The following is a 72,089-nucleotide window of genomic DNA, read 5'->3' as shown; positions in this document are numbered from 1 at the left end:
AAACAAGAGAACTAATAGTTTGTTACTTTAGATGTAGCGAAAGGGGGGAATGTGTGGGAGTGAGGGGCCAGTAGGCCCCCCGTCCCTCCTTTCCATAGTACAAACTTGGACCATGTGCCTCCAATGGTGGAGAGTGCCCCCGTTGCCCTTATGTAATACCGGCATTGGCTGGCATTTGCGTAGATGGGCCTATTGCGCAGGACACGCAGCATCCATTTTGTACCCCTTTGATGCCATCTTGGTAACTCGGCCTCACTGCGATAATACGAAAAGGCTTCTCTCCCCTTTGCAGTGCCACGCACACAGCACACATGGCCCCCACCTTTTCTCTCACTGTGTCTGGAAAACTCTGTGGCTCCATTCTCACGCTGAGGCCAGAGGTAATTGCAACAAAGAACAAATGTAACATTTCACTCTTCCTCTGAGATCACTGCCCTGTGTGTGAACCGGCTTGAGCCAAGCATCCATCTCCACAAATTTGTCCATGCCCCATCGCCATCACCATTGGAAAATGACTGCCAGTATCACCCTGTGTCCCTGCAAGGTATTCTCTTGATGTACCAAATATGTGACCTCACCATGATGCCCACCAAGCAGACCACCGACTAACATTAGACTCCTGTCACAGTATATCATCTCCCACTACTAACAAATGCCAACATGCCTTAGATTCTTTACGAGTCCAGACCCTAGCTTCAATCAATGCTATCATGATGATCAAAACCCTTTAACCTGATGCTCTATATAAGCCACTGTTATTAATGATGTAAATACATCTAAGGCATTTATAGGTTTACAATGATTTGTTCATACATATTGCAAAGTAATTATTTAGTGCATGCTCACAAAGATGTATTATGTTAGCTTAGTTAGTGATCACCCCACCTCAAAGCAACCTGACTTTCACCCCTCCTGGACACTGACAACGGGATCACGTGAAGTCCACCCTCCCGGCAAAGAAGCGACCAATCCAGATGGAACCGTGACACCGCCGATATATGGCTCTATACTGACAGACCAATCCTGCACCACCTCGACACCCTATACTAATTGCGTCATCTATAATGTGATGTAATTGTGATATTTGTCAGAGCGCTCTCAGGCAGCAGAGTTCTTTGGATGTCAATTATATAAACTATTTTTTGAACTCTTGCAACCTATTCTCTAAGCTTCATTCCCCTTCAGGGGTGTGTCTCATTTATTCTTTTGCACGTCTAAAGACGGGGAGGGTTCTTACGCCAGTGGGACCTGCCTTGAAGAGGAGGAATCATCCACTAGACCCAGAGCTAGTCCGGAAGTATTAAAAGGCCCATGTTCCTAGTAAACATGATAACATGAAATAGATCCAAGAATATAGTTGTCTATTTTTGATAATTATTTATACATGTATGAATTTCAGCATGATCAAACAGAGTGGTTAAACCACGTGAACGGTAGAAATGAGATTCAAAGACGTCAAGTACACATATGGAAAAAAGACATCATTAATACCTGTCTCGTGAATCTGAGAGAGAGAGACATTTTCATCCATAAAATAATGGAAAGTATTCTGATTCACCTTTGCATTTAATTTTCCAATGTTAATGAGATGTTAAGAACCCCATACGTACACGCCTTCTCTAAATTAGAGGACTGAACAGTTTGTCTCAATGTGAAAAAGAATTATGGAAAAACAATGAGGTTCTAAAAAAAGACTTTTAAAATGTGATCATGGAGGACATGGAAGCAGGTTAGGATAGAGGAGGATCAAGCATTAGAAGGGAATGTAACTGGAATAAATGATGAACATGATAAGGCTGATATTGCAGAGCAAATCTGAAGTTGTGGAATAAGTATACTGATGAATAATGTTACAATACGACATTAGCAGGTAGAAGAAGGCTGGCAAACACATCTGGAATACAGTTATCATCATTGATTAAATAGAAGATTGTGAGACACAGATCACATTGGCAGTACTGACAGCCTAAGGGAGAGTTGAAGGGTTTCATCAAGCTGTTTAAAGGAGTTGATCCAGAGGGCAGACACAGTGTAACCCTGCAAATGTCAGCAAAACAATTAAGGTAGAAGCAGAACTGTCCATGTGACAAATTAAATGCATGCCTAAAAAACACATAATAATAAATGTATGCATTTGGATAAAAACCTATGAAATTCATTGACAATACTTTTTTGAAGGGATGTCATGGTTACAAGTAAAACAGAAAAACCTCAGAAATGTGCATGTTTTGGTAATCTAAGCAACCATAATTCGTGCCACCACTGTGCACTGCTACGACTAACACCCAGAACATCAAAGATGACATCACAAATGTCATTGATGACATCACTGATGACATCACATGTGAAATACATTTTTATGAAAAGACCGTACAAGGGGTTGTGTTTATAATGTTGGTTACAAGATGTCAGGGGTGATCGGGAGACCTATCATGAACTACTTAATGTATTAAAGAATGTACTCCTCTAAACAACATTGTATTGGAGTGTTGTTGTTAATGCAGGAACCTAATCATATATAAACATAGGCAATGGCTGCAGCATGCACCATAGAAGTACAATATGTATAATCTTGTAATTTTGGAAAGTACAATAATGAATGCTACCTTATGCAAGTTTTGAGTAAAGTTAAACATGTGCAAATGCCATTGATGACATTGATGGCATCACTGTTAGGCAGAATCATATGCAGTACCCTTTGGGAACACCACACACAATTAAGACTACAAGTGCAAGTACAAATTCACCTTTGGTACAAGCCTGTACTACACAGTAAAGTAGTAGCGATGGCTGAGCAGCCAGACTTATCTCAAGAGTAAAGTGAGCAGTATCAGAAGTTACACGAAGGACAGCAATGAGTATGGTTCAAGAAAACATTGACTCAAGGTTTCTGAGTAAAAGAATATACATGTATTTACACATCAGTTGTAAAACAATTCACTATTATCAAGCAGTAGAAAATCACAATCTTAATACACCACACCACACCCAATGAATTCTGGACAAGTTAAGCTCAAAATGAAGTGTGAGCAAAATGGCAGGGAAAGACAAGGTTATACAAAATTAAGCAGCACCAACAAGTAAGTAGGCAGGGCAATCTAGAAAAGGCTTACCAATGAAGATTCAAATCAATAGGCCTCGGCCAATGTTAATGGTACAGAGTCTTTGCAGAGGATCATACAGTTTAGAGTAGTTTGCGGTTAAGTCTTTGCCAAGAGTTCAAAACGAAGTTGGTCAGAAGAAAAGTTACTTAAAAGAGTAGAGCAGGATAAGCCCTCGGATTGGCGAAAGATTTCAAATACTTTCACCACGGTCAGACGGAACGAACAACCGGATTTGAACAGTATCCTTAAATCAAGAAGAAGGCTGTAGCTGAGGCAGAAGTTCCTAGCAGGTCCTGCAGGCTCACAGTTCCTGAAGTAACTGTAGGACTGACACGAAGGAGGAATACTGGAGGGTCCTGCACTGCCCAGGGAAGAAACCAGCAGCAGAGCAAAGAAACAAATAAAAGGTGCATTCCTTAAAACCCAAACAGGGTCTGATCATCCTGGCTATCCGGTTCACTGTTCGACCAGGAGAGGGAGGCCTTGCCTGGTGTTTAGAAGATTCTTTGCAGATCTTCTCTGTCGTCGAAGTTTGGAGATCGGACCCGCAGCAGAGCTTCACCAGGAGGTTCAGTCGTGGTAGTGGTCCTCTTCTATCAGCTTCTCTTCGTTTTCTCTCGATCAAGTGGCGACTCTGCCTTCCTAGTCCCAGAAACCTGCTTTTTATGCAGTTTTCCCCCATTCAGACAGCCTGGCTGTCAATCACACAGCAGGGTGGCTGTCCTGGCAGGACAGTCACCTAGCCAATCAAACAGGAGTGTGACTTGGGTTTTTAAGGGAACCCTGTGTAGGGTTCCTAAAAACCCTCCCTCACATCCTGCCCTGTTGGTACAAACAGTGTCGAATGCACTCAAATCATGACTCACAGTGCTTTGACTGAGAAAGTACAGGAATCCTGTCTATCTTGGCTCTCTGGAGCTGTGAGTCCCGTTTCAGGGGCATGAGCAGTCCTTTCTTCATGCTCCCAAACACAGATGTTATTCAGCATGGTGAGGCCCTGGGCAGCAGTGTATCTCTGGCAGAGTTGCAGGTCTTATGCTAACAGCAGGTCACCCCCAATATCCCCTGTGGATAGTTAGGGGACAGACGTGGACCTTGGGGCCTTGGACTACCTGTCTTCACCTCAAAATTGGAGGACTTTGGATAAGACTGTTCTGCTAACAGGGTCCAACAAATATTCTTGAAGGTTTGAAGCATAGAGATGATTCAAAGCAGGAGCCGAGGACCTCTTCTTTTAGAGGTAAAAGTCTACACGTGATTGGTCCAAAGCAAGGCTGCTTTAACGATTCACTCCTGTCCTTGGAACAAGTGGACTTTACATACTGGTTATGAGAAGGAGGAATATTATCCACTGTGCCTACCCTCAGTATTTAGTTCACAAGAGTTTTGTTCTTTGTATTTCTTTTTCAAAAAGGTTTATTTCAATGGAGTGGCCTAGCAGCAGAACCTAGCAATGACTGATATCCAGTAGTCACTCAGTAAGTATGAACAGAAATTGTAAGTATGGTAAGTTACAAGTGCCCAGCCTTTTAGTTAAAAAAAACTATATTTTAGAAGAAGAGTTTAAGTGTCTAAAAAAAGTGCCAGCATACTCCGTTTAGATGCACATGCGATGGCTTTGCCCTTTCCTGGGCTTTCTCAAGGCACAATTGCGATTAAGTATACAGTATTATATGTGCAATTCAGAGAGTACAAGGCTGTGCATGGTTAACACATAATATATAACTCAAGCAAAGTGTTACTTTTTTACAGTATTGGTTGTACTAGAATCCTTGTTCAATAGGTTTTTACTTTTTTGACTGTAATCTCATAGTATGCAAGCATAAATAATTCACTCATAAAGGTACATGACATTTTGAGCAACTGATAGGTAAATAGACATACTTAGTAGCTCTAGAGAGTTCAGATCAGATTATATTCTACCTTCTGAGGTCATAAATTTAGATATGTCACCATGGGCCTCATTCTGAGATTGGAGGCAGCTAACATGCTATTTGCGCCATGGCTGCCTCCAATACCGGGTCAGGCACTGGTCTGGTTCAATGGGGACTTACCGGAGCATTCCGACCCTGGAGGGACAGGTAAGTCCCCACTGAACCAACCATTCCCCATTCCCATTTCAGCCCCCATAGGGCTCAATGGGAATGGGGAGGGCACTAATAACGGGCTTGCAAATAGCAGGCCCGTTATTAGCACCCTGGTCCCTTAGCGGGACCCGTAAAGGACGTGTGGTCAGACCACACGTCCTTTACGGTTCCTGCTAAGGGACCTCAGAATTGGGCGGTAAGGGATTACCGGCACTGGACTCCTTACCGGTGCCCAGCATCCCTTACCGCCCAACTTGTAATGACCCACCCATGTTTTTGATGCTGGGTAACGGTGGTTGTAGTGTGATCCTTATGCCTTAGTGAATTTTGGTGCAAATCCTTATGCTATTATGCATCAGTGTCTCCCATGAATTAGTGAGTTTATCTTTTTAGTATTAGTTTCAAGTGTTGCTTATTATGATCTGTCTTGAAATTATAGAAATCTCCTTGATGAGTTTATCTTCTTAGTATTAGTTCAAAGTGTTCCTTATTATGGTTTGTCTTGGAATTATAGAATTATCCTTGATGGGACTGCATTGGCGGCACTCCGCGTTTTACTGGGTATGCTTAATCAAAATTGTGCCTTGAGAAAGCCCGGGTAAGGGCAAACAATCGCATGTGGCTCCAAACGGAGTATGTTGGCACTTTATTTAGATACTTAAACTCTACTTTGACTTTGCCTTCTGACATCACACCCAACAGGATATGTGATACAGAAAGTGGAGGGAAGTGGAAGGAAAGATAGCGGCAGAGATAAACAAGATGGTGGAACCTTCCTCCTGCGGTAAGGAGCTCCCCCTCTTAAAACTAGTCCTGCCCCCTTCCATTCATTCTCAATAGAATCAAAAGCCTTACTGTATGCAGTATTCTGGTGAGAGGATACTCTTTTTGAAAATGAGTGTGCCCTTTGATTCCTGTTCCAAATACAGTTTCTTCTGGAGTGGTTGTCTCTCTGGGGAGGGTGTTACCTGCCCTTGCAGAGGAACAACACCCAGGTCTACAGTCCTGCTGGCAGCTGGAAAACTGTTAAGACAGCCTGGCTGGGTGGAATACATATAACCCTTCCACAGCTGACTGAGCTGACACCTGCCTGATATCGATTTGATGTGGCTTGGATGACTATGAGAGATGCCCGCCATCATACCACAAACTCAGATGTGGCTTATATTTACAATTTAGCATACCACCAGGATAGCTACTCATAGTTGTGTCGTTTTTGGAACAGGGATGCATATGTTAAATGCAGGCCATGCACTGTATTGGGCCTCATTCCAAGTTTGGTGCTGCGGGCAAAAAGTGTCAGTAATTCCATTACTGCCACTTTTCCCGCACTGCCAAACTACATGTTTGGTGGTGGGGTGGCCGGATTTACCTGCAGCTCCCAACTGCCAGTAATTCCTGCACACCATCACCAAAATATGCCAGACTTATCAGCGTTATTTGGTGGTGGGGTGCTGGAATTACCATGGAGTCCTACGGACTCCATGGAATGGGGATTTACATACACTTACCGGCATTTGGAATGCATGGTGGGGAGAATGTTAGTTAAAGAGCCTGTCATTTAGGTGTTTCCTGAAGGTGCGATCGGATGGTTCTGAATGTAAGTGGGGAGGAAGTAAGTTCCAGAGTGAGGAGTTCATGACGGGGAAGCTGGAGCCCCTGGGCTTTGGTGCACTTGAATCTGGGTGATGGCTGTTGGTGGTTTGGGTCGATCTAGAGGAGCAGGTTTTCCTAAGCCTTTGGGGTAGGTAGGATGGAGCAGTTTCTATGAGACAATGATAAGCAACGGTGAGGACTTTGAATGATATTCTCTCTTTCACAGCAAACTAGTAGGATCTTTCCTTGTTTTCGAGATGTGGTCAAGTTTGCCTAAGTCGAGAGCTAGATGAAGTGCATTGCTTTGTATGGTTTGGAGTTTGTTGAGGTACTTTTGGGAGGTTCCGCAGAACAAGGCATTGCAGTAATCAAGTTTTGATCCTATGATGGCTCGTGCATTAGTGAGGCGATTGTCCACAGAGAGGAAGGGATTGCTGGTTTTGATGAGTTTGGTGGCATGGGCAGTGGAGGAGGCAATGGCGTTGGCCTGGTGTGACATGCCAAGGGAGGCATCAAGATGAATCCCCAGTGTTTTGACAGAAGGGGAAAAGGGGGTGATGTGGCCATCAATGGTGAATGATTGGTAGGTTCAGTCCAGTTTCACAAGGCGAGCGGTGTTGCCTACTCTAAGGATTTCTGTCTTGTCGTCCATAAGGCAGAGGAGGTGGGAAGCCATCCATCCCTGAATAGTTGAATAGATTGTGTTCAAATTTGTACTGTCTTGGAAGCAGCACCCTGAGAGAGGGATGAGAATCTGTGTGTCATCAGCATAGTTGGTGTATGACATTAAAAAGTGTGGGGGAGATGCAGGATCCTAGGGTCTGTTTTAGTGCCATATACTGAGCAAAAGCCGGATTGTCAGAGGCTGAGGATGTGGTATTGATCTAGGTATTGCTGAATGTAGGAATGTAGACGTAGGCAACTCGGTCAATGATTTTGAGGAGGAAGGGCACGGTGGAGATGGGGCGATAGCAGGAGTGATTGGAAGGGTCAAGAGAGGGTTTCCTGAGAAGTGGTGTTATCCAGGATGTTTTAAGGGCAGCAGGGATTGAGCAGGATGAGAAGGAGACATTGATGATGGCAGTCATGAGAGGAAGAAGGGCGTCTTCACAGTCCTTAAGGAGGAGTGCTGGCCATAAATTCCCTTTGCAGCGAGATGGTTTGAGGCCACGCAAGATGGGAGTGACTACATTTTCCATTTGGGATGAAATACAAAGGGTAGGAGTGGGGCGGTAGGTGCATTTGCATGTGACGGTGAGGGGATGGATGATGCGGGATTGTTTCGATTATATTTTGTTTTTTAGGAGAGAGACTTTGCCTATGAGGGCATCTTGTATTTTTCCAGATAAGGCATTGTTCCTGACAATGGTGTCAGGAGGGTTGCAGGTGTTTTTAATTCCTAGAGGAGGTTGACGAGTTCACAGGAGTTTGAGCTAGCAGCAGCAATTCTTTCATTGTAGATGGTGGCTTTGGCTGCCTGAAGGGCTAGCTTGTATTATCTGGCAATGGCAGAGAAGCAAGTGTTGTTGGAGGAGAAGAGGGATTTGTGTCACTCAGCTTTGATTGCTCGCTTTTTTATGTCGATCACTTGTATGGCAGGGGTGTACCAGGAGTTGGGGCGTCTGAGTAATTTGGGCTTATGTTCCTTGAAGGCGGGGCGAGGAAATTGACAGCTGTAGATATTAGTGAGTTGTATTGATCCACTACGGCATTGATATTGGAGTTGGGGGGCAGGAAGGTGAGCAGGGGGTCGAGTAGGGGTCACAGACACTCGCTCGTTAGGTTCCCGGAAGGTTTCATTTCTGCAGCAAAATCTTCCCATAGTATTTCATCAGCAGTGGACTGATGTGCAAATTGATTTCTCCATTTTCCCAACCAACAACATTTGGATTAATCAAATGCCTAACATCTCTGCCCCCTTCAAGATCCTTTTCAGGCGATTTGCGCCATCTGTCCATTACCGATCTCACTTGCCAATGCAGTACCTATATCTTTTAGCATAAGGTTCATGTTGGAGTACATTTATTTGATTTTTCAGGTGGTATTCTAAGAAATAATCATGGCTTTATTTCTGTTTGTTGCTTTTCCAGGTAAGGTGGATGCGTAATTTAATTCACGTGGTTCCTGCCAAGTACTGAACATGTACATTTTTTATTTAGCGTTGGCTTAATATGGGATGTGATGTCCGACTAATGATGAGGCTGTGGGTAAAAAGAGGTGATATTCACAATGCCGCCTATATCTACAGTTGCCATCAAATCGATGAGGATCAAATGCCTTTCCCATGCCTACACAAAAGCCCACACTGGCATTGCCAATGCGTGTTTTCTTTCTGATTGTACCCCATAGAATTGAGCTTTTTATCTACACGTACATTTTTTTGCTAACTGAAAACAAATTAGTGATACTGTAAGAGGCAAGTGTCTGTTCGTGGAATGAGTACATCCTACGTGTATATTGCAGACTGAAGCCCGGGGCCTTGTGATGCACATATTAGCATACCACAGATTAAAACGACAAACAAGCTGCTTGTTCCTTGCTGCATTCAGAACTCCACTCTAAACAGCATCGCCCTTCCAGCTCCTGTAGATTAATATGCTGAAATTTCAAATCCTTTCAGCAGGCTCTGCATTAGCCTTGTTTGGAAGAAAGAAGCAAACAATTCCTTCATTCATAGGCGAGGCTGCGAATGGAACATTGTTTATAAATCAGAGCCCATTAGGGACAATCCTGTGTTCCACTGCTGGTAAAATGATCTTTAAAAGGAAGCATAGTTGCACTTAGTATTATCATTAAATTCAATATTTCTGTTATTCATACCGTGCATCTGCCTGCAATTATGCATCATGGATAGGAATCTGGTTTCCTTGTACTTCCAAATTAAATAATGAATGGTGACAGTGTTAACTGGATGGGATGCTAAGGACCTGCGCCAAAACTGAGGCACATCATTGATTTTCATCCATTTAAAAGGCATTCTTTCTCCCCACATTAAGCAGGACAGTGCAAAAGTTTGAAGTTTAACCAAGAATATGGGCATGGCATTGCACCCATAATAAGTGTTGCACAGGTTTAAAAATCAAGGGCAAAATAAGAGGCAAATTAACCTTTCCTGATCTCTATCAATTTTCCTTAAAAGAGGAGAGTGTAACAATAACTTGAAAGAAGTCAAATGTATGGCGGAGAATCACATACGATACACTAATGAACCATTTATAAAGTGCATACCAACACTGTGGATATTAAGAACCGTTTTCAACTTTCAGTAATAACCATATCAAAGAGATCATTTTAAATTATGCAGTCAGATTTTATGAAAAGAATTTCATTAAAAATATATACAAATATAAACATTTAATTTCAGTAAAACCGTTCCAGTGCATATCAATAATGCCATAAATATTATTTTAAATGCGATATAGACATATAAGGGTTCCATGTAATAAAGTTTCTGCGAAAATTGCTGTTTTAAAAGAAATTGCAGCAAAAAGGCTGTGGTGTGGCCTCCGCAATCCATGTAATGAATGCGGGGGAAACCCCCACAACCCCCTGGACCGATTATACTATACAAGGGAACCAGCGATCACTGCCCCAACCCCTGCTCCCCTGTGTGGTATAATGGAACCACTTTTACCTGGTCACACCACAGTCTTTTTGTAGTGATTTTTTGTAAAAAACGAAATGTTCTGGTGACCATATTATTGGATACCCATATAAGCAAAACGAAGGAGGGCACTTGAATTTACGAACCAAATGGCTTGTCAGTGAAACCTATATAGTCACAATTATGACTGGAAATCTGCTGCGGGTGACGCTGAATGGCTGAGTCCCTGTGACCAACTTAACCCTGACAAGATAATCGATTAGAATTATACACTGTCACACTGCGCTCATTAGATGAATGTTTAATCTACTATCACAATTGAGGGCACTCAGCCCAATTTCCAAAATGTCTGTATTGAGACACCCAGCCGACAGGTGTTTCGACCTTTACGGTCTTCCTCTAGGCTGTACATATTATTATCAAACACAACCATCAGCATAAACGGACACATACATAATTTTCACATGAGCAACATAAAATCATTTTTTGATTCAAAACAGAAACACAAATCAGTACACTATGACCAAATTCGGCATATGCCAATGAACCAATTTGTCAAATTAATTGAGTCATCACAGACAAACCAAGTTCAAAGACAATTTGAGATGTAAATAATTTGAGTCAGAGACAAAAAAGACAGAAAAAATAGCTAAAAGGTAGAAAATAAGAATACATTAACACACATCAAAACAAACAAGACAGAAAAACACGACTGTATATTTCAATCCAGCACAATTTAATATCATATCCATTATTAATCGACCAGATTAACACCTGGGTCATTGCCTCGCCCTTAGTGTGCATGTTTAAAAATAAAAATACACTGTGATCCCTTATTGCGACTGGGACACCACCATTTGAAGATATTGTAAAATTCAGGGAGAGGGAGGGAGATCTGTCATATCATTATCTAGTGTGTCCTCAACCCTGGTGATCGTCAAATCACATCTACTATGTGAATCGTTGTAAGTACCACCTTGAACTTACACTGGAATGCCTACCATTAGCAAAAACTTTGAATGATATGTATGTCTGTTCCTTCCCAGTGATACCAATTTATTTATGAGCTGTTGGTACATAACCTGTATTGTCATCTGTGTGGTAATACCAGGGAAATACCCCTTCATGCTATAATCCTTATGTAATCATACCTCTGTTTTACAATGGTATTAAGTACCAAGTACCCTTCCGCAATTCAGTGCCTTCTCCATACGTGACTTAGCAGATATCACAGGAAAATTTAACCCAACTAGGTTATAATCGTTTCTCACCACCTTCGACAAAAAATCCCTCACTGGTGAAAAGGAATTTGAGGTGTTACCTGCCTAAATTATATACGAAGGACTGCGCGCAATAATTCTGAAAAAGGAGATTGTATATTAGGGCACATGTTGTGTCAACGGCCTTCCGGAAACTAGTCGGACTTCCCCAAAAAACTTTTCCCCTTGTAAGTATAGAACATGGTCCATTCCTTACCAACGTCCCATTCGCCTTTCGAGACGCGTGTCTTTGAACTTGGTTTGATGAACTCCTTTTGCCTGTGATGAGTCAATTAATTTGACAAATTCGGTGGATGTTACATTGTGCCCACAATTCTGATTGTAGATTAAACATTCATATAATCAGCGCAGTGTGACAATGTATAATTGTAATCAAATATAAATATATTAAACAATCTTAATATTTTCATAACAGCCTAATCTACATCTGCAGCCTATGTTTTCATGCGCTGTTGAGGTAGATTGATATGACAAATGTAACTGCCAAACTGTACATTCTCCTTAACGGTTGCAGGGCCACAACAACACGTCTTTGCAGCTCTGCTTCAAAAATGAGAGACCAGCAGCTAATTCTGAGCAGTGCATATCATTTACAATATGAACAAAAGCACCACAGTATCCCAATGGTCCATGCCATGAGGACAAGTACACAACTCATTGCTAGCCACCATACCTATCCATTTGAGCAAGGACAATTGTCCCAGTGCAAAGTAGACCACAGTATGCCTTTTCCTTGGTTCTTTGATCACTGAGGGGTACACTTGCTGAGGGACGCCATGACCTTTTTTTGAGTTTTTAGGAAATTGGTGTTTCCCTCATTAACTTCCTTGCCACCCCTACACTTGCGCCACTCAGAAATCGCTGACAAGGCTCACACACCATCAAAGCAAACACAAACCACAACTGCGCCAATGCCCATAAATACCACAACACAAACTAACCCATGCCGGACCTAACCGCAACTCCTACAATCAACGTACTGCTTCAACTAAGACAGACTCTCCAACTATACCTAAAAAGAACCTGTGTCCCATGCAATACAAGTGCGATTTAATCAATGCACGCACTCTCAACATCCATGCTCTAGAAGTTAATGATCTAATAACCACCCAAGACATAGACATAATAGCCATCACGAAGACTTGGCTTCACAAAGCCTCCCAGCCATCACGCTAGACCAACCGCAAGGATGTGCCATCCTTAGACAAGATAGGATTCCCAAAACAGGAGGGGGGGTAGCTCTTATTTACAAAGAAACTTTATCTATCAGAACTGGACCTCACCAAGGGGAAGGAAATGTAGATATCCTATCAGTCAAACTAGCACTTTCGCCAAACAGCACCATAAATATCCATGTCATGTACCGTCCACCTGGCCCCACCACCAACTTCATAGGTCAAGTCACCCACCTTCTAGGAGACAATATTAAAAGAACCACCAAAACCTTGCTCATAGGAGACCTAAACCTAGGATTCAACGACCCTAAGGACAAAACTGCTACCTGTCTCGCTAAGGACCTCCTTGATCTAGGCTTCTCACAAAAAATCACATTGCCTACTCACACAAAAGGGCGCATCCTAGACTGGATAATAGACCACAATTGCAACACAGTCATTGCCTCTAATACTAGCCTCCCATGGACAGACCACAACTATCTTCGATTCACCATCCCAGTAACACCATGCACTAAAGCGCCTACCACAGCGTCGGCTACCTTAGCCAGAAGTGCTAAAAAACTCACTGCGGACAATGTCAGCGCATACCTCAACTTGCCATGCCTAGCACCACCTTTCCCCTCGGACCCCAACATCCTTGCAGAGATATTCAAAGACATCATCACTAGGGCCGTCAACACTGTTGCCCCATTGGAAAACAAAAAACAGAAAAAATCCTTCCACTTCAACTCCTGGTTGACAGAGGAACTCCAGACTCTGTGCAAAAACAAACGCCAGGCGCTCAAAAACTGGCAGAGCAATCCTTGTGACACCACAAAAGATAACTTCCGATCCATAGTCAAGAAATACAAAGACTCCATTTTCAATGCTAAATCTGAAGCCTACAACCACCGTATCACCGCTGCCAACTCCCAAACTAAAGAACTCTTCAGTATCTTTAAAGAACTAACTGTACCACCTATCTGCACTGATGAGATCGTCAAAGACGAAGCATGGTGCACAGGCATACAATTCGCCATGCTTGAAAAAATAAACCTCCTCCAAAACAAAATCTCAGCACTACAAAGCCTTACCCAAGCAGAGTCCTTGTGCACAGACACAACCCAATGCCAAAAAAAGCAACCTGCCAAAATGTTCATTCACAGAAATCACTGAAGCAGATGTCATTGACATCCTTAGACACCTCAAACCCTCACAATGTGAGGGCAGTGTGTGTCCCCCAGAAATCATTAAGGAATGTGCAGAATCACTTGCGCCTCTTCTTACATCATTCATCAACGCCTCATTCAAAACGGCATAGTCCCAGATAGCCTTAAGGAGGCTTGGGTGCGCACTCTTTTAAAAAAACCTACGCTAGACCCCTCTAACCCCAATAACTACCGACCCATAACAACAATTCCATTCCTCCTGAAAATACTAGACAAGACCGCCCACAAACAGATTCAACTATATCTTGAATCGAACTCTATCCTAGGAAAGAGACAATCAGGGTTCCGCAAGGGGCACAGAACCGAAACGCCCTTCTAGACTTAAAAAAACGAAATCACAAACATCCTCGACAAAGGCAAGCCTGCACTCCTCCTTGACCTCTCAGCAGCGTTTGATCTGGTAGATCACAACACACTCACCAGTCATTTTACGCATGCTGCGCATTTCTCCAAGGACGCAGCGACATGGGTAACCTCCTTCCTAGAGGGCAGAGCCATGAAAGTGTTCTCTAACACGGCTCATGCAGCTCCCTCTATCATCCACTGCGGTGTCCCACAAGGATCCTGTACTGCCCCCACCTTATATCATCTTTTTACCAAGCCTCTATTTGATAAATTGGATGCACTTGGGATCTCATAAACAAGACCGAAATCATAATTCTTGGCCAGAAACCCACATTATCCAACCGTAACCCACTGTACCTCAATTTCACCATAGATAACCGCGTCATCCCAGTATTATCCTGCTGGCTTCTCCTAGGCCTCTTGGTACTTGAAGTGCACAGCTCGACCTTCAGAACTTTCAACAAGGTAATCATCAGTTACCGGACCACTTCGCTATTCACTTTACTTCCTACTTGTTTCGCAATCCCTCAGTTGGGTTTACAATTTGCAACAAGTCTCGGGTTTTATCTCGTAGGTTCTTATAGCACTCATGCAGCCTTCAAACGTCACTGTATCTTCTACTCCTTAGCACTAGCCAGTCTCTCGCATCATAATTTACTCACCAATATGGTACAGCTCATCAGCTTAGTTTCCTTTTTGGAGTCAGGTTTTTCAACACAGCCCTGCTTGTTCTCCTTACAGCGTGTTCGTTTCAACCCGAATGAGGCACCGATTTAGACTTCTGGCTTATAGAGGGGTTCCCTTTTGATTTCTTTTGCGACCTTTCCTATGCAGTGGATAGCGCCACAGCCTTTCTTACCCCAGCCGGCCTGTACTGCTCTGCTTCTAAGGTTGCCACAGCTCCAAGGAAAATCCTCTCCTGCCGCTCTGCTCACAATGTGCTTCTGAGATCTGCCTTTTATCCAGGTGGTGAGAGTTTACAATATTCAGGTGTGAGTTCTGGGCTTGCTTAGCATGACTTGCCTGACTGTTGTTTGCGGGTAAGAGCCATGGTAAATCACAAAAGGTAAAGCTCCCATGGTCTGTTTTTCCTTTCCTTACCATAACAGTGGGATTGTAAGGAGTGTGGGAGTGGGAGTGTTTTCCCCGATTTTTAGGAAAATTACATAACTGGCTGTCTGAAAAAGAAGAATAGGTGTGTTGTTGTGAAAGGGGAGTACTTGGGTAGTCAACAGGGAAATAGGGATTCTGGGAGATGTCATTTTCCAATGCCATTGGGATTGGGGTTAAGTGGTGTGGATTTTAGGAAAGGTAGTTTCCTGGTTCAGGGTAAAAATTTAATCTGTTAAAAGGTGGGATTGCAAAATGATTGAACACAGGTTGATTTCTATAATGGAAACAAGGTTTATGGGAGTTGTTGTTTGGTACAGAAATCAAAGGAAAATCGTCCAAATCCCTGTCAGGATATAGTGGACAGGTATGTTGTGGTGAACGAATGCATCTTAGTTTCCCTGCTTCTCCCGAGGTGTTGCTTCTGGGTTTATCTATTTGTATTTGTATTTTATTTATTTGTATTGCGCTCCTTGCCCAAAGGCTTGCGGGCGCATGTTTGGTAGGCAGTAGCAAGTTACAGAGAGGACGTTTCAGGTTACAGACAGGGTGATACAGTATACCATTACAGATGCAAGTAACATAGATAGTAACAACAAAGTAGCAGTACCCGGAGGTCACAGAATAGGGGTACGAGCTGTGTGCAGTTATAAGTTACAAGCTGTCTTGTTCCCGTAACCAAAGTTTAGCTTTGGCTTTGAATGTGTGGCATTGCGGAATGTTCCTTAGGGCATTGGGAAGTGAGTTCCAGAGCTTGGCAGCAAGGACCGGAAAACTCGACCCTCCTGCCGAACGTAGTTTGAATCTGGGGATATCCAGTGTGTGCACCTGGGCGGCTCTCAAGGGTCTAGTGGTTGTGTGTTGTGAGAAGCGTGATACTAAGTAGGCAGGAGCTGCATTGTTCTGTGCCTTGTGTGTGAGCACAAGTGATTTGAGTGATATGCGGTGCGAGATAGGTAACCACTGGATGTTGCGTCTAATATTGGAGATGTGATTCCGTCTAGGTAAGTTGAGTGCTGCCCTTATGGCGTTGTTTTGTGTGACCTGGAGTTTGTCCAGATTTCTTTGGCTAGTCCCAAGGTAGAGGGCGTTACAGTAGTCGATTTTGGATAAGATGGGGGTTCTCGCGAGGGTCAAGCAATTATCCGGAGTCAGGAATGGCCTGCAGGCTGTGATCAATTTGCAGGTGTAGGAAGATGCAGAGACAACTGCATTGGTTTGTCGCGTGAGAGACAGGGTGGAGTCGAGGTAGATTCCTAGGGTTTTGGTGACATTGGCCACTTTGATGTCAATCCCATCAATAGTGAAGGATTTGTAGTTAGCATCGAGTTTCGAGAGTTTAGATTGGGAGCCCAGGATGATTAACTCCGTTTTTTCGTCATTAAGGCAGAGCCCATGATTAGCCATCCAAGCCTGGATGACGATGTAGACCATGTTGAGGGATTTAGAGTCGGTTACAAAATCACCAGTGAAAGGGATCAGTGATCTGGGTGTCTTCGACTCGTCCTAATAGATTTGTTACATGTAGAGGGGTTGTTGGATTTACCTTTAGGTAAGGGACATTCATTGGGTGAAAGGGTGGATGATTGGGAATAGCTCATAAAAGCTTCAGGGACTTCGTCCTCATTTTTTTCCCTGTGATGGTACAGCGTCTCACCTGGGGTATTCCCGCAAGCATAACCCCGGGTTCCACTACCCAGATGATCATCCCACACTGGTCTACCCCCAGGAACTGGATCCAGTAGCGATGGCTGTGTCCTGGCCACATGGATAAGGGCTTCTTGGGGACTGCTTGTGAGAATAGGTCTCTCACAGTAGTGAGCTACTATGTGAAGTCTTAACAGCACAAGAAGGCAAGTATTGAGAATATGATGTTACAATACAAATTTTAAAAAAGCTGGGTAACGGGACCCTGGGTAAGTAGAGATGGTTTCACCTGAGGTGTTGGGGTCAGAGATAGAGGGAGGGAAAGAGGACCCCAACAGGGAATCAACTGGGACAGCCGCCTGAGGAGTATGTAAATCACTTGCCATGCAGTGATTGCAAACAGGTGGGTTAGTGAAAGAATGAGTGCCCAGGTAGGCGTCAGCAAAATAATGTTCATCCTACTACAGGACAAGGCACAGTTCCAAACCCTAATACCTCAATGCTTACATCCAATAAAACACCACAGCCATGAAATGAAAAGAGTGCATTACGAGACAACCTGAGAGATGACCTCACTATATATGTAATTATTTCAGTAGACCAGGAAGGGCCCTATGTTCAGTGTGAAATTGACCGGCAAGCTGTCCCCCGCTTAGTCGATACAGTAGCTAGAGGATTAGCCATCTCTTCAGACTGATTTCCAGATATCCCTTTGTCCTCCAAAACAATGAAAGCACAAGGTATAGCCAATATTCCAGTTCCTCTTCATGTCACTGAGCCGGTAACCATTACTTTAGGTCCAATTACAGTTACACATGCTTTCCTTCTTAGTCAATAGCTATGGGGCAATGCGTTTTTTCTTGAAAGCAAGACAACTCAGCGCAGCACAGATTTGAATCCCGATTCCGCGCTTAGAAAACAATCTCTGGTATTAAGCGTGTTATAAAAGAACAAATATAATTAAGCAATTTTTGCCGCCCCCCTGCTCCCTCCTCCCCTGTGTGTATGGTCTTCTGGGGCCCCGGTGTGATCCAGGAAAGTGAAGGGGTTGCTCTCGGTCAGTGGGCTCTCGGCCCTTAGGAGCCCTTGTCCAAATATGTCAGATCTTCCCTGGCATGGGTGTCAGGAATTGGAGGCTGTGGAAGCGCTGGAAGCTTTGATCACGCTCCAGTCCTCACCCAAGATGGCCGCCGATCGATCACTCTCCAGTCCTCACCCAAGATGGCCGCCGATCTCACCCAAGATGGCCGCCGACCCTTTATAGGCTGACTCCTCCCACAAACCGACGCGTTGTATCTGTTTACCAGCGCTCGGTTCGTGTGGAGATTCTCTCGTGAAATTCATCCGTTCCGGCTTCCTATTTTCGCCTTCTGTGTGATTCCCTTCTGTATTCCTCAGCCCAAATTCTACTGCACTATACGCGGTATCGGCTTGCTTTGGGCCGTGCCGTGCTTACTTACTCTTGCCTTTATTCTTTGAGCACTTTTGGTCTTTTCAATTCTTGTAGGTACCGGGGGTATATTGCTACCGGTGCCGTCACTCTGTTTTTGCGAGCTAGCCTTGCTCACTGGGACCTTAAGGAGCATTTCTAAACTGGTGAGTGGGTTTCTTTCTATACTTCTTCCTTCTTCCTAATGGTTCGTCTTCGCGGTCTGCTTTGTATGGGTTCTTTCATTCTTTACCTACTTATCCATTCTAATACTTTTCTCTGTCATTCTGTTTAGTCTTAACCACTGGTTCTAGTAGCTTCTTATATCTCCTGTTCTATTATTCCACTTCTCCTGGATACACTGAGCATTCATCAGCGGAGGAGTTTGTTCTCAAGTCTATCGGACTTCCTTGCCTGCTGCAAATGGAACTTTCATAATTGGAAGAGAGGAGTTCTAATTGCCACCCAGCAGAACCCAATTGGGAACAGGGTTTTTTCTGCCTTAGTGCTTTTTCCCTGAATCTAGGACTGGCCCCCTGGGGATCCCCGCGGTCAGGGATTATCTCTGCCAAGGTGGCCTCCGGAGGGGACAGACCCTATCTGTACGATAAAAAGGCCCGAGCACCAAAGGACAAGACTCCCACAAGGAAGAGGGATCAGAAGAGATCAGAGGCTACTCTTACAGAACCCATTCCGGAAGAAACAGGTGAGGAGTTGGGGGAGGAAGCTTCGGTATCTGACAGAATACAACGCCCAAGATCCTTCATGGCGTCGCTCGAGCAGTATCAGGAGTTGGTGGCTGCTCTGCAGAACCTTACTATGGAGGTGCAGGCCCTGCGAACAGAGAACGTAGCCCTCCGACAGCAAGTGGTGCTACATCGGGATGATCGCGGGGACCTGCCTACGATGCCCTTTTCCTTTGGCAAATACAACGGACATCCAGGAGATCTGAAGGAATTCCTTGACGCTTGCAGGGTGTATTTCGCCTTCCGACCTCACGCCTTTGAGACAGCCAGATCAAAGGTTGGGTTCATTATAGCCAATCTTACCGGAAATGCTCTTTCATGGGCTACACCCATTGTCACCCGAAACGATCCCCTTCTGAGTGATTATGACCGTTTTACGGAACTTTTCAGTGAAAGGTTTGATAGGCCAGAAATATTCTATTCATCCTTGGAAGCAATCCTAGACATCAAACAAGGAAATACAGACGTCCAAACCTATTTAACTCGCTTCCAGAGGCTAGCAGCCAAGGCAGATTGGCCTGATTCCGCCCAGCAAACCATCTACAGAAGAGGTCTCCAGGACGAGATCAAAGATGAACTAGCCAGAGTAGCCCGTCCTGCATCTTTTCAGGAGCTAGTGACATTGTCCCTTCAGATTGAATCTCGTCTGCAAGAAAGAAGATCTGAGAGAAGAAGAAACCGAAGCTTCTCACAACCTAACCCTACTCCTCCACCTAGAGCCAACCCTGCTATAGATGAGCCTATGCAGATTGGAGCTGCCCGTGGTCCTCTGACGCCAGAAGAAAGAAGAAGGAGGAGAGAGGCAGGTCTATGCATGTACTGTGGCTCTTCGACACATTTGTTGAGAGAATGCACTGAAGTCCCTCCTCGTCGACAGGGAAACTTCCGCCCCCGATCTTTAGCAAGGGAAGTCTCGGGGGAGGTAACAAGCACCCTTGCAGCTACACAAGAGCAGTGAATACCCCGGAAGATAACAGTTTAATGGTGTTCAGAGTGGACCTATGGTTAACAGAAGAAGCTCCCACAGAGGTGTTCGCCATGTTGGATTGTGGAGCAGCGGGAAACTTCATCGACTCCAAGTGGGCTACAGAGCACTTGGTACCCGCCAAAACCAAGATCACCCCGATTCCGGTAGAAGGGGTTGATGGTAGACCCTTGTCTTCCGGACCCATCACATTGGAAACTGTTCCATTAAGGGTGAGGTTAGGTCAACATGAAGAGTTCCTGGTGTTTGATCAGATCCGAGCTGCTCATTTTCCATTGGTATTAGGGATTCCTTGGTTAAGAAGACACAACCCTCACATAGATTGGACTGCAAACCGAGTTTCTTTCAATTCTAAGTTCTGTGAAAAACACTGTATGACCTTGTGTAACGCTCCCCACACCATAGACCGCAGGAGAAGTATCCAGAAGCCAGTCACAGTGGCCTCAGTACCCTTACATTACCAGGACTTTTCAGAGGTATTCATGGACATAATTCCTAGACAACTACCACCCCATAGAACAGAGGATTGCTGTATCGATCTAATACCGGAAGCAGTAGTACCGTTCGGAAGAATGTACCCTTTGTCACTACCGGAAAGGAAGGCGTTAAGAGAGTATTTAGATGCAAATTTGCAGAACGGACTCATTCAAGAATCCAAATCTTCATGTGGGGCCTCCCTTTTCTTCATTCCAAAAAAGGACTCGACAGAACTTCGTCCTTGTATAGACTACAGGGGTCTCAACAAGGTCACTGTCCGGGATAGATATCCCATGCCCTTGATTCGGGACGTCTTGGAGGCTGTACAAGGGGCTGAGTACTTCACGAAGCTTGACCTGAGAGGCGCCTATCACCTCTTGCGAATCAGACAAGGAGACGAGTGGAAGACGGCTTTTCGCACCCCATTCGGGCTCTATGAATATTGTGTGATGCCCTTTGGCCTAGTAAACGCACCAGCCGTCTTCCAAAGGTACATGGACAAGGTTTTCGCTGACATGCTGTTTGTGTCGGTAGTGGTGTACCTGGACGACATCCTGATCTACTCCAAGTCCTTGTCTGAGCACAGATCATTGGTCCGACTAGTTTTACAACGTTTGCAGTCTCACTATCTGCTAGTAAAACCAGAGAAGTGTTCATTTGAATCCAAGAGGGTGTCCTACTTGGGTTTCGTATTGTCCAAGGAAGGCGTTGAAATGGATGCTAATAAGGTAAAGGCCATAAGAAACTGGAAAGATCCTACCAACATCAAGGAACTGCAAGGGTTTCTAGGCTTGGCAAATTTTTATAGGAGGTTCATTCCCAATTATTCCAAAAAAGTACTCCCTCTGACCTCCTTGTTGAAGAAGGGTGTTAGATTTGCTTTTGACGGCGAACCTCGAAAAGCATTCGACTTTTTAAAGGATTGCTTTTCTACAGCACCCATCTTGGTTCAACCAGATCAGACTAAGCCCTTTATTCTGGAAACTGATGCTTCTACGGGGGCAGTAGGGGCAGTATTACTTCAAGAGGCAGAAGACAGCTATGAACATCCGATCGCATACTATTCCAAGACTTTAACTAGTAGTGAGCGAAACTACTCGGTTATCGAAAAGGAACTTTTGGCAATAAAGCTGGCCTGCCAAGAATGGAGACACCTCCTGCAAGGAGCCACACATCCTTTCACTATTCGAACTGACCACCGCAACCTACGGGTCTTACAACAATTGGAATGTTCCAACGCCAGACATGCCAGATGGGCGTATTTTTTCCTACAATACGACTTCATGATGACTTACATACCAGGCACAGAAAACAAGAAGGCAGACGCCTTATCTAGAAGCCTAGGAGATCCATCCGGATCCTATATAGGACATGAACTGGTTTTACCACATCTCACTGTGTTGGCTTCTACGGTTTCGTTTCTTCAAGATCTAATCCCTCATTATCAGACGTGTGCGGAATTTCCGCTATCTACTAAACAGGAAAAGGACGGGTTGTTTTATCATGAAGGAGCCCTCTATATCCCCACAAAGAAGCTGCAAGAACAGATACTTTCTTGGTGTCATGACACCCCCCTGACAGGGCATTCTGGTATTAGGAAGACTTTTGATTTGGTCCGGAGAGGATTCTGGTGGCCTACCCTACGAAGGGATGTAGGTCAGTATGTCTCTACCTGTTCAATATGTGCTTCCAACAAACATCAAACAGGAAAACCTCTGGGGTTATTACACCAACACTCCTTACCGGATCGCCCATGGGAACACTTATCCACTGACTTTATTGTGGATCTGCCTCCTTCATACGGAATGACCACGATCATGGTGACGGTTGATTCCTTTAGCAAGCTGGCACATTTCTCCGCCTTCAAGCAAGTGCCTTCGGCCTCAGAGATGGCTGCAACATTTCTCCAAGACATAGTCCGTCTACATGGTCTACCTAAGACCATAGTTTCGGACAGAGGACCACAATTTACCTCAAAATTTTGGTCTTCCCTCTGCCAGGTTCTCGGGATTCATAAGGCTCTTTCCTCAGGATACCATCCTCAAAGCAACGGCCAAACTGAGAGACTCAATGCCAATCTAGAGCAGTATCTCAGGTGTTTTTGTAGTCCCCAGCAGGAAGAATGGTATCGCTTTCTCCCGCAAGCGGAATTCGCCTACAACAACTCACTTCACACCTCGATCCAGATGAGTCCTTTCTATTGTACCTATGGCTACCATCCTCAACACCTGCCCGGGCTCAGTCCGCCTTCAACCAAGATTCCAACTCTGGATACGATTCTACAGGACTTGCAAGAAGCTCACAAACTCGCTAAGGAGGCACACCAAGCAAGTCAACTTTCACAAAAGAGATGGGCCGACAAAGGTCGGAGAGCCCATCCCAGCTGGAAGGTGGGACAATTAGTCTGGTTATCCACCAGATTCCTACCCAAGTGGGTTCATAGGGGGAAGTTCTCCTCTCGTTTCCTTGGGCCATTTGCCATCATACAACAAATCAATCCAGTTGCTTATAAACTCAGGATGCCAGAATACCTCAGAAGGATACATCCTGTCTTTCATGTCTCCCTTCTCAAAGAACATAAGGAGGATCCTTTCAAGAGACCTGTAATCCGTACACGAGCCCGAGTGAAACCAACACCTGAAGAATACGAGGTGTCTCATCTGGTGGATTCTAAGTACCGCAAAGGGCGGTTGTACTATCTGGTCCATTGGAAGAACTATCCAGTAGCAGAGAGGACGTGGGAACCTGTGGGTCATTTACACGCCCCGCGTCTGGTGCAGAAGTTCCATCAACTCCATCCGGGCAAACCCGGGGGCGCCCCGAGAAAGAGGGGGTATACTGTCAGGAATTGGAGGCTGTGGAAGCGCTGGAAGCTTTGATCACGCTCCAGTCCTCACCCAAGATGGCCGCCGATCGATCACTCTCCAGTCCTCACCCAAGATGGCCGCCGATCTCACCCAAGATGGCCGCCGACCCTTTATAGGCTGACTCCTCCCACAAACCGACGCGTTGTATCTGTTTACCAGCGCTCGGTTCGTGTGGAGATTCTCTCGTGAAATTCATCCGTTCCGGCTTCCTATTTTCGCCTTCTGTGTGATTCCCTTCTGTATTCCTCAGCCCAAATTCTACTGCACTATACGCGGTATCGGCTTGCTTTGGGCCGTGCCGTGCTTACTTACTCTTGCCTTTATTCTTTGAGCACTTTTGGTCTTTTCAATTCTTGTAGGTACCGGGGGTATATTGCTACCGGTGCCGTCACTCTGTTTTTGCGAGCTAGCCTTGCTCACTGGGACCTTAAGGAGCATTTCTAAACTGGTGAGTGGGTTTCTTTCTATACTTCTTCCTTCTTCCTAATGGTTCGTCTTCGCGGTCTGCTTTGTATGGGTTCTTTCATTCTTTACCTACTTATCCATTCTAATACTTTTCTCTGTCATTCTGTTTAGTCTTAACCACTGGTTCTAGTAGCTTCTTATATCTCCTGTTCTATTATTCCACTTCTCCTGGATACACTGAGCATTCATCAGCGGAGGAGTTTGTTCTCAAGTCTATCGGACTTCCTTGCCTGCTGCAAATGGAACTTTCATAATTGGAAGAGAGGAGTTCTAATTGCCACCCAGCAGAACCCAATTGGGAACAGGGTTTTTTCTGCCTTAGTGCTTTTTCCCTGAATCTAGGACTGGCCCCCTGGGGATCCCCGCGGTCAGGGATTATCTCTGCCAAGGTGGCCTCCGGAGGGGACAGACCCTATCTGTACGATAAAAAGGCCCGAGCACCAAAGGACAAGACTCCCACAAGGAAGAGGGATCAGAAGAGATCAGAGGCTACTCTTACAGAACCCATTCCGGAAGAAACAGGTGAGGAGTTGGGGGAGGAAGCTTCGGTATCTGACAATGGGTGAGGTAGATTTGTAAACACTCATCTGCTAATGCTACACAACTAATAAAGAGTGGAGTGACTGTATTAGAGACTTCCAATTGAATATGAGTAGACTGACTTCATAGCCGAATATTGGCTGTGTAACTTAACATGTTAATGAGGCTGGTCTAGGGGTGCCTATACCTGTAGCTATAGCTGATCAGGCAATTGATAAGGTAATGGGTTAAATATGGCTGTAGTGTAAGAGTCTCTGATATCTTCAGGAGATTTCGTAGGTGGGTTTACCCCTTCAAGTGCTGAATAAAGCCTGATCTAACCTTTGGGACAGCCCAATTTGTTCTGACTTTTTAACTTTGAACTGATCTGATTTCTCTGTGTGCCTTACAGGACTTATTAATACTTTTTATAGATTTGATATACCAATCAAAAAGGTGTTCCACTGTTTCTGGTGGGCTTTCGCCCCAGGTGATTCCACGGACAAGGTAAATGGGCAACTATCTCAATCTAATGTGACTACCAGAGATGGTGTCGTTAAGCAATCCTCTGAGGTAAAGGAGGGCCGTTGATCCCGAAACATGCACGTTTTGGTGAATAATGCATTCACGTGGAATAAACTGGACTGCAAGACACTTGAATCAAATTATCTTTTTCCAATTCTCACAGGCGTAAGACAAACCATGACATACAGGAGTCTGTGCCACTCCTACACAACTGCTGTGCTATGGCGCTGAGACAAGTTCAGAGATTGGGATGAGGGACGGGGATAGGGGGCCTCATTACGAGTTTGGAGGCAGCCTTAATAAGTTCATGGCTGCTTCCAAACTCGAGTCCGGCTTCCCTTAATGGCGAAATACATGGCCATTCCGACTTTGGAGGGCCCGGTATTTCCCCATTCAGGGAACCTGGACCCAGACCATCCCCATTCCCATTTGAGCCCCAATAGGGCTCAATGGGAATGGGGAGCATGCTAACAACAGGCCTGATATTGATGGGCCCGCTGTTAGCATGCTGGGGGCATGTCACTAGCATCTCCAGATATAGCACTACTCCAAATGAAAACAGTCAGACTTCCTGAATGTCGCATATGCATTGAGCATTGGAGCTATGTCTGTACAGATATGCATTGGATTTTTCAGGAGACTTGACAAACTACATTAATGCACACATTGACATGGGTCACTTTCTGGCACCCTCACAGTATTCTTTGCTGCCAACCCATCCATCATAACTCCTTGTGGGTGGATACACAGGTTGCCCGGCAGTTTTTAATTATTATTTATTTAATATGGTTTAGTTACAAAAGAAGCTTTTCACATACAAACACATTCACAAAAATCACAAATAAATCTTCATCAAATTAATGAATACATTCAGTTTAAAACACTCAGCAAAACTTATAATATTGCAAAAGTTACAAGCTATCCATTTTTAGGTTAACTGCTACATACGTCCATATTCTATAAAGTGCATTGTGCAGCGAAGTGTTTTAATACTAAGACAATGTTTCCAGAAACCTAGATTCTTGATGGCATCAAGGCAATAGACAAACTCACCCAGCTCTCTCATATAATGGGCCAAGATACTGACACTGATTAAGTACATATCTTAATGTCTCTAGTTTACCAGATTTTTTACATCTTCGACACAATCTGTGCTTCAGAGTTACACCCAGTCTAGAATCTATTATACTTAAAACAGGTTGAGGTGTCAGAGAAATTTTCCTTGATCAGGAGCTGCGCACAAACCCAAAAAGTAGGTCTGGTTATTGCAAGTGTTAATGGAGTAAGAATCGCTGTTTGAGATGTATGCGTCAGTAGTGGGGCCCAGAAGGGTAATTTCTCGAGAACCCTTCCAACAAATAGAAACAAGAAGTTTGGAATGCCTCACTATCTGCGCTGCCAACCTATGTCAATGTGAAAAGAGTATAGCAAGGCAAATAATGATTCCAGGTAGTGTTATTAAATATACACTTTAACAACTTTAGAATTACCACATAAGTAATTAACCAGTTACATAGACTGAGGCTGTCATACATCTGAAAGTGGTTCAAGGTAATACTAAGGATAAACACTTTGTCAACTTGAAGATTTCAACAAAAGTATTTTTAATGTTACATAAACATATTCATCAAAAACACCAACACATGTTTCAACCCTAACTGGGCCGTCTTCAGGGCGTAAAAGTATATTGCTACCAAAAGAGATAACAGATTGTACACGTTTCAACACACAATACACCAACGTCATTATTTGGCAGAAAAAGGATTTAACAGTTCAAATATAAAAGCATAGAGGCATGAATACAAAAGAGGGGTAGTGGAGGGGGAAGAAAAACAAAAACAAAAGACATAGTAAGTGAAAAGTCCTCAATCTTAAATGTATTTTCAATAGCGTTATAGTTCAGTCAAAGGTAGTTGGTGAGCATTTCCACATCACAAAGAGAAATCATTATTAGCAAAAATGATACCTGATGAATAGAGCATGTGGTACTAGCTGTGTGCTAAAGGTTGTGTGTAGTTAAGTAGTTTTTCCATCTAATCTCAGAGAAACTCCCATATGGTGTATTTGATCTGTAAAAGCAGACATGACCTGCTATTATCATATTGGTCACCAGTAAGGTAAGTAATTCCATTTACCAATGCAAATAGGAATGACTAGCAATCTCTAGCTTACCTGTAATTTACAGGATTTGTATAATGAGTACGCGAAGTAATTTCAATGCGGTAAGGTGTCTTATTTTAAACTTCCCAAGTCTTGACATGTTGTCCAGTTGCCATCACATATTCTAAAGCATAGAATAAAGCAAAAAAAAGAAGGAAAGAAAATGGGTTTTGTGAGCCTGTGTATCTTAAACATCAGACAAGAATCGCATTGTGATCTGTAGTTGGTAACGGAGCTTTGGAAAATTACCAATTAACTGCTTGAATGCGTTCATGACTGGCGGTTTCTGCCGTCTGGCCGGTAGCACCCTTGCGGAATGTGCGTGTTGTTCGCGCTGACCTATAACAGTCCAGCAAGTAAATGTAGACTCTGTTCATGTGACCAGGTTGAGCACGGGTTACCTAGCAACCCCGTGTTGCTCTCTCATGTAGCGCCCCTTCAGAGACTCACACGTCTGTTTCTAAATCCCAAATTAAGTTTTACTGCACCAATGTGCGTAATCGAGCTGCAGTTTAAAGCCTCTAAGGTGTGTTAGGTTCCAGCCGAAAAAAATGTCATTAAATGAGCATAAGGTGAATTTGTAGTTCGGATGTATCGTGCGCTATGGTCACGTAACTAAGCGCTGTCCAGTAGCCGCACGCCATCTGGAATGTAACACATGTCCGTGCTTACACGCAGATTTATATATAATGTTAGCACCCTAAATGGCTAAAAAGTGTGTCATGAGTCGCCACCCTGCTTGTCATATATGGCCGTCCGTACGCAACTGTAATACTGTTGTTAGCTATATAGCATATCAGACGAAGTCGGATAACCAAACAGGGTGTAAGGGTTGCACGAATACAAACTGATATGGCTTGTGTCTCTTGTTTAAGCAGCGTCATTAGTGTCGATAAAGCCCTGAGTGAATGATCACGTTGAAGTAATATACCAGGATATGGATTCCAGTGATAATAAAGCACTGTGTTACTGCTCTCATTGAAGTGGTATACAAGGGTGAGTTAGGTCATGCAAATGACAGAGGTTGTAAAGTGGCAAAAAGTAGGTCACTAAACATGGGGAGGGGGTAGCCAACTCTGGTGCACTAGGTAATGAGAGCACACAGAGCTACTGGTCGCATTAGTGAGTCGGATAAGTTCACACACACTTTGTTAATGGCTGTACCTATTGTGATGTGGTGGCGTCACCAAACCTTATTAGTGCATGATTCACTTAAATAAAAGTTATGCAAATTAATCATAGGAATACATTTAGTTCATGTTCTTGATTTAAACCAAGCTGTACACATCGTAACCTGCAAATCATACGTGCTTCTGCTTTTTGTAATTTCAATTGTCTATCGCCACCTCTTGTGTGTGGCTTGATGTGTTGTAAACCAACAAATCTAATGTTGCATCGATGTGCCATTTGATGTTCCTTTTGCCAATGTGATGCAAAGGGCAGTTTGGCATCTTGACTATTTAGGTTGGCCAGATGTTCTCTAATCCTTATTCTCTGCTCCCGGATGGTACTGCCAATATATACTTTCTTGCACACACAAATAATTCCATTTATAATATACTTTGAACGGCAATTGATAAAGTCTGTGATGTTAACTTTCAAACTTCCATGACAAGTAAATACTTTGGTGGGTGACAGGGCAAACTGACAAAAATTACATGTCCCACACTTATGAAAGCCAATGGGTTTGATGTTCTGAGTTAGCCAGTTCTCCTGTCTGTTGGAACCAGGTTTCAAGAAGGAGGGACAGAGTATGTTTCTGAGAGTAGTTGCTTTTGAAAATATAATCATTGGTTTCTCGGTGATATAGGATACCAAGTCTGGATCTAGTAATAAAAGATTCCAATGTTTGTTTAAGATATGGTAAATAGATTTAGAATCACTGGACAATTTTGTGATAAAATTCACATACTTTGGAAAGCCGGTGTAGCTTTTGGCTTGTGCACCCGAGGTCTGTGAGAGGAGAGAGGGTCGTGGCGTTGTTTTCACATCTCGTAATGCTTTGTTAATAATTGGAGTAGTATAGCCTCTCTCTTTGAATCGGGTTCCTATTGATTTACATTCTGCTTCAAAGTGCTCATCTTCACTACAATTTCTTCTGGCTCTCAGGAATTCCCCACGCAGAATATTATTGATAACATTTTTTCTATGGCTGCATCTTGCATGCAAAATGGAGTTCACAGCAGTTTCTTTGCAAAACGTGCATGTCTGTATGGTGTTGTCAATTATTAAAACTTTTAGATCCAAAAACATGATTTCTGTAGCATCAATGCGTCCAGTAAACTTTATCCCAAATTGATCCTGATTGAGAAATTGCATGAATTCGTTGGATTGAGTATGTGTGCCTGCCCAAATTGCAAAGATATCGTCAATGTATCTCCTCCAAATGGGGATACATTTGTGATAAGGATTATTATGAAAGATATGGAGATCTTCCAATACACCATAGATAGATTGGCTAAGGCAAGGGCATACTTAGCACCCATTGCAATTCCCTTGGTTTGGGTGTAATATTTGTCATCAAAAATAAACTTATTGGGCCTCATTCCGAGTACGGCGCTAACCAATGGCGCTATTAACGCCTTGGTTGACGCCGTACCCGGACCGGCAGCGCCTTGGTGGATGGCGGAATTACCGCCCCATTCCAAGGTTGGCGGGGCGGTAATTCCCCATTCACCAAGGCTCTTCCCCATTCCCAAATGAGCCCCCATAGGGCTCAATGGGAATGGGGAAGATGCAAATAACGGTGACCGTTCATTACGGTCACCGTTATTGGCTGGAGGCCCCTTTGCGCCCTCGACTTTAACACCTGCTCAAAGCAGGCGTTAAGGGCGAGGGCGCAAAGGGAACTCGGAGTATGGCGGTAAGGGATTACCGCCACCGGTCTCGTTACCGGTGGCCGCTATCCCTTACCGCCATACTCGGAATGAGGCCCATTGTGTTTGAGAGTGAATTCCACAAAGCTTTTTAGCATCTGAACGTGCAAAGCATGGGATTCTGAGTAGGATCTGAATGAGTGATCTATTGTTTTAAGTGCCAGTGTGTGTTTGATGGATGTATACAATGCAGTAACATATAGGGTAATCAGAAAGTAGTGTGGTTCCCATGTGATATTGTTAAGGATTTGTAAGGTATGAGTTCTATCTTTCAGGTACTCCGGTATTGTGGGTACTAAATCCTTGATACAAGAGTCAATGTATGTTGCAAGGTTCTCCCCTCTTTGGCCACTCATGATAGGTCTCACAGATGGTAGGTTGGTAAAAGGTTTATGTACCTTAGGTATCAAGTACAAAGTGGGCATAAGGGGTCTGGTATTAGTCAAAAATGTTTTTCATCATCAGTCAGCATACCTAACTGGTACCAATCTTGGATCAATGTCTGAAGTTCTTGAACAGTCTCAGCCGTTGGGTTATGAGTGAGTATTTGATAACAGCCCGGTGTTGCTAGGTGTTATTGGGCCATACTGATATAGTCAGACTTATTAAGGATAACAATATTGCCTCCTTTATCAGCCTCCTTTATAACAAGTGTGTTATCCGCAGCAAGATCTTGCTGTGCCAGTTGCTCAGATTTAGATAAATTGGGGTTCTTGCTAGTGTAACACCTATGTTGCCCACCAATATATTGATGGATTTCCCTGGCGAATGCTCTATAAAAGATTTCTATTGCATTGTCTCCAAAATTAGGCGGCTTGAATTTGCATCTATTTTTATGTTCCAAAATGTCCATATTTCGTTGGTGTACACCTAGGTCTCTTTGAATCTCAGTTAAGGATTGACTATTTTTGCCTGCAAGGTTTGCAAGGAGGTGTATATTTTCAATTTCCTGAATGCTCCTAGCACTTGTCGGTGGTAGCGTTGTATGAGGTTTGTAGTTTAAAGGTTTATTGTGAAAGTGTTTCTTCAGTTTCAGTTTTCTGGCAAATTTGTAGAGGCCTATTTGTACCTCTGTCATATCAGATGCTACACTAAGTGCGAAGGAGAGGCCATGGTTGAGAACAGTTATTTGTTGTGGTGATAGTTGTTTGTCCGAAAGGTTTATGACTACGTTTTGAGGATTTGGTTCGGCTTGGGTTGTTTGAGACTGGATCTCGTAAATCTTTTCCTCGTATCTCTGATTCCCTCTCCTCTTTGCTCATCTTCCTCTTCTTCCTCTGAGGTTGTGGGAGTTGTTGGAGTATTTAGGCCTAAAGGGAAAGTTTTTTGAAAGCGTATTTGCTTGTAATTTGGATTGAAGCTCGATATGTTGCCCTTTTTGTACCTCTTAATTTCCGCCAGGAACCCTCTTCTTGTATGTCGCGCTTCCTCCATGGTTTGTGCCTGATCTGGGTAATCTGTGCTAATTGTCCCTGGTTCTGATTCAGAGTCCATGGGCCTCATCACGAGTTTGGCTGTAATCCTTAAATCCGGTGGTAGCGTTGTTACTGCTGGATTTAAGGGTCCGCCAAATCAGGGCTTGGGCAGATTCCGCCGGCGGTATGAGCGCGAAATTTCCCCATTGAGCCCAACGGGGAATGGGGCATTCCCGAATGGGCTAAATGGGGAATTCCAAATCCACCAAACCCGTGATCCGGCGCTAATAGCACCGGTGGGTTTGGTGGTAGGGCAGATAGCGCCAGCGCTATTAGCGCCGGCGTTACCGCCCAACTCGTGATGAGGCCCCATATCTGATGTAACTGTTGATATGTTGTGAGTTTTAATTTGTGTTTGGTCTCCATCAAATTTGGCCTGAAACGTATACACTCTGTCATTAATATAATCTTTTTCATCTCTATAGAACTTCCTAAACTTTCTTAATTTGATGTCATCTTGATATTCGCCTAGAATAGTATGCATTTTGTCATAGTTTTTATCTTTGTTGGTTGTTGGGTTAGGCATTTCCAAAATTTCCTTCTGAATCTGGTCTATTTCTGTGGTGACTCTGGTATGTTCTCGCTCAGCGTGTTTCACTAAAATTTACATCATATTTTCAGAGCTGATGGTCAGATTGGCTTCCCAATCTGAAGCTAGGTCTTGATCATCCTGATTACGCGACCCCAGTGCAGGACACATCCGAACTACAAATTTGCCTTATGCTCGTTTAATGACATTTTCGGCTGGAACCTAACACACCTTAGAGGCTTTAAACTGCAGTTCGATTACGCACATTGGTGCAGTCAAACATAATTTGGGATTTAGAAACAGACGTGTGAGTCTCTGAAGGGGCGCTATGTGAGAGAGCAGCACAGGGTTGCTTAGCAACCCGTGCTCAACCTGGTCACATGACCAGAGTCTACATTTACTTGCTGGGCTTTTATAGGTCAGCGCAGACAACACGCACATTCCGCAAGGGTGCTACCGGCCAGACGGCAGAAACCACCAGTCACAAACGCATTCAAGCAGTTAATTGGTAATTTTCCAAAGCTCTGTTACCAACTACAGATCACAATGCTATTCTTGTCTGATGTTTAAGATACAAGGGCCCACAAAACCCATTTTCTTTCCTTCCTTTTTTTGCTTTATTCTATGCTTTAGAATACGTGATGGCAACTAGACAACATGTCATGACTTGGGAAGTTTAAAATAAGACACCTTACCGCATTGAAATTACTTTGCGTTCTCATTATACAAATCCTGTAAATTACAGGTAAGCTAGAGATTGCTACTAATTTCTATTTGCATTGGTAAGTTTCTCTGAGATTAGATGGAAAAACTACTTAACTACACACAACCTGTAGCACACAGCTAGTACCACGTGCTCTATTCATCAGGTATCATTTTGGCTAATAATGATTTCTCTTTGTGATGTGGATATGCTCACCAACTACCTTTGACTGAACTATAACGCTATTGAAAACGCATTTAAGATTGAGGACTTTTCAATTACTATGGGCCTTATCATGAGTTGGGCGGTAACGCCGGCGCTAATAGCCCTACTGCCAAACCCCCCGGCGCTATTAGCGCCGGATCACAGGTTTTGCGGAAGGGTTTTTGTCCATTTCACATTGGGCCCATTCGGAAATTCCTCATTCCCCATGGGCCAAATGGGGAAAATTCACGCTATTACCGCTGGTGGATTTCCGCCGGCGGTAATTGCACCGGAAATTGGCAATTTTGCCGTGGATTTCCCCCAGCTCAGAGCTGGCAGGAAATCTGCCAAAGCCATGATCTGGCAGACCCGAAAAATCAAGCTGTAATAGTGCTACTGCCGCATTTAAGGGTTACTGCCAGACTCGTGATGAGGCCCTATGTCTTTTGTTTTTGTTTTTCTTCCCCCTCCCCTACCCCTCTTTTGCATTCATGCCTCTATGCTTTTATATTTGAACTGTTAAATCCTTTTTCTGCCAAATAATGATGTTGGTGACTTGTGTGTTGAAACATGTAAATCTGTTTTCTCTTTTGGTAGCGATATACTTTTACGCCCTGAAGACGGCCCAGTTATGGTTGAAACACGTGTTGGCGTTTTTGATGATTATGTTTATGGAACATTCAAAATACTTTTGTTGAAATCTTCAAGTTGACAAAGTGTTTATCCATTAGTATTACCTGGAACAACTTTCAGATGTATGACAGCCTCAGTCTATGAAAATGGTTAATTACTTATGTGATAATTCTAAAGTTGTTAAAGTGTATATTTAATAACACTACCTGGAATCATTATTTGCCTTGCTATACTCATTTCACATTGACATAGGTTGGCAGCGCAGATAGTGAGGCATTCCAAACTTCTTGTTTTTATACTTAAAACAGGTAACAGATTGACACCGAGCAATAGGATAAACCTACGCACCTTTACAAAAGGACAAATTGTCAAGTATATTTGTGGAGTCAAAAATCTCTGCATGTTCTCAAAAACCTCCACACATGTTTTTATCCTCTTCAATTTATCATAATTAACAGTCAGTACAGGTCCTCAGCTTAACTTTCCATTTCTGCTACAAAGCTGGAAGATCCTGCGACTGATTAGGCAGACAAGATATAATTTTGAACATTCTATAACGCAGAGCTTCAAGCCGGATGTTCTCCACAATTAACAATCCGGTAGATGCAAAGAGTGTATGCACACCCTTCAATATAGGGTACCATGGTTCTTTTCAGAATTTTTAAATAAAGCAAACCTTTCTTTTCGATAACCTGTCCTTTGGGTGACTTCAAACCCATCTTGAGCCTTATAGCACAAATCGGCGCACAAGAAGGTAGGGCGAACATTCTCTGCCAAAACTTTCCCTCCACAATTCCCAACCATTTTAGGTCCACGCTTGTGACGGTGTCTTATCCATACAGAATGGACGGACAAAAACATTGCCTATATAAACACAGTATTACATCCATTCTGTATCCTGATGTTCCCCATGAACATTTTTACAATTAAGGCTGTAAGCAGGAGTGGCTTTCTTTTTCTGTCTTTAACTAGCCATATAAATCCACGCCCCGCATCTACATTCACTCCGAGGTACTGTGAGATAATATGTCTACATATTCAAGTTTTCTTTCCATCAGCCCTATAGAGACATATTTAATTATGCATGGCCTATATCTTCCAGAACAAGATCAAAGTAAGACAAGAAAACTATTCAATGAGGGCATCACAAGTGCAAAAATAACAGATTTCTTACACAAATTTATTTTATTACTGTAGCATCTGAAAGCAAATGCTTTGAGTACTTTAACAGGTTACAATCTTTAGGTGGTGTTTCAAGGGCACTCAAAAGGAACACATCAGAAAAATGTTTACCAGACGGCACAAACAGGCAAACTAAATAAACATTGCTTTTTTTTCCATACCGACAGATACAAAATGGCTTGCTTCACAACTGACCAATCGGGCCAAGTACGTTCACTCAAGCCATTTCCTCGAATTGAGAAAAGCTGTATTACCTTTTCAGATGGGTATAGAAGTCTCTGGAGTACCTGCCTGCATAGTCGAAGGCGCTAGCCGATGGCAGAGTCCCTTGTGTCACCATAAATGACAGGTAAATCAAAGCAGATATCGTTTTCTGTCAGATCACTTCAGCAAAATCTTTTTTCCACAGTGCTACAGTAGACCAACTCAAAAGGAATAGCGATCCTTCGGACTCAAATAGGCTGTTTTATACATTCCTGTTTGTGTAGAAGTCCACACAAAGTGAGTGGAAGATTCTAGAACCAACCCTCCCGTTTTAAAGTGAAAAACATTAATTAGTGCATTGGGGGTTCCACCTACCTCAAGTACCATGGTTGAACTGTTAGTGGACAGATAAAACGTGCAAACTAGCAGAATTTGGTAGGCAGTGTCAGAATGCAGCCTCAAGTTCATAGCATTTAAGCAATGTACAATTCTAAGTGTGCAAATGGGGCATAATATAAAAGTTGCAGTGAATGCATTTTGCCCTTGATTTAACATGCATCAGTTCAAGTTTCTTTCCAACTCAATCTGGTCTTGTGATTTTACGACAGGTCCTTAGCTGTCCATGGTTATATACTTCAAATTCAATTATTCCCACAGGGAGAAAGCCCGGCATGAGTCGCTGTCCAGAACCACTCAATGAAACTGAACGACTGGGATGGAATCACCCTAGAAGCTCAGAAAGCTAAGCTGTGTAGCAGACAGGTGTGAGCAAGTGGGCTGGCGTCAACTCTGGGGTACAGACTTGAATGAGCCAATCATCGAGGTAGTAGAAACATAAACCTTGTCCCACCTAAACGAGAGTCCACCACAGTCAAAAGCTTGGTGAATACCCTCTGAGCACAGGACAGACCGAAATGTAGGATCTTGAACTCAACCATATACCTCAAGAACTTGCTGCACTTGTCGGCACGTGGAAGGAGGTGCCTTGGAGTTACAGTCGCACCAGCTAGTCCTGCAAGTCAAAGCCCTGAAGAATTTGGGCCAAGGTTGCCATCTTGAGCTTGTCCTGGGGCAGGTACAAGTTCAGAAGCCTCATAACCAGAAATGAAAGCGTTCCAGAGACATCCCATCCCCATAGAATGCACCAGCGTTATGCCACTGATCACAAGAAGATGACTAACTTCCTATGGTAGGAAGGAATTTTGAGAGGGGTAAGAGCATGGACGTTCTTGAATGGGTAGATTGAACTAGCGACAATATCCCTGCGAGAAGACCTGTAAACCCCAGGCATCAGGATTGGAGAGTTGCTGCTTCTTTACATCCAAGAGTAACCTCATCAATGGAGAGGAGGGGGTGAAGTTAGATTCAAAGGATTTTTGAACTTGGGGTCCAAGAGGTGATAGAGGCAGAGGAAACACCACCTACCTTGATGGGGGTCTCGCTTGCATGGGGGTGCATGAACTCTGCAATAATGGAGGAGGGCTGAAGAGCCTTGAAACTAGTAATCACTGGAGAGATTGGCTACATGCTGTTGAATGGCCAACCCTTGAAACTGTACAATGGCTTTGAAAGCTTTTAGTTTCTCCGGAAACTCATATGCCTTTGGCATGAAGAGTTCCCAAACACATAACCTGTAAACAGATGAGGTTTCGTTTGCATGGCCTGATACTACCAGCAGTGGATTATGGCTGATGTCTTCATTGAAAACCATATATGTGCTTTTACTCTGAATTCGACCCTTGAGCCTCTACAATGGTCCCCAGAAGCAGACTAGCCATTTACCAATATTGAACAACTTAATCTAAATCTCTGCTTTGGGTCTTCCCAATTACGAGAAACCATTTACCCTTTGTGATGAACAAGATGGTATTGCTTTAGAAGTTTTTACTCAATTGCAACTTGACAGTATCACCCTATTGCTTACTAGAGCTCAGCTCTGGACCCTGTTGCAGCAGATCTGCAAGTATGTTTTGGATCTGTTGCCACAACTGCCCTGTTGGTTTCACATGGCAGATAACGTTGTTAGAGACCACCCAGCGACTGTGGCAGTACCTCATGATGTTCCAACTTTACTCATGAAAGGGAAAACTGAGCATATTTCTGCTTCCTGTTTAAATGTGAAAAGCTGGGACTTTCTGCTGCTTATGTGGATATATCTCATTCTATTCTGAGAACTTCCTCTACGCTCTTGGCACCCTCTAATGGTGAACTACATGAATTTCTAATTGTTACAGCACCTCCTACTGGATATGAAAGACACATCCCTAAAGAACCCACAATTGATTATGTTTTAATGGGTCATGTTTATGGGATTCCCATGGACAACTTACAGTAGGGTATGCAGTTTGTATAGTATAAAGTGTTAGGCGCATATTGCTTGCTAAAGGCCCTTTCTACCCAAATCATCAAACAAGAGTGGCTTTCTTTTTCTGTCTTTAACTAGCCATATAAATCCACGCCCCGCATCTACATTCACTCCGAGGTACTGTGAGATAATATGTCTACATATTCAAGTTTTCTTTCCATCAGCCCTATAGAGACATATTTAATTATGCATGGCCTATATCTTCCAGAACAAGATCAAAGTAAGACAAGAAAACTATTCAATGAGGGCATCACAAGTGCAAAAATAACAGATTTCTTACACAAATTTATTTTATTACTGTAGCATCTGAAAGCAAATGCTTTGAGTACTTTAACAGGTTACAATCTTTAGGTGGTGTTTCAAGGGCACTCAAAAGGAACACATCAGAAAAATGTTTACCAGACGGCACAAACAGGCAAACTAAATAAACATTGCTTTTTTTTCCATACCGACAGATACAAAATGGCTTGCTTCACAACTGACCAATCGGGCCAAGTACGTTCACTCAAGCCATTTTCTCGAATTGAGAAAAGCTGTATTACCTTTTCAGATGGGTATAGAAGTCTCTGGAGTACCTGTCTGCATAGTCGAAGGCGCTAGCCGATGGCAGAGTCCCTTGTGTCACCATAAATGACAGGTAAATCAAAGCAGATATCGTTTTCTGTCAGATCACTTCAGCAAAATCTTTTTTCCACAGTGCTACAGTAGACCAACTCAAAAGGAATAGCGATCCTTCGGACTCAAATAGGCTGTTTTATACATTCCTGTTTGTGTAGAAGTCCATACAAAGTGAGTGGAAGATTCTAGAACCAACCCTCCCGTTTTAAAGTGAAAAACATTAATTAGTGCATTGGGGGTTCCACCTACCTCAAGTACCATGGTTGAACTGTTAGTGGACAGATAAAACGTGCAAACTAGCAGAATTTGGTAGGCAGTGTCAGAATGCAGCCTCAAGTTCATAGCATTTAAGCAATGTACAATTCTAAGTGTGCAAATGGGGCATAATATAAAAGTTGCAGTGAATGCATTTTGCCCTTGATTTAACATGCATCAGTTCAAGTTTCTTTCCAACTCAATCTGGTCTTGTGATTTTACGACAGGTCCTTAGCTGTCCATGGTTATATACTTCAAATTCAATTATTCCCACAGGGAGAAAGCCCGGCATGAGTCGCTGTCCAGAACCACTCAATGAAACTGAACGACTGGGATGGAATCACCCTAGAAGCTCAGAAAGCTAAGCTGTGTAGCAGACAGGTGTGAGCAAGTGGGCTGGCGTCAACTCTGGGGTACAGACTTGAATGAGCCAATCATCGAGGTAGTAGAAACATAAACCTTGTCCCACCTAAACGAGAGTCCACCACAGTCAAAAGCTTGGTGAATACCCTCTGAGCACAGGACAGACCGAAATGTAGGATCTTGAACTCAACCATATACCTCAAGAACTTGCTGCACTTGTCGGCACGTGGAAGGAGGTGCCTTGGAGTTACAGTCGCACCAGCTAGTCCTGCAAGTCAAAGCCCTGAAGAATTTGGGCCAAGGTTGCCATCTTGAGCTTGTCCTGGGGCAGGTACAAGTTCAGAAGCCTCATAACCAGAAATGAAAGCGTTCCAGAGACATCCCATCCCCATAGAATGCACCAGCGTTATGCCACTGATCACAAGAAGATGACTAACTTCCTATGGTAGGAAGGAATTTTGAGAGGGGTAAGAGCATGGACGTTCTTGAATGGGTAGATTGAACTAGCGACAATATCCCTGCGAGAAGACCTGTAAACCCCAGGCATCAGGATTGGAGAGTTGCTGCTTCTTTACATCCAAGAGTAACCTCATCAATAGAGAGGAGGGGGTGAAGTTAGATTCAAAGGATTTTTGAACTTGGGGTCCAAGAGGTGATAGAGGCAGAGGAAACACCACCTACCTTGATGGGGGTATCGCTTGCATGGGGGTGCATGAACCCTGCAATAATGGAGGAGGGCTGAAGAGCCTTGAAACTAGTAATCACTGGAGAGATTGGCTACATGCTGTTGAATGGCCAACCCTTGAAACTGTACAATGGCTTTGAAAGCTTTTAGTTTCTCCGGAAACTCATATGCCTTTGGCATGAAGAGTTCCCAAACACATAACCTGTAAACAGATGAGGTTTCGTTTGCATGGCCTGATACTACCAGCAGTGGATTATGGCTGATGTCTTCATTGAAAACCATATATGTGCTTTTACTCTGAATTCGACCCTTGAGCCTCTACAATGGTCCCGAGAAGCAGACTAGCCATTTACCAATATTGAACAACTTAATCTAAATCTCTGCTTTGGGTCTTCCCAATTACGAGAAACCATTTACCCTTTGTGATGAACAAGATGGTATTGCTTTAGAAGTTTTTACTCAATTGCAACTTGACAGTATCACCCTATTGCTTACTAGAGCTCAGCTCTGGACCCTGTTGCAGCAGATCTGCAAGTATGTTTTGGATCTGTTGCCACAACTGCCCTGTTGGTTTCACATGGCAGATAACGTTGTTAGAGACCACCCAGCGACTGTGGCAGTACCTCATGATGTTCCAACTTTACTCATGAAAGGGAAAACTGAGCATATTTCTGCTTCCTGTTTAAATGTGAAAAGCTGGGACTTTCTGCTGCTTATGTGGATATATCTCATTCTATTCTGAGAACTTCCTCTACGCTCTTGGCACCCTCTAATGGTGAACTACATGAATTTCTAATTGTTACAGCACCTCCTACTGGATATGAAAGACACATCCCTAAAGAACCCACAATTGATTATGTTTTAATGGGTCATGTTTATGGGATTCCCATGGACAACTTACAGTAGGGTATGCAGTTTGTATAGTATAAAGTGTTAGGCGCATATTGCTTGCTAAAGGCCCTTTCTACCCAAATCATCAAACAAATGACCTTTATTATAGCAAAAGTCAGGCCCGCCACTATTTTTACAGATTCCCACTTCGCCCATGGTGTTACTCACATCTTTTGTGTACTGTGGTACTGTGGAAACAGTGCAGTATCCTAACCTCTGATAGGGCCCCCATATGTCAGGGTCCCTATGTAACTGCTTCATTAGATACCCTACTGCTTCCTTGTGCCCTCACAAGAATAAAGTGTAAGGTGCATGAATTGGCCATTTCGTATGTTGCTGAAAGAAACACCCTTGCTGGTCAAATCAGCCTGTTCCAAACAATGTCCTTATTTGTGATTCAGCAAGCCAGTCCCCAATAGTCTGATGGTGGTGTGGAATTTAGCTCCTGAACTAGAGAATGCACACTTGTCTTGCTGGCATTTTACATTGAGTGTTTCTGCACTTTTTCTATAATGTAGGCAGACAAAAAGTCCCCCACCATGTCATCACATGTGCATCCTTTACAAATACTTATGCTCATGGGTAGCTTTGTTATTAATCATGACAGTGAGGATGTACATGGTCTGACAAACCCTCTAAGCACTGAGAGGAATTGGTCAACACACTGTATCTGAACTCTGTTGTGCACATGGAAATAGACTGAAAGAAGTGATAATAGCACATATCTTTCATCTCATTCTACTTCTAGCACTGACGATGGATGCTTTAACTCTGCTTCTCATGCACCCACAGGCACTAGTGTTCACCCCTGGATTGAAAGAAAGAACAGCCACCTGCTTGTGATGTAGCACTATGTCTATATCCAGAATATATTGGACTGTTGTGTCTGTGTACACCTTCCCTATGACATTGACCTTGGTTTTCCAGTTTCACCGGTTTCCTTTGACTAGTGTGGACATTTGAGATGATTGAAGCCTTGTTTCTCAAGGTTATAAAGGGCATGAGTCCTCATCTTGGTTTACTGAATCGCCAGACTTTCTTCTGCATTCTGAATTTAAAAAAGAGAGACCCGGGCAGATTTGATTCTTGTCTTCTGCTAACCGTCTCATCTGTTATGTCAATTGTACCAAAAGGTTTATGGGCTTTATCGACTGCAAAGAATGTCACTATTAATGGCATGACTTTTTTTTTTAAAAGAAGATTCTCCTTTACTGAATTGGGTTACGCTACATATCATGGTACCTACAGTATTTATGGAACTTCCACTTTTAGCTGGCACCCAATGAATTGGTCAGATTTCTGTTACATGTGATTTCTTACCTGCTATTTCACACTATACCAAACTCCCCACACTTCCACAACATGAGTTTGCTGAAGGTCTGGGTTAGCTATTGTGTGGCATAAGCATCAAGCTAAACCCAGAAGATTTGTGGGCTGTCTCTATTGTTGGAAAAAGTGTCTAATGATACCTCTGACACACTGACCCTAATGAACAATGACAAGTAACCTTTTGCATTACGATCTTGTAAAATTGTATGGCCTTGGGCATTAACTTGGGCTTATGTTCTTGAGCAAAACAAAAAGGTGATGGCTGGAAGGTTTTGAATTAATCATAACCACGGGCACAGCTCTGAGCAACCCTCTGGACCATTGTTTTTCAGTCTGCCAAGTCAATACAGAAGGGGAAAGACCATATGAAAAATCAGGCTTGGTCCCACCGCAAAAGGGGCCGTCCAGCCCGAACTACTATGTCCCATGTCTTCTGCACGAGACCACAAGCATCCCCAGACATGTTTCAGTCTTGTTGGGCATCATTAGCGAGGAGTAGTTTGGGTCTCTAGTCCCAGCAAGCTTGGGACCCTCGTCTGGGCAATTCCGTCTGACTCAGGGTAACTTAAGCAAAACAAAAAGGTGATGCTGGAAGGTTTTGAATGTATCATAACCAGAGGCACAGCTCTGGGCAACCCTCCAGACCATCCATCAGTTTTCAGCCTGTTAAGCCAATACAGAAGGGGAGTACCTCACTGATTTGCATATGGCTAGACCCCTTTTGCAATGACACAGAAAGGCTGAGAAATGGTGGTCTGGAAGGTTTCCCAGAGCATTGCCAGTGGTTCAGATTCATTCAAAACCTTCCACCCATCACTTTTGTGGCTATAGTTTGTCTCACTATTTGAGAGAGGGAATACCCAGACGTGGGTCCCTTGCTCACTGTGCCATAGGGAACTAAGCTGCACCTCATTGAGGAGGCCCAACAGGGCCAAAACATGTCTGGGGTTGCTTGTGTTTCCATGCAGAGGGGAGATGGCCTAGCAGTTCGGGCTGGGCTGTTACCTTCGGTGGCTGCAGCTGCTGACTGATTTGCATATGGCTGGACCCCTTTTGCAATGGCGCAGACAGGCTAAAAAACGGTGGTGTGGAAGTTTTCCCAGAGCAATGCCAGTGGTTCAGACTCCTTCAAAACCTTCCACCCATCACTTTTGTGGTTATATTTTGTCTCACTATGTGAGAGAGGGTACGGCCAGATGTGGGGCCCTTGCTCGCTGCCAACTGGAAAAAAGACGAACAAAATGAAACACTGTGGCACACAACCGTGCCACAATTGCCAACACTGTGGAAATATTCTCACCGGAGCAAGGATCACCCACCCGTACTCCATTGAATTGCAACATTCTTGCACCTGTGATGCCACTAACATAATCTGTGCTCTGAAATGCCAGTGCGGGCTATATTATGTTGGGATAACCATTCAAAAGGTGAAGCTCAGATTGACTGAGCAAAAATCCAACATTCGGACACAAAATATGAAATCACCAGTGGCAGTACATTTTAAAGAGCACCGACAAACAGTAGCAGAACTAAAAATGCGTAATTTTAGAACAAATTAGATTCGGGCCAAGGGGAAGCAACTTACAAAAAAAGTTGTTGCATAGAGAAATAGTCTGGATAGACAGATTGGACACTTCGAGTCCCAAGGGCATGCACTGCGAGTTTGATCTAATGTGCTTTGTGTGATTGAACCAGGCAGGGCATAGATTGGGAGCGGGTCTCCAAACTGCGAGGCAGTGACGAGATAAACGGACATCAGGTATCAGTGAACCATGTACTCCGATGCATGTACTGAGCCAGGTAAGGGACAGATTGTGAGTGGGGCTGACCCGCAAGACAGAATCAACTTGAGGTCCATGCTTGTACCACCGTATTATATTTTTTTCAATATGTATTTCTCCATATGTAACACTGTTACAATTGCATATTCCACAACCAGGCAGTTTGAGGAATGACATCAAACTACCAGGAAAAACGTAGTGGCTAGCATGTGAGATGTAGAAGTGGCGCCTGCATCCATGTATATTATCGTACCGCCACTGATATAGGACACACACCCTCCAGTGGACTCCAACTCAATCTGACAGCAATATTGTACGACCAGGGATGCACCGGAGGGGCTCGGGTAATCCTCGGGGCCCCAACGATGTACAGCATTCGTGGTCGTCACACTAACCTGACCCACCTTGATCATGTCTCACCAAACCCCAAGGTTCGGGAGTGGGACACACGAATCGCAGGGAATATGACGGAACACTGACACAAATGAAACATTGTATGGCACTGGGGAGACTGGTTTTAGTACACCATATCCAGCATCTTTTGTAATATTGCAACAGTAGTTATGACAACTGTAAACATCAAACGCCTCTCCCAAATCAAGATGGAGACCTACTGCACCATTCTGATTCACGCATGCGCGTGATCTCTATGGCAACATAATAAACTTGCCACGTACACACAGGCCCGGGCATACGCGATCATTCACTCTGACACAGACAGCACTGTCAGGAAAGCACTTTGCATTATTGAATCCGCACAAAGAATCTTTGCAGTCGGCATCAGCACAATCTCTTCAACTGCACTAAGTGTGGGGAATCAAAATAACACGCACAGGGGCCAAGAACTAACAGCACCAGCCCAGAGGCATGAGCCCGATAAACAGTGGGGTCACAATGTAACAAGAATATCTGGGTAATTGTCTTTTGATGCTCACCCGGTCGGCTAAGAATAGAAGAGGACATGAGTCTTATACATTTTTTATATACACCTTGATGTTGTAGAAACTACTAGACGATACTTCTGTTCCGTTTCTTTTATAGTTGCGTGTTTTCGCATGAGACATTCAGCAGCTTTTACACACAACCCGGTGAAGATGCCACATCCCACGGGGAGAGAGTATATTTTTTCAATCCCTTTTAACTATCACACCTGCCTACGATACAAAGGCAGGGTGAGAGAAGTTTAACTAACAGACAGCGACATCTCTATAACCTCCAATGCATGGTTTTGTGTAATTAACAATGGAACCCCTGTGGTTTTGCCATAGGTGTGTGTACAAAATGTTGCATTGATACAAAGACAAAGACAAAGGTCATTACTCCAAGTTTGGTTTGTTGCCATTTTCTTGACTGTAATTTTGTCAAAGAGAAACTCTCTAGGAGTTAACAGCATTAATAAGTATATATTCATGTTATTTTTTTTTATTGAAATTTAGCAGAAATAAATCTACTTTTTTCAAAATTTTAGTTTTTTAACAGAATTTACAGAACTTTTACAAAATCCTTATCATTTACAGCAGTAAAATAAAAGAACATTCTTACTATATTTACACATCATGACAAAGACCTACTATGTTAAAAAAAAAAAAAAAAAAAGAAAAAGAGAACCAAGGGCAAGTCAACTCACTTATAAATCAGATCATCAGCAAAGTTGTTTTAGCAAGACCTTACAATGCACATATTACTCTATCATTTTCTTGAAATAGTGCATTGAAGAAATTTGCCAAGGCTATAATCAGACTCATATTGTTAGAATTGAGAAGAAAAGCCTATCTATGTTCAGGCTGCACATTAGCGACAAGGAGCATATATTTCATAAACATTTTGTTTCTGAGGGAAATCAGCCCTGAGCATTCAATGATTAGATGTTCTAATGTTTCCTTTTGTATTCGATCAACACAGAATCTACAAAAGCTTTCTGACTCAGGGATTTGTTTTCGTTGGGCCAAAACAACGTGAGTAGGCCACAAATTGAATCGCGTTCTTACCATAGCCATACGTATATGTGGTGAAGGAGATTTAATCAGATACGGGGCAACAACTCCCATACTCTTGTCAACATAACCTTTAAAGTGTTTATACTGTAGGCATAGTGAACGCGTGAGAATCCAATCGTGAAGATAGATTTTCTGTTTAGCTCTATCTGGATTCATTATGAGCGTTTCCTGGTCCACATCTGCCATTGCCAATACTTGATACACACATTTAGTCCATTTCTGAATAAAAGCATGATTTGACGTAAATACATAGGATGCTAATATTGCAAGGATTGATAATGCATTAGTGTTGACAAGGCATTTGCGAAATAGGGCACATAGTTGCCAATGGTATTTAGCACCCAAGGATATCAGGCCCAGCTCATAACGCAAACAAGCCCCAGGCGTTGACTGAGGTACCCCAAGAATCTTTCTCCAAAACTTGGCTTCTAGTTTGTCTAAGGCATTAGTTGACATTATTGATCTTGATTCTAACCCATACAATAGAAAAGGGGACACTTTCTGTTGCCAGAAGAGAATTGCTGGAGTGATAGTAAATTTACCATACTTATATATGGTAATATTAGTTTGGTTTGCGATATAGCTGATGTTAATTTCTCTTGTAGTATCTGTGTATGAACTAGTGCAGAATTATTTTTTTCTAGAGGTAGACCTAAGTATCTATAGTAAGGTACAACATCTAAAATAATGTCCTTTACTCTCCAAACAAATCGATTTCTACAAGTCAGACTTTTAGAACATACTACAATTTGTGATTTCTTGACATTCATTGTTAGTTCATTTTCATTAAAATATGTAGTTATGGCCGATAAAAGTTTTTGTAAGCCTATAGGGGTCTTAGAAATGAGGACCAAATCATCTGCATACCATAGTGCCTGAATTGGGGTGGTGTTTAACTTTGGTGAATCTGAACTAATATCATTGAAAATGTCTCTAGCATCATGAATAAAAAAGTTAAATAGGGGCGCGGCCAAAATACAGCCCTGTTTCAGACCTCTCGCAGTTTTTATAACAGCTGACAGTAGACCCGTGAAGGTTAACCGAACTTGTATGGAGGTCGAGGAGTGTAACGAGTAGATGATGTCTATCAGATCCTGAGGGCAACAAGCTTTAGTCAATTTCTCAATTAGTTTAACTCTTGAGACAGAGTCAAAAGCTGCATTTAGATCGATAAACACAAAGAAAAGTGAAGTATTTGTATTCTTTGCTTGCTCTTTTAGGGCATTGATTACCATTAAGTTGACTGATGTCCCAAGGCCTGGCACAAAACCTGTTTGATTTCGATCGCGTAGATTAAACAGTTGCGACCAATTATTAAAATCTCTTAGAACTAGACGGTTAAAAATTTTGCCTGGGCAATCCAAAAGGGCGATCGGTCGATAATTCGATGGTGTACCCCGATCCCCCTTTTTGAAAATTGGTACTATAAGCGATGTGCGCCAAGAATCCGGGATTTTCTTTGTGAGAAGGATACGTTGAAAGATGTTATTCAGGATGACTGCCCAGTGTTTGGGATACTGTTTTAGCATATAGTTGTTAATCCCATCGGGTCCTGCTGCTCTTGATGATGATGATTTCAAGATTAGTTCTTCAATAATTTCCTCCGAGCACTCCAAGTTCCATGATGAGGTAGCTTGTATGTCATATTTAAATGAGTCGCAAGACTTATCCGCATATAGGGCTGTAAAATGGGCAGTCCACTTGAACTCAGATACTCCATTTGCTTGTGAGATAAGTTGGTTATCAGTTGTGTTTAAGTTCAATAATTGCCAAATTTGAGCTGAGTTTTTATTTGATGTAGCCACCAAAAACGCTTCTCCATCCTGTTGGTAAAGTTTACCTTTGAACGATCTAGCCCACATTCTAAAGCGATATTTAATGGTCTTACGAGCTTTAATCTTCTCCATCAAGGGCAACCTATTAGTAGCTCGGAGGTCTTGGCGATAGAGTTTTTTTGCCTGCTGCATCTGTTGGTTAAATGCATGATTATGTTTCTTCTTAGTTGGTATTTGAAACTTCTTGAATATTGACAAGGAGTCTACATATGATTGCGATTGGGATAATATCGGTCGTTCACACAATATCGTATTGTATGCCATTAAGAACTTTGGAGTCCACCTGAAGCGTGTCTTGGCTTTATTTATATTTAGCTCCTGTTGCATCCAAGAGAGTTTTTGTTGGATTTCCCGATCACTTCCCGGCCAGCTAAGCATTAGCATGTGATGGTCTCTTACTGATTGTGTTATTATTTCCAGGCTTGTTGCTTGCATAAAAAGTGTATTTGACAGATAGATATAATCGATTGTGCTAGTAGATGCACCTCTCTGCCAGGTGAAGTGAGATGGAATATCACCTGGCAGTGAACCATTGGCCATTCGCATGCCAAGGTGGGTCATATACTCGTTCCATTTGTTTACTTCTTCACTTTTCCTCCCTTTAGTTGTTTTGATGCAGTCAAGATTAAGATCTCCAGTAAGAATAATCGCTGTACTTTCATTCGATTTTGCAATCAATTTGAATAATGACGTCAGGTCTCTGTAAAATAGGCCATCTGTTATTGCTACCGGGTTTCTATATAAGTTGATTACTGCTAGGGTCTGGCCATCAATTTTCATTTTGACTAATTGCATATAGGGATTGGGGCTAGCCCATTGATGTAATTCGATAGTTGAGCTCACTTTAACCGCTACCAATAGACCAGCCATTGGGCGACCTTTTTGGGCCGTAATTGCTGGAATAAAAACTATCTCATGATCGTCCCATATTGGTAGAGTGGTCATCCAAGTTTCTTGCAAAATCACAATATCCACCTCCAGAAGTTTGCTGTTTTGGTTTTGCTGCAAATGACTATGACCTCTCGTATTCCAACTTATAAGTGTGATAGAGTTCACATGTTTTTTCGGAGGATCATCTAGCAATGATGGTTATGCTTGATCATGAGAGGGCCGTTCGGTGGAAATTTTCCGTTCTAAAGAGCAGAAAGAGCATTTGCATTTACTTTCACATAGGTTTTTCGGAATCTGTGTTTCACAGGAGGCTTCAAAGTTCTTTCTTTCCGGATCTTGAGCCAAGAGAAAGCCCATTTCGAATAAAATTATCTTTGCTCGCCATAGAGTATTTAGAACCAGGCCAGACTTCATCCATAATCGCACTACTGATAGGTTCACATCGCAAATGAATTCCACCTGATCGATGTCAGCCGATGTTAGATCTTCTAGTGCTGGAATATCATTAAAGATGTTAAGCACACTAGTTCTAGAAAGATCATATTGAGGGTGAGGTTCGGCTCGACATTTCAATATGAGCGTATGATAGTTGTTAAAACTATTTTTTTTTGTTTTAATATCTGATTTTTGTAATTGAGATTTTAAACCCTCCGTAGTTTGTTGAACTTTTATTGATTTTTTTTTTTTACTGAAATAGGAATCTTATACCATGGTGTCGATTCATTCATCAAAGTATCATTGTTTGAGTGTAAAGAGCTTGGCTCTGTAATAGGTAATTGAGAGCTACAGTTTGGTGCCGGCGCATACTGTTTGAAGTATGCTTCCACCGCTGATTTAATATTCTCCTTCTGCTCATTCCGTACCAGAGCTTGCTTTATTTCTTTAACAGAATCTGGTGGTAAATTGGCAAAGGTCACTTGTCTCGTTAGATCTAAATTTTCTTGTTGATTCAGTTTTGGCTGAGTGACAGTAATTTTCGGGTTCAGGTTAGATTCAGTTGTTATCTTTGGGGAAGAATGCTTTAAAAGTTCCACCATGTTACCTTTATCAGAACGTTGTAGAAGGTACGCATCAACCGCTGCTTTAATGATGTCTTTCTGAGTAGCTTCATTCAGAGTTAGGGCCTGTTGCGGAGCTTTCAGTTGGGGTGTACATTTTGATGGCAAATAGGGTTTCACACATGGAACCTGTGGAATTAGTTGGGCCGAAGAAGACTGCGTATTCTCATCTAAAGCAATGACAAGTTGGGTCAGTGGTGAGTGACTTATGTATGGACAGCCTGGATTTTGGGTTTGTGTTATTAAGAGTTGATCTTCAGGCAATTTGTCAACCACTGTAATTTGATTGTCAGGAGCTTTAGCAAGTTTAGTTAAGTCAATTGAATTAGTACATGGTCCAAAGAAGTCAGCTTTCGTTGTTTTTCTGGCTGTTACATAAGGTTTGGTCATGAGGTGTCGTGCTTTACCTTTAGCACGAGAATGTTTATTTACAGCATCTGCAGCCGATTTTTTTACTTGACACTTTCCAGCTGAATCGAAGTTATCTACACTTATCCACGAAGAATTAGGAGGGGCTAATGTTGGCGAGTCGGTTTCAATTGGTCGGATAATGTGTTCAAATAATGGTACGGCTTGTGTTGTATTAGAAGATAAATCTGCCGATACTGATGAAATCGGTACCTTTGTAGGAATTTCTCTTTCATCCAATTCTTGGCGTAAGGATAACAATTTCTGGTGCGGATGAGTTTTCATCCATAACATGATCTGGTCAATCTTTTCAGACTGTATATTGATTTTTGATTCAAGTGACTCGAAAAGTTTAAGTAAGCTTTGAATTGTTGAATTTATTGCCACTAGTGTAATTTCAATTAGACCTGGATTTGAGGAGGTAATCGTTTTCTCTCTAGAGGAAGTTCGATGTCGGGGAGTTGGTAAAATGTACGAAGCCGCCAAGGAGACAGTTGAATCCATTGAACATCTTTTACGATAGTCAGTTGAAATTGACTGCAGAGATACATTAATTTCTTGATTACTTGTATGTAGCGAAGTTTTTAGAAAGACTTCTTGATTATCGTCTTGATTTTCTTCATCGTCTGAGATTTCTTCAATTTGGACCAACTGTTGTTTAGTAGTTTTGTCTTTTTCTGTAATTTTAGTTACCTGTAGCATTGTGTCATCAGACAGAGGAAGAGCCTCTTTATTTTGTAGAGCCTCGTGCGCTACAGGAAGGCTTTGAAAAGTACAAGGTTCTGTTGAACTAGCGACCAGGGCCTCATGAGATTTTGCAATTATTGGTATTGCAGAGTTTCCATGATTTATTAAGGTCGCATTCGAAGCAACTAACGTTAATGCGGAAGAGTTGATGATTTGCGCCATATCATTTGATGGTTCTCGGCCCATGTCAAGCGGAATGCCATTTGGTTGTAAGTCCATGACCGTGCTATCTGTTATCATGTTTTTTAAAGGGGGACAGAATTGCCTTATATCTTTAGTCAGTACTGGTGTTTTCACTCGAATTTTCGGCCGAGATGTGGGGGAAGTCAATTTACCAGAAGACACCATAGGTGTTTTGTCTTTTGATTTACTTACAGGCGGGCGTAATGGAGTGCCTACCTGCATATTTGTGTTCGGCATGTTTGATTTAAGGGTGTAAGTTTGCATGACTTCCAACAAGAGACTCTTCCTTGTTATTTCCTTCTTTGTAACTCTTACTGATAAGAAATAAAATAACAAATAACAGTAACCAATACAGTTATATGATCATCCTAGTAACTCGACTTAATAAAAAATGAAGAAGAAAAAATTTAGCACCTCGAGTATAATAGGATAGCAGTGCTAAAACCATATAATAAAGTTAAATAAAATAAAAAAATAAAAAATTTCTCAACCTCAGCACCGCAGCTCCGCGGCTAAGCGGCAAAGCGGGACTTGAGGGGACTTGCTTGGTTGCGCGCGCGCGGTGCACGCGCGTTCCAGGTTAAATAGGGTCCGCCTCCACGTATGCAAAGCCTAATCAAAAATTAACAACAATGTTTAGACATTAGTTCGATAGTAAAATACTATCTTAATGTTCCAGCACACGTTTCACCTTGTGGATAATGAAGTCCAAACACACAAAAAAGCACCAAAGCGTCTTTCCAAACGAATTTCCCAGCGTCTCCAGGAGCTGCACAGTAGAGTCTGCGGCAAAGCGGGACTTGAGGGGACTTGCTTGGGTATTCCTGTTATAGTAACAGGATGAACTGAATAGAGTGGGAACTTATATCTCAAATGCCCCGAGGATGAACTAACAGTTCGAAACAAAACGTGTTGGCTGTAGTTGTGTAACAACAATTTGAGTTTATTTGGACATTTTATTCTTTGAGTCTATGGCTACATGTCACATAACATTTGCAAGGCATTTTTTGATGCATATTACAATACACCATACCAATATACACACCGATAAGGTCGATATGCATTCATAATTATGTGTAAGATTTCCTGTTTTTTTAAAATAGTTCATTTTGTTAGAAACATTCTCATGTACTCTTGATTGAACTACCAATAGAAGCTTGGACTGCTATGAAAATGTTTGTTTTGTTTGAAATTGACATACTAATATTTCTAACCGGCTTAGCCCTTTGAGGAGTGCATGAAGGTTTCCCCGTTGGTAACAACGTGTCATTTTTGTGTTTAGCTGTCCCTTGCTCACTGTGCCATGGGGAACCAAGCAGCACCTCGATGAGGATGCTCAACAAGGCCAAAGCATGCCTGTGGTTGCTTGTGTTTTCGTGCAAAGAGAATCTGGCCGAGCAGTACCGGCTGGGCTGCTACCCTTGGTGGCAGTACCTGACTGATTTGCATATGGTTGGACCCCTTTTGCAGATGGGCTAAAAAACTGTGGTGTGGAAGGTTTCCCAGAGCAATGCCAGTGGTTCAGATTCATTAAAAACCATCAACCCCTCACTTTTGTGGTTACACTTACGTTCTTGACCAGTCAAGGAATCTATCTGATACCTCCTATCTATAAATCCACAGCTTCTTTGAACTGAGCAAACAGACACACCTTGTGGAGTTGGCACACTGGGTGATTAGGCTGTTTTGCTGCTTCCATAACCCATTGTGTTGTCACACATGCTTCTGTTGATAAGACCCCTTCCGACCTCTGGCTGCTGACAACATTCATTGGAATAGTCCCATACTATTCTTAGTGGTATACATGAGAAAAGTTCAGTTAACAGTACACATGTGAACAATCCATGGAACCCAAATGCAAGGCTCCATAGTGCACGACCACAACATGTACAGTAGCGAAAGTGGCCACTCGGCAGACATCGACACTGCACCACAAAGCCTCCACTCCGTCCAAATCGAAATTTCCATAAAACCCTCTTTTGATGGCATACTGGAACAGATCTAGCACAAAGGCATCACCCACAATGAAAACTGTGCACTTCTCCATTTCTGCCAGCCTCGCTACACAGATTAATGAAATCAAATATTGCTGTCCTGATTGAACTATCCCCACAGTCCCATTTCCATTGGCCAGCATGGCGAGAAGCGCAGAATGTGGCATGTGCACTTCCCCATGTACCGCAAGGGCCACGGCCCAGTAAAGAAGGAGCAGTCCTTCTTCCCTTTCCACTATTTTTGTCCATCAGTACCTCATTGGATACTGTAAAATAGTCACACACGCATCCACCAATGGCATCGAATACATTAGCATCTAACACTGTCACTTCTGTACAACACTTCATATGTACAGTTACACATTCAGCCTCCAAGTGTCGTGTCATTAGAAAGCACGTACAGTAGAATGTTCAGTAAAAGAATGCAAGATTTGTGCATCAATATTCATCCACATGAGCACCCATCACCCCAAAGTGGAGGTATGAATACTTTTTCTGCAGTATGTTTGCAGCTCTGTTATAAGTGCCTGTGTGCATGATATCTGTCACTGAGCGTCCATTACTTTCTTAAAAAGCTTACTGTTTTTTCTCCCATCCACTACCATCAAGTGGCACTTCAATTGTATATGCTTGCAACGTTTCCATTTACCCATATCACCCATTGGAATAGGGAATTGAAACTCGTCTTTCCTTTCGGCAATACTACAAATTGTTTTCCCCACTAAACCATCTCCTACATAAATCGTAAAATTATGCCACCAAAACCTGCACTTAATGTATGTTACCAACCTAAAGCAAGGTCAGAAAAGCTCACTGTCTCCACAGCTGTGGTTCTCTCTAGGCTGAACTATTGCAATAGCCTCATTCTAAATATGCCTGCTTCACTCTTTGCCCTCTGCAATTCATCCAGAAGAGGATTGTGCGCCTTGTCCTTTGCCTCAAGCTCATAGATCGTATCTCACCGGTATTGAAATGTCTGCACTGGCTCCCAGTAGCTGCGAAGAAGGTCAAAACCATCTACGTTATGCACAAGGCCTACCTGCAACTCTCAAAATATCTCTGGGCTCGAGCTCTTCCCTCATCCGCCTTCAACTCCCTCAGGGTCACTGGCTTCTGCAAGCAACCAGTTGGTGGTAGATCTCGTTCTTCGGCTGAGGCCTCCCTCTACAACAGCCTCCCAGACTCCCTGAAACTTGAGGAGAACCATCGCCGGTTCCGGAAGCACCTCTGCTTTTTCTCCTCCTCTCCCCTGCTGACTTCCTGGCTGAAACTGATTCTGCACTGGTTACCTGGCCGCTCTGTGATTTCGGCCCCAGGCCACCTCCCCGCCAGTTACACCCCTGCACTGGCTTTCTGGCAAACTCTGCACTTGCGGACTGTTTTCTAACAGTTCCACCACCACCTGATGTCTGCACTTATCCTTGCTCCTGCCACCATCGGGCCGTATTTTTACTTATTGTAATTTTTTCTTCTTCTCATGTACTGCACTTCCTCCTCTCCCCTCCCCATGCACTTGGGTGATCTGAGTGACACCTGGCCTAATAGGTTTGTTTTCTTTGTCTCTCCTCTGTTCCATCTCACTTGCCTTGGAGCGCCTACAAAAAAACATGTCTGTATGCGCACTATAAATGGCATATCATACAATATCACTTCATATCATATCATACACACATTGCATTCATAATAACAGGATCCCTGCCACTTACCTTCTACAGTTCACAGAATGTTTTTTTTTTCCGCAGCACCCCACTTACTACCAATTTACGGAAAATGATTGCACAAAAGCAACACTAAGTGTATGTTACCAACTTCAAACAAGTACATACAGTGCATGCATGTAAACAGGATGCCTTCCCCTTACCTTGCACACTTCCACCATAGCCTTCTGCATTTCTCTGTACAAAGAGACCTTCTGCTACAGGTTTTCGGTACACAACACAACCAGAAACCTTATTGAGCAATCCCTTAGCCTCCAAACTCCCATTTCTATGGCGACCATCCTGAAAAGGGCCAGATGTGGCACGTGTAATTCTGAAACTACAGCAGAATCCGTGGAGTTATCGTACTACGAAGGGAGATGGGGGGAAGAAGTGTGAAACAAGTTAGGGGATTGGGTCTTTAGTGGTCATTCGGAAAAGACGTTTTTTTACGTTTTTTATTTTCGCGCTTACAAAGAACCTTTTTTGTTTTTGCGCTTTATCTGAGTTTCTCTTTTGTTTGCCTCGTTACATTGTTACAGGATTGTCTTCAACACTTTTTGCACATTGTAAAACAAAACAGCATGCCAACGTTGGTCAAAAAAATGCCATTTTCATGTAACCAGGGCAAATTTTGCTCATTAATGATGTCATAGTCGGTGGAGAACATACCAGAAGTGGACATAAATTGACACATGCTTCTGTTAATGAAACACTTTCCGACCTCTGGCTGGGGACAAAGTACACAGGTATGGTCCCATGCTCCTCTTGGTATCCTTGAGAAAACCACCTAGGCAGAGTGAAAAATCTGCATCACTTCTTCCATCAACTTCTTTAGGATGACGGAGCAAACGCCCACACGACATGTACCCTAAATGTAGAGCTACATAATTCAGCACTACAACATCAACAGTACCGACAGAGGGCAAAGGTCAACCATACTGACGAAACTGCCCTCATAGACAGTGCCACTGAAAGCCTCCACTCCTTCCAACGCAAAATTAGCAGCCATGCCTCTTTGCGCGGAATACCTGTACAGATCTTGCACAAAGGTATCACCCACTATAAGCACTCTGCATCTCTCCATCTCTACCTGCCACCCTCACTACACAGACTAATGGGGGAAAATAGTACCGGCCCTTCCTGTGAGGCACACCCTCGACACCTGATTGGCTCATTCCCACAGTTCCATTTCCATGGCCACCATGATTAGAAGGGCAGGATGTGGCACGTGCGCTTTCCCAGCTACAGTGAAGGCCACACCCCAGTAGAGCAGGGACAGTCCTTCTACCCTTTCCACTCCAGCCATGCATCCAAGGCGCTAGGCCCTCACCACACACAACACACCATAGTAACCCTATATTTAAATGCTCATGTCATGTGCAATGCACTCCCCATCTGCAACTGAGCCTGCAAGCTTGCACACTGGCCACATATTTGCATGCATGGATGCATAACGTTCCGTTGGGTGTGCTGAACGGTATGTATGTGGCTGTGTACAATGTCCATATTTTACATGTGTGATGCTGAGCACTTCTTTTCATGACGCAATATCATAAAGCACTTCCTAAAGCAAGAGCCTTATAAGGGCCTAACCATAGCAAATGCAAATGGTCACATGTGGCTCCCTAATGTGCAACAGGTGCAATTATCTACACCATATGCTAACACAAGCATAGCAGATCACTTCTGCTGTTCTACCAAGTCTACAATGTCATCCACAACCATTGTGTAAAAGTCACCAACTTCAAAGACATGCAGAGTTACAACACTGCAGGCCTGCTTTATGTTGTGGTTGCTGTGGTGAAGGCCTAGGCTCTTGGGTGCATGGCCTACGTCCTACAGCCTTTGGCCATGCAGACAACAGTCTAGGCCTTGTCCACACCCACTACAACATAACAGAGCCATGCAGGCAAACATGTAGCCAGATTCCAGAATTCACAAAGGCAACATAGGCACCAGCACTTCTGCCCAACCGCCACCCCATATTACAGCGATGCATGCAAACATGTTCCAGTTGCCATAATCCACAAACATATCACACTGTTTGGCACCCCTACCCACTGCCATTCACATAGCATTGTATTACTGCCAACCAAACCACAAAATCTTCACAACATTGGTCAGTGGACACACTGCAGGACTGCTCACTGCACCATCTCCACCCATGCAGCGACAACTGTAAGAAGTAACTGGATACAAGCAATAGTGCAGTGTGCAGTACAACACTTACTAATCTGTGCAATGCAGAAGAACCAAGCACATATTGCATCCACTTCAACCATACCCTCTTCTATACGGACAGTATTCCAACACTGCACCCACTGGACACGCAGCAGCACTACTCACTGCAGTATCTCCTGCACCGACAACTCTAAGATTTTCTAACAATCAACACACCTATGGAACCAACAATGTATGCAATACAGCCAAACCACACACACAAAGCAACAATGTGAAACGTACTTGCAACCAGTGGACATACTTGTCTGTGTAAGGGCTCTAGCCATGCATCCAACGCAACATAGGAAGGATTGGTCACGTGTGACTCCCTAATGTGCAACACGTGCAATGACCTACACTATACGCTAATGTACGCCTAGCAGATCACTTCTGCTGTTCTATCAAGTGTACAATGTCCTCCACAACCATTGTGTAAAGGTCCCCACCTTCGAAGACATGCAGACATACAACTGGATGGCTGCATTATGTTGTGGTGGCTTTGGTGAAGGCCTAGGCTCTTGGGTGCATGGTGTATGGCCTATGGCCTTTGGCCATGCACCCAACAGGCTAAGGCTTGCCCACCACAACATAACAGAGCAATGCAAAGACCATATGCTAAAGTACGCATAACAGCTCACTTCTGCTGTTCTACCAAGTGTACAATCTCCTCCACAACATTGTGTAAAGGTCCCCACCTTCGAAGACATGCAGATTTACAACTGGATGGCTGCATTATGTTGTGGTGGCTGTGGTGAAACCCTAGGCTCTTGGGTGCATGTCCTATGGCCTACGGCCTTTGGCCCTGCGCCCAACAATCTAAGGCTTGCCCACACCCACCACAACATAACAGAGCCATGTAGGCGAACATGTAGCCATGTACCAGAATTCACAAAGGCAACATAGGCACGGGCACTTCAACCCAACTACTGCACCATAACACAACGATGTATACAAACATATTCCATTTACCATAATCCACAAACTTACCACAGTGTTTGGCACCGATACCCACTTCCATTCACAAAGCATTGTATTACTGGCAACCAAACCACAACATCTTCACAACATTGGTCCTGCTCCCAACACTCTAGTAAGTGCATAGAACCAATACAGCATAGTGCAGTACAACACTTACTAATCTGCCCAATGCAAACTACCCAAGCACATATAAGAACCAGTTCAACCGTACCCTCTTCTATATGGATACTATTGCAACACTACACCCAGTGGACACACTGAGGGTTGCTCACTGCAGCATCTCCACCCATACACTGACAACTGTAGGATGTTCTAACAAACACCACACCCATGGAACCAACAATGTATGCAATGCAGCCAAACCACACACACACAAAGCAACAATGTCAAACCTACTTGCAACCAGTGGACATACCTTTTCAACGAGTGGACATACTTTTCCGTGCAATGGCTCCAGCCATGCATCGAAGGGGCAACGGATTTACCACACACTAAACACCATGGTACACGCTATGTTTAAATGTTCACATCATGTGGAATGCACTCCCCTTCTGCAATTCAGCCTGCCACCACTCATCACAGAAAGAGATTGCTGCTGCAGCTGTCATGCCATAACGAAGGCTGCCGGCAATCACCACACAAGGTTGTTGCCTGTTGAGGTAACCGCAAATTGGCTTAGCATGCACGGATACCTCTGCCACACTTCTTCTAATGAGATATATCAGATGACCCACTTCTCACTCCCCCACCCTTTCCATCTCTTCTTCCCACCACCAGATGCCGTCAAGCATGTTTTCCAGACCCTTTTGCTGCCGCATTGTCCTCGGATACAACATGCCAGCATTATCGAAAAGTTAAGACACATTTCACATCACCGCACACTACAGTGCAATCAAACTTTTGACCTTGCAGCGAAAAGGGAAATGGGATGCCGGAGCAGAGACAGATATGACTCTTAGTGGGCACACTGTTACCTACAAGAGCCCCAACCATGTACACAAAGCCTTAGGGGCTTGGCACACACACCACAACACTATCCTCCAATACACCATGGCGGCGTTTCCCAAAAATGTTGGCGCACAGCACGCTTCCCTCCAGCCAACCACCAGTCCAATGTTCACTGACATCACAGCGTACTGCAAGCCAATGAGACTTTTGTCCATGGAGCGAACAGGGAATTGGGTCAGTGGAGCCAGATACAACACATTTTTTGAGATGTACATTTCAGTTCTTTGCAACAAAAGTACTGGTCAGATTTCCACCAAACACACAAAAGCACGCTTTCTGAACCAAGCCCCCACTCCTGCTGCAAATGTTGTTAAAATCCCTCCAGCCGTTTGGCCTGTAGCGGTGCGCAAAGTTTTTCCCCATTCAGCCTATGGAAAAAAAAAGGTTTTGGGACTCCCCCTATAACTTTGCCCCCCCAGCATGAAAACCTCACCCAGCTTTCACAAAGAATTCAGTGGGCGCCCTATACTTTTTTGGTAAAGTTTGTTGAGGATTCGTCCACGGGGAGCGAAGCCGCCAAAAAAGTGCTCCTGCACTAATATATATATATTACACGGCACACGGTAGCTATGATAAGTTGCTAAACTCATAGGAAGAGCACTTTCTCAGCAGCTTATAGCTTCGCTCCCCCTGGTGGAATCCTCACCAAACTTTGCAAAAGAAGTATATGGGCAGATTTTTCATGAATGGGTACAATGCAGAGGTTCAGTATGTGATTGGTGATGCATGTGCAGGGTGGGTAGGAGTGCTGGTGGCAGTGGTGTGTATGTGGATTGGCGTACTTGTGATATGGTCACATGCATGGTGGCATTACGTTGCAGTTCCTGTGTTCAAGGCCACACTATTGGGTGCAAGGCCGACGGCCGTAGGCCATAGAACATGCATTAAAGAGCCTAGGACTTGAGGAAACCCACAGCACTAATGCAATTTTCACTGTGTATCTGGTAATGGGTGGTGACCTGTAAAGAATGGTTGTGGAGTAAATTTCAGATGCCATAGAGCAGCAGAAGTCAGCTGGCAGGTATGTATGTTTGGTTCCGCAGGTGAGGTCGCTGGTAGAACATGGTAAAGTTTTGGATGTGTGATTGGAGATGGTGCAATGAAAAATCACGCAGTGTTGGGCACTGGGTGCAGTGTGTGCATACTGGCAGTATGGCAGAGGATATGGTTCAAGTGTAGCTTGTATGGGTTCTTAACTATGCTGTGTGCAGATTTGCTGAAGTAGGGACAATGTTGTGAACATGTTGTGGTTAGATTGGTAGTGACAATACTTTGCGAATGGCTGTGGGTAGGGGTGATGGAGGCTGTGGTATGTTTGTGGATGCTGCTAATTGCTACCTGTTTTTGTGACTGGGTGTTTTATGTTGTGAGGGAGTTGGGTTGAAGTGCTTCTAAGTATGTTACGTTTGTGCGCAATGTTAGCTGCCCACATGGTTGCATGTATGGATTCATAGTGTTGTGCTGGGTGTGGGCAAGGGTGGACTGTTGTGTGGATGGTGAAAGGTTTGCTGGCTGTGCTGCAGGATCATTTTGGATGCTGAAATAGGGCATCCTGTAGGAAAAGTTTCTGGTGGAGGGGCTTTGGAAGCAAAGGCAACGTGCTGTCAGAGTATTTAACGAGAAATATGTAGCTGTGTTACAGAAATGATAGTGTTCAATACCGAGGTTTAGTATGTGATTGGTGCAGGTGTTTTTCAAATTACATGGCCGAAGGCCGTAGGTCGTAAACCATGCATTGAAAAGCCTAGGACTTGAGGAAACCCACACTACTAATACAATTTTGACTGTGTATCTGGTAGAGGGTGGTGACCTGTAAAGAATGGTTGTGGAGTACATTTCAGATGCCATAGAGCAGCAGAAGTGAGCTGGCAGATGTGTATGTTTGGTTCCGCAGGTGAGGTTGCTGGTAAAACATGGTAACATTTTGGATGTTTGATTGGAGATGGTACAATGAAAAGACATGTAGTGTGGGCACAGGGTGCAGTGTGTGCATACTGGCAGTATGGCAGAGGGTATGGTGGAAGTGTAACTTGTATGGGTTCTTTACTATGCTGTGTGCAGATTTGTTGAAGTAAGGCCAATGTTGCGAAAATGTTGTGGTTAGGCTGGTAGTGACACAATACTTTGTGAATGGCAGTGGGTAGGGGTGATGGAGGCTGTAGTATGTTTGTGGATGCTGCTAATTGGGACCTGTTTTCGTGAATGGGTGTTTTATGGTGTGAGGGAGTTGGGTTGAAGTGCTGCTACGTATGTTACGTTTGTGCACAATGTTAGGTGCCCACATGGTCGCATGCATGGATTCATAGTGTTGTGCTGGGTGTGGGCAAGGGTGGACTGTTGTGTGCATGGCGAAAGCTGTGCTGGGTGCACCGCAGGATCATTGTGAATGCTGAAATAGGGCATCCTGTAGGAAAAGTTTCTGGTGGAGGGGCTTTGGAAGCAAAGGGAATGTGCTCTCACAGTGTTTAATGAGAAATATGGAGTTGTGTACAGAAATTATAGTGTGCAATGCCAAGGTTTAGTAGGTGAATGGGGTATGCGTTTTTGAACTTTTTTAGTCGCCAATAGGTGCCACTAAGGGAGTGTTGGAAAAATCGAGTGCAAAGGGAAGAAGTGTTGTGTCTGCTTTACTGGGGCATGGCCCTAGCTGTAGCTGGCAAAGAGCATGTGCCACATCATGGCCTCCTGAGCATGGAGCCTTCGCAAATGTAACTGTGGGGATTCTCCAATGAGGATTTGAGGGTGTGGTTCACCGGAAGGGGTGATGACATATTTACCCAAAGTTGGATGCAGTGAGGTTGGCAGAGATGGACAGACGGCGAGTGCTTATAGTCAGTGATACCTTTGTGCATGATCTGCACATGTATGCCGTGCAAAGAGGCTTTGATACTGACTTTCAGTTGGAAGGAGTGTAGGCTTTTTGGGGCACAGTTTATGAGTGGGGTTTCGGGAGCATGGATCTCCTTTGTAAATGTATGGCCTCTGTTGGTACTGTAGATATGGTGGTCGTCCATTTTGGAGGACTGCATTTGGGACACATGACGTGCTCACATTTGCTCGCTTACTTAGAGAAGTTGATGACAGCTGTGATGCAGATATTTCCTACGGCAAAGGTGATTTTCTCATCGATGACACCAAGAGGACAATGGGAGGATGCCGGGGTAATTTGTCCACAGCCGGAGGTCGGGAGATGTTGGATAAACCAAAGCATGTGCGACTTTATGTGCAGTGCTGGGATGTTCTGCACCAGCTATGAAAGTATTAATAGCCAGCCAGATTTCCAGTGGTTTCAAGGAAATTGCATTTTTATGACCTCCATTGGCAATGCTGTTGTGTTTGCCACTCTGCGCGAAGCGTTGCAGAGAACTCTGTAGGAATGTAAGATATGTGTTCATCTTCACTCAAGAAAAATGTCAGGAGAAGCAAACAGACAGTGAGAAAAGAAAGAAAAACATGTATGAAAAAATGTATGAATGCACGTACATAACAAAAACATGACAAAAAGAAAAAATATATATGTGTTTTTAGAGACAATCCTAAAGACACGATCCCCATCCATGTTTCACATTCCCCTCCCCACCCCCCAAAACCCACTGAACCCTCTCGCCATCCTGTTTGTAGCACGGGAATGCCACAGATTCCATGGGACTTTGAGGATTAGACGTGGCACATCCGGCTCTTTTTAGGATGGCAGATATGGCATTGGCCATGTCGAGGCTAACGCATTGGGCAATGTGATTGCTGGTTGTGGTGTGTACATACACACTGGGACAGAAGGTCGGTTTGTACCGATAAATGTAGGAGGCTATGGTGAAAGTGTGCAAGGTAAGGGACATGCATCCTGTGTGTATGCATGCACTGCACACACTTGCGTAACGTTGCTAATATACATTCCCTGCTGCTTTTGTGGGATTGTTTTCTGACATTTGTAGTACTTGTATTACAATGGGAAGACCATATTGTGAAGTGTACAAGGTACGTGGCAGGCATCATGCTGTAATTAATGCAGTGTGTGCATCATATGATATGATGTGCCATGGTATTTTGTGACATTTGTATCTCGCCTACATACAAGTGTGTGAAGGCGTGCCGAGGAAAGGTAGGCAGAACGGAGGCCACACAGAGACATTGATTCCTCTAGGCCAGCTGACATTGAGAGTGTGCAAGTGAATGGGAAGGGGAGGGCAAAGTGCAGTACATGGGAAAAATAAAAAATATAAATACATGCAACTACGGCTGGTGCTGGCATGTGCAAGGATAAGTGTAGACATGAAGTGGTGGCTGGACTGTTAGGGTTATAGAAAACAGTCCCCAAGTGCGGGGGTTGGTAGAAAGCCAGTGCAGGGGTGGAAAGCAGTGCACAATACGTTTTGGCCAGGAAGTGAGTAGGGGAGAGAAGGGGAAAAAGAATAAGCACATGGTCCTAAAGGTCCTGGGAGACAGAGAGCGTGTTCGACAGGGAGGCCCCAGCAGAAGAAAAACTTTTACCACCATCTGGTTGCGTGTAGAAGCAACTGACCTTGAGGTAGTACGAGGCGGATGAGGGAAGAACTGGAGCAAGCAGATATTAGGAAGTGAGAGCGCAAGGTATTGAGGTCCCAGGGACCAGAAGGCCTTCTGCATAATGCATAGGGCTTTTATTTTATTGTTTGCAGCCACTGTGAGTTATTGCAGACATTTTAATGCAGCACAGATACAATCCCTGCCATTCAGGCCAAGAACAAGTTGCGCACTCCTCTTATGGTTGAGTTGCCGAGGGCTCAGAGTGGAAGCTGGCAGTTTTAAAAAGAGCATGTGGCAACAGTGCAGCGTACAACGCACCACAGCCGTGCAGACACTGACCTTTTGGAAAGTGACTGTAGGTTGCTAAGATACATTTAGTGGTGGCTTTTTACGAGTTATGTAGTAGGTGGGTTAGTGGGGAACAATTTTCATATCATTGTCAGAAGGAAAGAACACAGTTCCTGTTTCGCTAATATTGTGTATGATATGGGTAAATGAAAACGTTGCAAGCGCATACTAACAAAATTACACTTTATGGTAGGAGATGGGAGGAACATCAGTATGCTTTTTAAACATGTGGTGGATGCTTAGAGGCAGATATCATGCGCAGAGGCACTTATAACAGAGTTGTGAACATACTGCGAAATAACTGTTCATACCTTTCTTTCTTTCTTTTGTGAAGATGGGTGCTTATGTGGATGAATGTGCATGTATAACTCATGCAATGTTTCACTGAACTTTCCACTGGATGTGCTTTCCAATAGCAGCACACGTGCAGGCTGATTTTGTACCGGTACATATGAAGTCTTGTGGAAAACTGACATTGTAAGATGCTGAAGTCTTGGAGGGCATTGGTGGATGTGTGTGTGAGTACTTAACAATACGTAATAAGGGCGTGGTGGGAAGAGGATAGTGGGAGGGGAAGAAGGACTGTTCATGATTTACTGGGGCGTAGCCCTTACGATACTTTGCGCAGTGCACATACTACATTCTGCGCTTTTGAACATGCTGGCCAATGGAAATGTGATTGTTGAAATTTTCCAATAAGGTGGTTACAGTGTGCGTCACAGGAAAGGGCGGCCATATTTTGTTTCATTACTCTGCGTAGTGAGGCTTGCAGAGATGGCCAGACGCACAGTTTTCATAGTGGGTGATCGCTTTGTGCTAGATCTGCTCCAGTATGCTGTGAAAAGAGGCCTTAATGGCAATTTGAATTTGGACGAAGTGGAGACTTTATGGTGTGGTGTTGCTGTCTGTACTTTCAACCATTTGATTGCAGAATGTCAACAAGTGGCCATTTTAGGTACTGTACATGTTGTGGTAGTGCACTATGGAGCATTGCTTTTGGGTTCCGTAGCTTGTGCAAGTGTGTAACGTCAACTCAAAAAAGATGATGAAAGAAGTGGAGCACATTTTTGCCACTGTGAAGGTGCTTTTCTCATATATACCACCAAGTCTAGCATATAACTATCCCAATTAATGTTGTCGGCTCCCAGAGGTGGGAAGGCGTCTTATCAACAGAAGCATGTGTAACATTTTGCGTGCTGCTGGGATGTACTCCTGTGACAATGACAACATTGGTGATTGATATGTGCACCTTCTCAATGGAAATGGCATTTAATTGTCGCCATGTGGCAATGACATTTGGTTTGCAACAAATAAAAACAAATAAAAACAATTATAAAAGCCAGAAAAAAGAGTTATTACTGTGGAAGCTGTTTTTAAAAATAAAAAAACAGCTTTTTTAAGAGCCACCACTGCAAAGAACATCACCTACGCTGGTTTAAATTTATTCTCCTACTCCTGAGCGCACACACCTGGAAAAGTCTGTGGAAATTGCAACAGTTGCAGGTATGTACGTGTAACATATGCCCATTTTGCACATGGCCAACTCATATTTGGGACTGTGAAGGACACAGGATTGCGCAATAAGCTTTCTGGGTGTGGGGTGCACGCACAGACTGTGGTATACAGTATATTTTTCAACCTAAATGCAGAGGGTGAGCTTATGGCTGTGTGTTGTACGAGACACATTAAATGCTCTTGACTGGTCCTGAGTTCTTCTGAGCGCAGAGGATGCTGAGCCCAACACTCTCCCAACAAGATGTGAGCAACAACTGGTCAAACTAACAGTTGAAGTTCGAACCCACTCAAGGGAAAAGGGGAATTGGAGAAAATAAAAAATGGCACAGCTCTCAATTTTTATTCAGGCAACAATCTGAAGAGAAAGAAAGAAAGAAATAGAAACAATTATTACACTTCTATCTAACTTTTCTTGCATCCCCTTTAAACCTCAATGAGATTCCTCATACCTGTGCATCCTCTGCATTATGCCTAGAGGATTGTATACTTTTTGAGCTTGGTCTCTTTATCTTAGAATATATCTTGCTTCAAAAAGAATTGTCTCTTTTCTGGGAAAGTCTCAAAATTCGTGCTTAATATAGTCAACAGCTTTCCTTTGGAGATGTGTAAGTTCAGAGTTTGTCATCAGACTGCTGTTCAAAACTTTTCACAAACTTGTTAACTTTCTTCTCAGTTTCTTTTGACAAAATCTTCAAAGCTCTGTATATATTTTTTCATAAAAATGGTGTCTCGACTTTTAATTGAATGTCTTTTTGAGTTGCTGTTCTTATTTATGTATCTTCTTTATTATTGAAGAAAGATAACTCTTTATTTGGTTTAAAGAACTATTAAACAAAATGTCAGAACGGTTGTTCCGCACTAATGACAGCGTATTAACAACATCAAGATATAAGTCCTTTCAATTTCCTTTCAAGAACATCATTTAAAAAAAAAAACGGAAAGAAACAAACACTGCATCATCACGCACGCGCGAGAGATAAACTGCTGAAAATCTCTCTGATAAACACTACAGATAAGAAATCACTATTCAACTCACTGGGCACGCGTGAGGGAATAGGAACTTTAAGAATTCCTATATTGTGCATTCATTAGGGAACACTATCACTGATTTGCCGCGCACATGCAGGAAATGCTTTTGCCTGACCTCAAAAGGATATCTCTGATGTGTGCATGCAAAACTAAAAGATCTCTACTACCTGTAAGCGCGTCTTTTATTTAATCAGGATTTCGTATCCTTTACTAACGCGCACACTAAAATTCGTGTTCCTACATTGTGCAAGTGTAATCCTTTCTTGCCAGCAACCCAATACTCATACTTCTAGCGCATGCGCGCTATCCTCAAACTACGAACAACTCCGAACATTTCTTCAAAGAACTGGATTTCTAACTAATTACAAAAACCACAGAAATATTGAATTTCGTACATGGAAAAAAATTCTTTTAACTGGGAAAATCTATAAACAAACAGGCGCTCAGGAAATAAAGTCAGAAGGGTTCAGTCAGTCAAGTTACAAGCTTCTTCTGAAAACTTCCCTTAGCTAAATGCGTAAGCTAAACTACAGTTTTTGTTCATTGTAGCAATAATGACATTTGCTGGATCACAAGTCTCTTCAATTGGCAGCAATGTTATTTTTACTCATATCCTCAAATGACATAAAAAACTCCCACCAGATGTTTTAACTTGTCTTGTCCCACGCCGAAATTGATTAGACTCTTCAAAGTGAGAAGTAGGGAAACTTCATGGACTTTATAGAAGTATAATTAAAAGGGAGCACAAATAAGCAGGACCTTTGTGAATCAAAATGGACGATGAAAGGCAGTTTGCCAGGTCCACCAGGTGACTACCTGGACCAATCAGCTCCCTGCCAATCTCCTCCATGATGGATTGGGCTATTATTCTCACTCTGTAGTATGACTGTTAAGGTAAATAACACTCCCCAAAAGAATAAAGAGATTCAAACAAACACACACACACCACTGACCCAGACCAGACCTGACAGTACTCCCTTTTAAGCCCTGACCTCAGGGACTGGTCTGCCAGGAAATTTCTGATGAAACCTTTTAACAGTGGGGCATGAATGTCCTCACTTGCCTCCCATGATCTCTCTTCTGCCCCAAAACCCTTCCAGTCAACCAAATATTGCAAACCATCTTGTGCAATTCTAGAATCAACTATTTCGTTTACTTCATACTCCTCATAGTTGCTGTCCAAAAGAACTGAAGTAGAAGCGTCTTTCAACCTAGTACCCTTAGTGACTGGTTTGAGTTGACTAACATGGAAAGTCGGGTGGACCTTAAGATCACTACACATTTTAAACCTTACGGCTACAGGATTAATGACCTTTTGGATCTCAAAAGGACCAATAAATGTACGAGTGAATTTGTTCCTACTCTTTAACCTAAGAAACCGAGTAGACAGCCATACAAAGTATCCCACACCATAGTTTGGACTTTTTTTTCTCTTCTCATCCGCAAATCTCTTATACCCCTTTTTTACTCAGAAGCAGGGTCTTGGTTGCTCTTTCCAAACCTTCCTTCATTAATAGCAATCTTTCTTCTACAGCCGGATTAGAAGAATCATTCCCAAAATCCTCACTAAGGAACTGAGGATGGAAACATTTATTACAGAAAAAAGGGGCCATTGATGTAGAATCCTTAGCTGAGTTATTATACGCAAACTCAGCCAACCATAACATATCCACCCAACTTCGACCTTCCTTCCAAAAACAGCGCAAAAAATTCTCCAATTCTTGATTGACTCTCTCTGCTTGCCCATTGGTTTCGGGATGATAACCTGAAGATAACCGAATATCAATTCCCAACTGCTTACAAAAAGCTGACAAAAATTTGGGAAATAAACTGAGAACCTCTTTCTGAAACTACCTGACTGTGTAAACCATGGAGAAGCACTACTTCCTGAAGAAATTGTTGCGCCAACTTAATCTCAGTCGCCTCAACCTTGACTGGAACAAAATGACTCTTTATAGTGAGGCTATCCACCACCACTAAAACATTAGAACATCCCTGATCTAAAGGCAGGCCAACAAAATAATCCAAGAAAACTATATGCCATGGTCATGGCGGAATCGGTAAAGGCTCCAACAAACAAGCTGGCTTTCCGAAAGAAGATTTTGACCTTGCACAAATCTCACAAGTGTTCACATAGTTCAAAATACCTTCTCTCATAGACTTACACCAAAATAATCTTTGAACAAGATCCAGTGTTTTACAAAAACCTGGATGTCCAACCAAAATAGAATCATGACTCTCCTTTAACACCTTCTCACGAAGATCTGTATTGGGTAGAAATAAACTACCACCAAACCTGGGAACACGGTTCACAGCTGAACTAACTTGATCTTGTCTCGTCCAATCCTCCATCTGTTTAGAAGTCATACTCTGCTGGACCTCTTTCAAAATAGATTCCTCAACTGTGGTATTTGCCAGAATAAAATGATCTTCGGAAATTAAAGGTCGGGGACTCAACTCCATCTCCTCACTGCCTGGATTCTGCCTGGAAAGAGCATCCGCTTTACCATTTAATCTTCCTGGACAAAAAGTGACGACAAAATGAAAATCAGCAAAAAATAAGGACCAACGTAATTGACGTAGTGTTATTGTTTTAGCTGATTTCAAGAACACGAAGATTTCTATGATCCATCAAAACAATCATAGAATGACGAGCTCCCAATAAATAATGATGCCACTCTACAAAAGCAAGCTTAATGGGCAATAACTCCCTATACATAATAGTATAATTGCATTCTATTATATTCTGCTGATGACATTTTTTAAAAATAAGAAGCAACAGGATACAATTGACCAGTAACTTCATGTTGCTGAGAAAGTATTGCACCCATTGCCAGGTTAGATGTGTCCGCTTCAACGAAAAAAGTTTAGCTGGATTGGGATGCAGCAGAATAGGACCAGAGACAAAACCTTTCTTTTAGATTCTTGAAGGCTCCTCTGCTCCTCACTCCAAACAAACTTGACTCCTTTCTTCAAAAGTTTTGTGATAGGCGGGATGATTTGAGAAAAGGCCACAATAAACCTTCTTTAGAAATTTGTAAATCCTAAAATACTTTGCACGTCTTTAACACAAGTTGGAGATGGCCAATTCTTAACTGCTTGCACTTTCCTCTCATCCATTTCCAAACCCTTGGGAGAAATAACAAAACCCAAAAACTCAATTGCTTCAGCATGAAATTGACTTTTTTCCAATTTGGCAAATAAGTTATTTTCTCGTAGTTTCTTTAACACAGCCCTGACATGTTCTTGATGTTCCTCGAGATTCTTAGAGAAGATGAGAATGTCATCGATGTACACCACTACAAAGATATCTAGAAATTCTCTTAAGACATCATTGATGAAAAACTGAAAGGCAGCAGGAGCATTACATAACCCTAAAAGCATCAACTGGTACTCGAACAAGCCAAACCTGGTCTTAAAGTCCATCTTCCATTCGTCGCCTTGCTTAACCAGATGATATGCCTCTCTCATGTCCAATTCAGAAAAAATCTTCGATCCTTGAATCTGATCTAACATTTCAGAAATTAGTGGCAGTGGATCAAAGCCTGGTAGTTGTGTGTGCCCTCCCTGCCTCACACGTGCAAGAGAATAAAACAGACACTCCCCGGACAGGGAATAAGGCAAAAGAGAGCAGGCTGTGAGAGTTCAAGGAAACGTTTATCTAGATCTCTGAGAGGGCTCTGACCAAGTTAATGTTACATCACATTATATAGGCACATTTTCATATCTAACATATGAGGCTACATTGGACCTGGATTAGTCACCCAGCGTGGTGTCTTAGGTGTGGGCATCATCTCTTCCTCCTGGTTTGTTGCTTGGTTGGCGTGAGGATGGACGTCAGATATCTGTGCTCCGAATGGGTGAAGGTCAGGTCGCGGTGAAGCAGGGTGGTCACTATCTAAGCTAATGAATACATTCTAAATAATGCATGCACTAAATAATGGTTGATCAAAAGACCCTCAGCAGTTTATCATGTCACTATACAAATCACACAGGTGTCTATATCATCTCTAACATTTGGGTTATACAGGTCACAGGTTTAAGGGTCTTGACCACTATAATACTCTCATTGAACTGTGGGGTTAGTCTCACAAGAATCTCAGGTATGTGGCATTTGTTAGTATTAGGCATGATATACTGCAGCAGGGGTCTAATGTTAGTTGGGGGTCTGTTGGGTGGGCCTCATGGCATGGTCAGCGGTCTGGCACATGAAATGAATATCTTGCAGGGACACAGGGTCAGAATGGCAGTAAGTTTCCATTGGCGAGGGTGCGGGGGCAAGGACACGTTTTGTGGAGATGAACGAGCTATGTGCTTAGTTCATGCTGGTTCACATGCAGGACAGTGATCTCAGAGGAAGACTGATGTGATAAATGTATTAGTTGTTGCAACTACCTCTGGCTTCAGTGTGAGAATGGAGCCGCAGAGTTTTCCAGGGAGAGTTGGAACGAGGGTGGGGGCTGTGTGCTCTGAGCCTGGCTGCCGCGGGGAAAGGGAGAGAAGCATTTCGTACTATTGCAATGGGGCCTGGTCACCAAGATGGAGTCGAAAAGGGGGTACAAAAAATGGATGTCCTGTGTCCTGCTCAGTGGTCCCATCTACGCGAATGTAACCCAAAGTTAACATCGCATAAGGGCAAGGGGCCAACCCATTACTGGAGGCACTTGGTCCAAACTTTGTACTGAGAAGTGAAGGCAGAGAGGGGCCTGCTGGCCCCTCGCTCCCACACATTCCCCCCTTTCGTTACATCTAAAGTAACAAATATTTTATTTTTTATTCTTTTCATTCTCCCGTCGGTAGTACTCAGCCTCCGCTACTGCTTCGTCCCACACAGGGGTGCCTTTTATTGGAATCCACGCCCTGTACACACTTCTTTTGCTATTCCCTCTTCTGGCATATTCGTTTGGTGTACACATTAAGTAGATCCCACCATCTCCATCTAAGTCCACACATACCTCTCTGTACCATTGCAGCTCTGTTGGTTCCTTTATTGTTGTGTGGTGTAAATTATCAACCCTATCCCCATATTGCCTGTAAATGACTGTCATCCTGTATTGCAGTGTGGTGTATTCCCCTGTTTGTATTTGTGCATCTATCATGGTAGCTACCGTTGTCGGTCGGCCCATTGTTACCATCATCATAGCTGAGGTAGGCATGCTTTTTTCACAACACCAGAGTCCCAGTTGGCACACACAGAAGAATAGGAGCACAAAGACGATGATGGGGATGGGTATTTTCATTGCCACGTTTACCCATGATGGTATCCAGCTGAACAGATTGACGAACCATGTGCTTTCCTCTGCGCCTCCTTCTGTTCTCATCCTCTCTCCTATATTGTGTACTGCTGTTATCACATGTGAGAGTGTCCCGTTATCAGCATCTTCAGTTGGCATGAACGTGCAACACGCCCCCCAATTTTTCGGCAAACACCACCTTCCATCGCTGTGAGGAGATCTAGGACATATCTGTTTTGCATTGTCATTAGGCGCAGTGAGCAGAGCTCTATTTTTATAACATTGAACGCTTCTTATGTGTCGTTAGCCAGTTGGATGAGCTCCCAGTGCACTATCTGCAACCATTTGGCGTTTGTTCGTGCTTGCAGTCCCGGTACGAGGAGTGATGCGAAAAATGTCTTTGCTGATGAAAAGAGCTTGTACTTTTGTTGGATCTCAGCAAGGAGTTTCGATGATTCGGATGAGATGTAATTGGAGGACCTTTTACTTCGTGTTAGTTTTTTGTTCAGTTCATATTCTGACAATAGTTTGTAAGTTGGAGCTTCTGTTATTATTTGTTGGGGCGCTCTCGATGGTTCAGCCGATTGCCCTGCTGCCGATATGCCAGCCGATTCTCCCATTGTCCCTTGAATATTGCTTTCAGGTATTACCATCAGGGCTGGGTGGAGGGTGGCCAAGGCACATGTACCTTTCCATGCTGTTGGGAGGTGTAGATAGGCTTGTTTGCTGCAAATCCAGTACATGTCCATGAGTGCAGCGGTGCCTTTCTTCATGTCAGGTATTAATACCGTCTTGTTGCATTTCTTTGTTTCCCCCATGTTCACTCTTCCTTCCCCATGGAAACACAGTTCATGTGGTACTTCTTTCTGTATTTTGATAGGTTTTTCCAACGCTGTGACCCACGTTAGCTTCGTGACATGTTGCGACCAGATGGGGCCACATACTTCCTTTATCCATTGGAAGGTGTCATTGGAAAGCCCTCAGAGTGCTTCTGCTTTGCATTCGATAGTTTCCTCGTG

The sequence above is a fragment of the Ambystoma mexicanum genome, chromosome 1q, assembly GCF_040938575.1.
Source record: "Ambystoma mexicanum isolate Mex_15411 chromosome 1q, UKY_AmexF1_1, whole genome shotgun sequence".
Taxonomy (NCBI): Eukaryota; Metazoa; Chordata; class Amphibia; order Caudata; family Ambystomatidae; genus Ambystoma; species Ambystoma mexicanum.
The sequence above is the reverse complement of the archived record's forward strand: the minus strand, read 5'-3'. Positions refer to the sequence as shown.